This window comes from Silene latifolia, chromosome X, assembly GCF_048544455.1.
Source record: "Silene latifolia isolate original U9 population chromosome X, ASM4854445v1, whole genome shotgun sequence".
NCBI classification, from domain to species: domain Eukaryota; kingdom Viridiplantae; phylum Streptophyta; class Magnoliopsida; order Caryophyllales; family Caryophyllaceae; genus Silene; species Silene latifolia.
Window position 1 is genome coordinate 213622532 of NC_133537.1, and position 72089 is coordinate 213694620.

Consider the following 72089-nt stretch of genomic DNA (forward strand, 5'->3'; position numbering starts at 1 on the left):
GAGTTCTACAACAGATATTCAGGTGATTCCAATTGGAGATGAAAGTTTGTCCTTTTAGCTTTCCAATGCCACCGGAATCACCCTGTTTGACCAAGTAACGAAGAAATGGCAGCCGTTTGAAGTTCAGTGCGCGAAGCAGGAATTACGCGCTGAGAAGTGCTCGATCGAGAGCCAATTTGCTCCATCGAGAGCTACCTATTCTTGATCGAGTGATTAAAGGGAAAGAAGTTCTCGATCGAGAGGAATTGTTCTCGATCGAGAGGAATGCTAAGGAATACCACTCGATCGAGTGCCTTAGTTAGTCGATCGAGTGGATTTAGGCGATGGTTTGGGCTTTTTAGGTTTAATTCCGTCATTAGGTTTAATAAGCCCTATTTTCTTATAAATAGGGAGTCATTATGTCGATGTACGACACACTTCACTACTCTCCTTTCTCCTCTCTTATTTGTTCCAATACACTGCTACCTTGTTCTCTTAATTCCTGGATCATTAAATCAAGAACTTATTTCTTCCCTTTTATTCTTCCTTTTTCTTTTATTGCTTTTATTGTTTCTCCTTTTAGTTGCCATGTCTTATGTTATTAGATTAGCAATTGCTAGTGTAGTACCCCGAGCCATGTGTAGCTAATTTCCCCTAGTATGTTAGGATTAGGGAAGCCGTGGTAGCATGCTTTAATTTGTATTAAATAGATTAGTCTTGCGATAGGAATTGTATTAGGCAATTTAATTGTTATCCGGTCGAATGAATGCATGCAGGAGACCATAATTCTAGTTAACCCCGACCTAGATCGAAAGATTGGAAGGGAAGGCTTGCTTAATTACAATAGGGTATTGCAGTGAGGGCGAAAGTTAAGCTGTTTACGCTCTAGGGCGGTTTAAGGACCGAAAGGTGACGACCATAGCTCTTCTTATCAATAGTCTAATCGCCTTAGTATTCTCGATAATATAAGATCGATAGCTGCCACGGTGGACCGACTCTAGCATACTCCTTTCTCTTATTGTTAATTCTCTTATTCATTTCCCTTGCCTTAATCTCTTAGTTAGTCAAAACAATCAATTCAACCCCCATCGTGACATTAGACGGATAGAATAGACAAATAGATAGTACACCGCCTCCCGTGGAGATCGACCCTACTTACCGACTTCGTTAGTAGTACTTAGGTATTTTATTTTTGGTACGAAACGACAGTATCAAATTTTGGCGCCGTTGTTTAGGGGAGGCAATCTAGTTATTTATTTGTTTAAATTTTATCTTTTTTAGCCTCGGGGATTTTTCCCTTGAGGCCGTTTTAATCTTTTTGTTTAGTCTTTGTTTTGATAGGCCTTACAGGTACTACCTAGACAGTTCTAGGTGAAAGACAGTCAAAGGGAAGGCTTGAGTACCTTTGACTCATCACCGATGTCCCATTATATGGAATGCAGTGGTGATCTCGCTACGGAGATGTGGTTCTGCTGAGCACAATGCAAACCGTAGTTGTGCCGCCACATCCACCCTATCAATGGCCACCGCAACAAGGTACCCCTGATATACAAGGAGAAGACATTGCGGAGCTGAAATCCTTGATGGAGGCACTTGCATTCCAAGTGCAAGAATATGTCTCGCGATTTGATGAGCTCGAGTCTGCAGTTGCTCAATTAGCGGTGAGATGGAGAGAGAAGAGATCGCAGAGCTGACATATTTAATGAGAATGCTTGTATCACAAATGCAAGAGAGTGATAGATATATGGACGCTCGAATCCCTGAACTGGAGTCACAAATAGCTCAGTTAGCAGCTGAAATGCAAGAAGAAGAGGTTTACCTTGCTGAGAGCGGTTTTTCTCCTGAGGAAACCATGTTGCCCAATGATGAGGATGACTTCTATGACTCGGACGACGAGTTCCTTTCATATTTCATTGCCCCACGTGAAGATTTCAGCTCTATGCAGGAAGAATCACTCGATCGAGTGACTTATAATGGTCGATCGAGTGAATTTCCGAAGACGATCCTCGATCGAGTAATATCCCTTCTCGATCGAGTGACATACAGGAGGATAGTTCTCGATCGGGTGATGTTGTTACTCGATCGAGTGAGATGCGGGAGGAAGTTGGTCGATCGAGTGATTATTATGCTCGATCGACTGAAATGGCCATTGGGAGCTTTGGTTCGTCATTTTGGTTTGATTTGGATGACGAGTCTGACGATGATGAAGGTTACGGTAAACCTCCCTATTCACAAAACCCGAGTCGGATACACTTGAAGCTGCGATTTACGGGACAGATTCCACTGAGGAGGTTGATGAAGAAGCGGTTGAGACGGTAATTGCTCCTAGCACGGAAGAGGTAATAAACTCTTTTACCTATGATTCCGTGATCAAGAGCAACCAATCTGAGGTAGTAAACGATAATTTTATTATTGTTTGTCTTAATAGTATTTTGCCTCGTTTGACTCGCTGTTTCTTTTTCGAGCTATACCCCCTCATATGTGGACGCACAAATTAACGATTTTTCACCGTCCTTATCATTATAAAATTGTTAATCTGAATTGGAGCCCTATATTATCGTCAATTGCTCCCGCGCTCCTATATTTTGTGGATAAATTTAGGAGCGCCCATAGGAAATTTGTTAGACTTAAATGTTTACATATCTTTATTTCCTACTTTGCTATTCCACTATGGTGCTACTTATGCTGTTGTGTAGCACATGCGCAGCTATTTGACAGGTTGCTGCGCGCTTTGAGCTGTTTTGATTGTGATTAATTAGAGGAGCTTGAAGAAAAGAAGGTCGAGCTGGGACCTGACTGAAGCTAGCGCTATCCGGGAGGCAACCCGGCGATTTTACTTTACTTTTTATTTAATTTCAGTTGTAATAAATGGTTTGCATACCATAGACCTTCTCAGTTTGCTTGTCTAGTTAGTTTGCGGGCTGTTTTTCATTGCATTTCGCAGGAATAAGTTGAGGATCACTCGATCGAGTACTTTTTGTACTCGATCGAGCACTTGCAGATTAGAGAACCACTCGATCAACCACTATTTCAGTCGATCGAGCAGTTTTTGGATGCCCATTCACTCGATCGACCACTGTTGGACGGATATCGAGTGTATTGTACTTGTATCAGCTTCCTGAGACGGTTTTCCGGGCCTTAGCAACCTCCCATTTCATGGTCGGTTTGGGGAGGTCCCCTTATTCGCGCTATCTTGTGAGTTTTTCCGCTTTTACTCTTTTCCTCCTTTAGTTTGCATTTCCTTTCCATGTTTTGGTACAATGGGGGCATTGTACAGTTTGATTTGGGGAGGTTCTGCATCCATATCCGTGTCTGCATTTTGTTTTTATTGCATTTCAGTTATCACGTTTATTCTCTTTTTGCATTGTTTTTATTTCGAAAAATTCAATAAAATCACAAAAAAAAAAAATTTGAAAAAAATTGTTAAAAATTCAAAAAAAAATTTCACGTTTATTTTAGCATATAGGTTGAGTCGGAATGGTAGATTTCCATGATGAAATTGCACTGCAATTGTCTTTTTGCTTAAGCCTTGCATTGAACCTTTATCTTTAGCATTGTCTTATTGCATAATCTACGAGTTAATGTTTATAAATTTAGCTGAACGAATAGACTTGACCTTAAATTTTGGCAACCTACTTATAATTTCTAAGATTTAGAGCCTCATAAACTGGTGTCATTTGTGACCAGTTTCATGTAGGATTGTGAGTAGTTACTCCTTGCATAACATGTATCATTAATTTGCACATATATGAAATTCAATTGCTTTTTGCCGTCATACATTCGGGTTAGTGGTTGGTGTCACATGCAGGGAGGTGCTTACATTTCCCTTTTCTTTCATTTTTACCCATAAACTCCACATTAGCCAAATTTGCCTGTTGACCCTTAGCTACATCCAAATTCAGCCTGCCTTGTCAAGCTAGTTTAGTGTATGTTTTGCGGTATATATTTTATTGTGCCAAGTTTGGTTCGTATTCTGTTGATTCGGAGTTGGTAATCTAAGAAGAAAAGGAGGATGATGAAAAAAGAATTAATGATGAAAAAATGACATGAAAAAGAAAAAAAAAAGTTGAAAAAAAATGTGAAGAAAGAAACCGTGAAAAAAAAAGAAAGAAAAAAAAAAAGAAGAAGAAAAATTCGAAAAAATGTTGTTTGGTTGACGGTTTCTGCTCCTATGTTCTATCTTACATCATTTGAGGAGTAATATCAGTTTGGTTTGGTGAGATTTATGCCAAATGAAGGGCATTGTGCTTATTCTATAATTGAGTTGGAATCGGATGTTGTCATATGGTTTTGTTTAGGTACTAGCTTGGCCGCCTATACCTCCACATTCCCATAAATGTTTTGCCTTTTCCTACCCATTGCCTCACTTTACCATATTTTTGTAAGCCCTCGGCTCGACAGACCTTGTTGGTTGGAATGTATGTACGGTAGCTAGAATTGTCTATCATATTAGTTGCATGCATGTTTATGTGGGTCGTAGTTTAGGTGAGCGACTATTTTTCTTTCTCTCTTACATATATATGTTCACCCTTTGCTTCATGAGAGAAGAGTGACCCGTGAGAGTCCATTGTTAAAGGTCTTGCAAGGTCGACGGTTCAGCTTTATTTATAAACATCCTATAACTCGTTTGCATTTGACTGTCTGCTATAAGTGTTAGTTTGCTCGCATTAAATTGGCTTAAGTGGGCATTTGTAGCTAGCTCTGAGTTATCTTTTTCCGTTCCTTAGTTGCATTTTAGTTTACTCGGGGACGAGTAAAGTTTGGTTTGGGGAGATTTGATACGTGCATTTTATATAGTCTTTTTAGCCTATTTTATGCGCGTATCTTTATGCTTTTATCGTGGTTTTATGCTACGAAATGCCCCGAATACGCTACTTTGGGTTATTTTGTCTTATTTGCAGAAATGAACCAGGAAGTAGTGAAATCGAGCCTTTTACCGTCCTTTTAGCATGCATTTGGAGGAAGAGTGAATTTAGAGTGGAAATGAAGCTATTTTGAGATGCGCATTGGAGTAAGGAAGTTAAGCGAGCCAAGAGAGTGCGTCAATTTGCTAGTTCCTGCTTGTAAGAGCCATATCTCGAGTTCTACAACAGATATTCAGGTGATTCCAATTGGAGATGAAAGTTTGTCCTTTTAGCTTTCCAATGCCACCGGAATCACCCTGTTTGACCAAGTAACGAAGAAATGGCAGCCGTTTGAAGTTCAGTGCGCGAAGCAGGAATTACGCGCTGAGAAGTGCTCGATCGAGAGCCAATTTGCTCCATCGAGAGCTACCTATTCTTGATCGAGTGATTAAAGGGAAAGAAGTTCTCGATCGAGAGGAATTGTTCTCGATCGAGAGGAATGCTAAGGAATACCACTCGATCGAGTGCCTTAGTTAGTCGATCGAGTGGATTTAGCTGACGGGCTGGGCTTTTTAGGTTTAATTCCGTCATTAGGTTTAATAAGCCCTATTTTCTTATAAATAGGGAGTCATTATGTCGATGTACGACACACTTCACTACTCTCCTTTCTCCTCTCTTATTTGTTCCAATACACTGTTACCTTGTTCTCTTAATTCCGGATCATTAAATCAGTAACTTATTTCTTCCCTTTTATTCTTCCTTTTTCTTTTATTGCTTTTATTGTTTCTCCTTTTAGTTGCCATGTCTTATGTTATTAGATTAGCAATTGCTAGTGTAGTACCCCGAGCCATGTGTAGCTAATTTCCCCTAGTATGTTAGGATTAGGGAAGCCGTGGTAGCATGCTTTAATTGTATTAAATAGATTAGTCTTGCGATAGGAATTGTATTAGGCAATTTAATTGTTATCCGGTCGAATGAATGCATGCAGGAGACCATAATTCTAGTTAACCCCGACCTAGATCGAAAGATTGGAAGGGAAGGCTTGCTTAATTACAATAGGGTATTGCAGTGAGGGCGAAAGTTAAGCTGTTTACGCTCTAGGGCGGTTTAAGGACCGAAAGGTGACGACCATAGCTCTTCTTATCAATAGTCTAATCGCCTTAGTATTCTCGATAATATAAGATCTGATAGCTGCCACGGTGGACCGACTCCTAGCATACTCCCTTTCTCTTATTGTTAATTCTCTTATTCATTTCCCTTGCCTTAATCTCTTAGTTAGTCAAAACAATCAATTCAACCCCCATCGTGACATTAGACGGATAGAATAGACAAATAGATAGTACACCGCCTCCCTGTGGAGATCGACCCTACTTACCGCTGACTTCTGTTAGTAGTACTTAGGTATTTTATTTTTGGTACGAAACGACAGTATCAGTGGCCGGGTTGTGCTCCGGTGCTTTCTCCGACTCGGTTGTGCTACAAGGAGAAATTTCGTTCCTTGTTGGGCTTGTCAACAAGCCAAGTCAACTTTCTTCTTTCTCCACATGGTGTTGACATGTTAGCTCTTATCAACATCTTTTCAAACCGATTAGATGCTAATGTCTCGGAGATGGCTAGGAGAAGGGCTCTTGCATTTTGCTTTGTCCATGTGTACCTCTTTGTTGATGTCTTGAAGAAGGAGGGGCCAGGATGCCATGGTAGCATGACCCTTATCCATGTGATTGAGCAAATGGAGCATGGTAGAGATCCATCATGGTTGGTGCGTGGAGAGATTATCCAAGCTTTGGACAAGGAAGGCTCTTGTGGAGAATCTCCCTCTTTCAGATCGCCAAGGATCCTCCAAGTGTGGCTATTGGAGAGGCTAGGGTATGTAGAGCCTCTGGTTGATCGTTCCTCTTACTCCTTCCGTCACCTTACTATGAGGAAGAAGTTGTACCCGGATAGTTTTGCTTCCACCGAGGCCTATTGGGCTGCAAGATTGGCGGAGGAGGGTGGTCCTCATATCCGTTGAGTGGTGTCGTGGTGGCACTTGAGGTCCTTCACGGGGTTGCCTGCTTCGGGTGCTAGTCCTCGTTCTTTGATCGTGGTGGGTTTGAAGGTTGTTTCCTTCATTTATCCCGAAAGGCTCATGACGTAATACCTGGTATTTTAATATGATATTATATTAGGCCGAGTTACCAGCTGGGTCGTGTAGTGTATTTGTGACTCGGGTTTTGATTATGTGACTCGGGTTTTAATTAATCTAACTAGGCTAAGCCCGTATCGTCTTAATAGTACCTATCCTATATGTATAACTCATCTAACCAAACCCTAATCTCCCTATCACCATATTCACTTTAACCATGAGAAAAGAGAGAAAAGAGAGAAGAGGGAGCCGTGTGTGAAGGGAGCCGCGTGAGGCATTGCGAGGCGATTTCTCGGCCTATTCTCATCCTATTTCGTAAGTAGACTATCTTATTACCTCTTTATTCAATTATTAGCATAATTATAGTAGTAGTGGAATAATTTTTGTAACCCTAGAAATTGATTTGGGGGTTTTGATTATAAATGGTATGAGATAAATGAATAGAATAGTTACAGCAATTTATAGATTCGTTGGTCTGTGTTGTTTGAGTGTTTTACCTGTCTTACAATCGTGGGATGTAAAAAGTTAAAGAAGAGACTCATGTTTATTCCAAGCCTAGTTTATGCCTGTGAAAATTGGTAGCATTTCACCGTGTAGTTTTTCCTGAAGAAATTATTTTTGAACGTCTATCTAAAAAGTCCGCGAATCAGTAGAGGCTGAAAGATTACTTCTAAAACATAATTTAGATATTGAATTGGTGCTGGGTCTTTTTCTTATATTTAATTTAAAGAGTTTAGATGAGTTAGGCGTTGGTTTTACTTAAAACTCATTTGTCAAACTCGTTTTATGAATCAATACTTTTTATGCGACGGTTTCTGTCAGTTTTTGGAAATTAGTCTGAAAACCCTTGATAATTTTGGAAGTTGAGAAAAACACGTTAGATATAATTTGTAGCTAAGACTCATGGGGTTCCAATTCAATTGGCCTTGCATCAATTTGAATTTTCTGGAATTAGTTATTCATTTTATACCGAGTCTGCCATGTGCAGGAAAATCAGGGAAAGTCGTGTTTGTTACTTAAGTTGATATTCCTATTAAATTACGATGAGTCTAGGTTATGTGAATGATTAATTGACTGAGTAGGTGGTGATTATACATAATTATGTTATGTAGGTGATGGATATATGAAGGATCATAACTTGACTTATTATCGTTGTCGTTGAATTGTGTTGACTTGTTTGTGTTTCATATGACCAAACTGTGAACGTTGACTTGATTCGTGGTTGTTGATCTATGTTATGATTCATATACTGGAATGTGATTGACTGAATTGATCGTATTGAGTATGTTATCACAATATTTGGTAACCGACATGATTCTATGATTGATCAGTTCAATGATATATATATTGTATTGCATTAATTTCTTTTGAGCATTCATATGCATTGGAGATGGAGGATGTTATGGTGATGTGGTGTGGTGATGATGATGTTGTGATAAGCCCCAGGCGGGTTCTGCAGGACTTGCCCTGGTGTCCTCAGCTGAGAGCTGGCAGATCGGCTACGGTCGATATATAGTCTACCGGGGATCGGTATGGCTGGGTGTTCCGGGTTATGAGTTGCGATGAGATGGTGGTGGTGATGTAGGATCATGCATGTCATACATACTTGTTGCATTGTATTCCCTACTCAACCTCGTGGTTGACCCTGTGTATTCGTGAATACCTGTGACGATCCAAATATTGGGGAGCAGACTTGACAGGTTTATGGGAGCTTGATGGGCGTGAGACACTGGATCAGAAGACTTAGTAGCTAGATCATCATTTAGAAGACTTTCACTTTTATTCATGTTAGTCCTTTGTAATTTGATGTAAATGAGGTTTTGTAAAAATTAAGTTAAAGAAATTATGTAATTTGCCTTGGAGTTTAATTTGTTATTCACTACCTCGGGAAACCGAGATGGTAACAGTCCGGTTTATTAGGGAATGTCTTGCTAGAGGCTCCTTTATAAATCGGGGTGTTACACATGAGGCAAATGGGGCGTCAACAAATGGTGCCCGCTCAAGATACTCTTGTCCAAGAAAAAGTTTTCCGGAACTACGAGCTTGTGGAGTTCTTTGAAAGATGGTGGGCCACTCGGCCGCTTTGGGAGGTGCCAAATCCCGTTGCCACGACATGGGTGACTCCCGCTTATGTCAAGTGGTCACGTGCTCCGTCCTTGGAAGAGAGATCCAAATTTCGTAAGGACAAGGTTGTCGATTTGAAGTAACGACCTTCTTTGAGGAGTACGTTGATGGAGCTACTCCCGATGTGATGAGACCACCGAAGAGGAGGAGTTCCGGTCCCAAGAATATGGTGGGCCATGCATTGGCTCGTCTTGGGTCAAATATGGGGTCTTGTGCTAGACCGGAGGCCATCGCCATCTTAGATCCGTTAAGGATCCGTTCTGAGGAGGAAATCCTTGCTAGGCGGGCCAACAAGAAGAACAAGGGGAAGATGTACCCCGAGGGAAAAGGCAAAGGTAGAATGGAAGAGTGAAGACCTCCAATACCCACTTTATTATTATGTTGTATTATTGTTGTGAGTTTTTATTATGTTGTACTAGCTAGTTATTGTGTGTCTTGCGCTAGTTTTATTATGTGAGGTGTGTTAGTTGACACCTTAGCTTTGACAAGTTGTAGACTCGTCGAGCTTTATTTGTTGAAATTGTAATCCCTCCCATTATTAATTAAATAAGAAGATTGCTCGTGTCGAAAATTGTGAATGCTTGTTTCTTCCATCCATTTGGTGAAGGCAATTCAATTCGAATCGCCTTAAACAATTGCACTTGGGAAAGTGGTATTTTGTGGAAAGGGAGAAAGGCTCATTTTGTATTTTTGTGGAAAAGGGGAATGGTTTTCCCTTTCTCTTTTTTTTGATGGGGATGTTTTGTATTTGGGAATGTTTTTTTTTATTAGGGGGATGGTTGTATTTTGATTGTGGGAATGGTTGTATCCTTCTTGTGTAAGAAAGGACTGCCTACGTATCCACCTGAAGAGGTGAAATCACACCATGATTGTAGTTCAAAATGTTTTGTGAATTTGATTGGGGTTTTGTGGTTGTATCCCTCAGGCATAAGAGGGACTGCCTACGTATCCACCTGAAGAGGTGAAATCAAACCATGCTCGTAGTTCAGGGGTTGTTTTGTTTTAGTGCAAATGGACGTTGCCTTTGACGGATCAAAGGACATTCGAAATGGGCAAGGTGCCGCAGCTTAGACTCGATAAAACATGCAATCTCAAATCAGAACACGTTGAGGAACTTGACTTGAAGAGGGTTGAGGTCGTTGCTAGTTGTAAAACTAGGCTAGGTTGTTGGTTGCTAGGGTTCAAGGGTAGTATTTCTTGAGTTGGTCTAGGTTGGTCGGGTTTGTAAAGTCCTCCCCATCTAGGTCGCTCAGTCTCACTGCGCCCCCCGAAAGTATTTTCTTAACCAGGTATGGCTCGGCCCAGTTGGGTTTGAATTTTCCCCTCGGATCGACGGGTAACGGTGCTTGAACCGACTTGAGGACCAAGTCGCCTTCCTTGATGTTCCTGGGTTTAACCTTTTTGTTGAATGCCCGTTGTATACGTCGTGGGTATAACTGGACGTTGTGCAAGGCGTTGAGTCGTCGTTCGTCTAGAAGAGTGAGTTGTTCGTACCTTCGACGGGTCCATTCCACCTCAGGGACTTGACTCTCCAGTAGGATGCGTAGAGAAGGGACTTCTAACTCTACCGGTTGAACCGCCTCCATACCGTATGCTAGGTAGAAAGGGGTTCCGCCTGTCCGTGTTCGAATGCAGGTTCGGTATCCTCAGAGTGCGAATGGGAGTTTGCTCCGCCAATCGCGGTAGTTTTCTTGCATTTTCTTGATAATGGTGACAAGAGTTTTGTTTGCTGCCTCCACCGCTCCGTTAGTTTGGGGACGGTGGGAGGATGATCGATGTCGTTTGATCTTGTATTTGTCCAGCAAAGCTTGAGTTTCCGCCCGGAAGTGAGAGCCTTGATCGCTGATGATTTCATGGGGTACCCCATATCGGGAGATGATGTTGTTTTGAATGAACTTGGCCACTTGTTTGGCGGTCAAGATTGCATATGACTGTGCTTCCACCCATTTTGTGAAGTAGTCGATGGCGACGAGGACGAAGCAATGCCCCTTGGTGCCTATCGGGTTGACTTTCCCGATGATGTCGATGCCCCAGGTGGAGAAAGGCCAGGGTGACGTCATGGTGTATAAAAGGGATGGTGGTATGTGTTGTATGTTGGCGAAGATTTGGCAATTGTGGCAATGTTTGACGTAGTTACGGCAATCAGCTTCCATGGTGGTCCAGTAGTAACCTAGACGCATGATTTTCCGTGTAAGCATCATTGCGCTCATGTGAGGACCACATTCTCCGTCGTGAACCTCTCCCATGACCTTCTTGGCTTTGTGATGGTCAATGCAAAGGAAGAGAATTCCTTGGGGTGTTCTTTTGTAGAGTTGATTTTGGTTTATCGCGAATTGTGATGCAAGTAAACGGATGGCTCTTTGTCCTCTTTGATCAAAGTTGGGACGGAATTCGTTTTTGGTTTTGTAATTGAGGATGGCTTGGTACCAAGGTTTATTATGGTTTTCCTCGTCGTCGATAATAGCACAAATGTGAGCTGGCTCGCTCCGTGTTTCGACACATAGGGGCATCGACGTCATGTCGTCAGGTATGTTGACGAGCGCGGCAAGTTTTGCCAGGACGTCAGCAAATTGATTTTCCTCTCGTGGCAAGTGGAAGTAGTCGATTTGGTTGAAGAATTTGGCCTCTTTATTGATCATTGCTCGATAGGGAGCTAAGCTGTCAGATCGGATTTTCCATGATCCGGACACCTGATTCATGATGAGCGAGGAATCGCCATGGACCCTCAATCTCTTGATGCCAAGTGTGATGGCTGCTTCCAGGCCGATGATACATGCTTCATATTCAGCGGCATTGTTGGTGACGGCGAAGTCTAGCTTGACCGAGATCGGAACATGTTCTCCCTCTGGTAATATTAGAAGGATTCCTACCCCAAAGCCTCTCAGATTAGATGCACCATCAAAGTATAGGTCCCATGCATCGGAGTCGGCACAAAGGATGTCTTCGTCAGGAAGTGACCATGTGTCGGTCGTTGGATCCTCGTTGACGGGATTTTCTGCCAGGAAGTCGGCAACTGCTCTTCCCTTGATAACCTTGAGGGGTACGAACTTGAGATCAAACTCAGACAGCCTTCCGTTTAGTACGGGTTTTTCGAAGATGTATTTAACCGGGTCCATCTTGGAGTAGATATGGACCGTGTAGCTGAGCATGTAATGCCGCAGCTTCTTTGTTGACCATACTAGGGCAAGGCATGTCTTTTCCAGTTGGGTATACCTCGTCTCATACTCAATGAACTTTTTGCTGATGTAGTAGATGGCTCGCTCCTCGTTGCCAACTGTTTGTGCTAGCATTGCTCCCATGGTTGTGTTGGTAACAGTCAGGTATAGGGATAGAGGAATCCCCGGTTGAGGTGGCATGAGGACAGAAGGTTTGGATAGGATTTCCTTTATCCTGTCGAAAGCCTTCCGACAGTCGTCGTCCCAATCGGTGTGATCGGAGGCTCGATGCTTCTTAAATATTGGTTCACAAATCATAGTGATCTTGGCAATGAACCGGCTGATGTATTGGACCTGACCGAGAAATCCCCGAATCTTCTTCTCTGTCCTAGGCCGAGGCATTTGTTGAAGGGCTTTGATTTTGGTTGGATCAATCTCAATGCCTCTTTTGCTAACGACATGTCCCAAGAGTTTTCCGGAGGTGACCCCGAATGCACACTTCTGAGGATTTAGTCTCATGTTATATTTCCGCATTAGCGAAGAATTTCTGGAGGGCATTGATGTGGCCGTCCCGTTCTTTTGATTTGACAATCATGTCATCGACATATACCTCTACCTCCTTGTGCATCATATCATGTAGGAGAGTGGTAGCGGTTCTTTGATAGGTCGCTCCGGCGTTGATGAGGCAGGCGTGGAAAGGCATGACCGTGTGGCGGTATGTACCCCACTGTGTAGTGAAAGCAGTTTTGTGCATATCTTCCTCAGCCATCTTAATCTGGTTGTACCCGACATACCCGTCCATGAATGATAGGAGAGCATGTTCGGCGGTGTTGTCCACCAGAATGTCAACATGTGGCAAAGGGAAGTCGTCCTTTGAACTCGCCTTGTTCAGGTCCCTGAAGTCGACGCAAACCCGAATTCTTCCGTCTTTCTTTGGTACCGGCACAATGTTGGCCACCCAATCCGAGTATTCAGATACTTTGATGAACCCCGCCTTGAACTGTTTATCCACTTCTTCTTTGATTTTTAGGGCCCATTCAGGACGCATCCGGCGTAGCTTCTGTTTCATAGGTTTAGCTCCGGGTTTAATGGGTATCCGGTGCTCTAGAATTTCTCTCACAATCCTGCATATCTCTGTAAGACCAGGCGAACACGTCCTTGTATTGGTGGAGGAGGTCAATGAACTGTTGTCTTTCCGAGGGGTCCAGGGTTGTCCCTATTCTAAGTTCTTGAGGTGTATTGTCGGTTCCTACGTTAATAGGTTCGGTCTCCTTAATGATGGGGGTTCTGGTTTCCCGTTTGTCAAGTTCTTTGGCTAAGTGAGGTGGGTAGTCACTCAAGACAAATTCTTCATAGTCATACAGAATTGTATTGCAGTTAAATTGAGACGAGTCATAAGCAAACTTAGCGTTCATTAAGTTGACACGAGCGAAAAGCTCGGAAAGGACAGACATCTCGTGGTCAGTCAGAGGCGACACAACAGAGGAAGCGGCCCCTGGAACAGGCTCCAGGTTGTCACCTTTCATGGGAGTAGGGGTGACCCTAGTGGACTCAGCCTCTGAATCAGCCACGACTTTGTAATAAAACAGTGGGAATGGGACCTTGACTGGGACATCCGGAGTGTTAGCAGCTACGACAGACTCTGACTCCGACTCAGACTCAGACTCAGACTCAGATCCTTCTTCACTTCGCTCCTTGAACATAGGGCCCTCTCCAGTTGTTATCTTGAGAATGCGGCCCTGGCGATCGGTCCGCTTAACGGTCTTCCTCCAGCCCTGGGTAGCTTTCTCCGGGTTAGTATCGGAGATCAAGGCGGTTGGATCGAACTGGTTGTCCTTCAGGGTGATGTTGATAATGTACTCATAGTCGAGGTGTTTGACGTTATCTTCCCCAAATAGGAGTGTGACAGCTTGTCCGTCAAGGCATGGTGACGGTTTGGACTCAGTTGATGCAGCTTCGATGTTGTCGGGGATAAAGTAGTAGTCCTGGAAGACTTCCACTTCCGGGTACCTAGCCTTCGCCACAGAGTCATAGATCGGTTCCGGAAAGCCGTGGTAGAGCTCAGACTCTCCCTCGGGGACAAAGTATCCGTTGAGACTTAGGTGGTAGGGACGGAGGATAACCCCGTGCTTCTTGCGTTTTCGGACTAGGAGGTTCATCTCCCGGATATCTTTGTCAGTAGGTTTGTACCCCAGCCCAAAGGGAATGTTGGGGACCATAGCCTGTTTCAAGGGAGGCAATGGGTCCTTTAGTGGATTGAGCGGCAAACCCGGAAAGTAACCCTGACGCATCATGATACGGTTGACCGTGAGGTTGGTGAACGGGTCACACTTAGAGGTCGCCGATTCATCAGTTATGGCGTTTACGGCTTGGAAACCCACATTTCATTGTCGTCCTCCTCAATGGCTTGGGAGGCTATCCCCCTTCTCATAACTGCTTTGATTGGGGAAGCGGGAATCGTGATTGTTTTCCCGTTGAAGGGGACCCTGATCTTCTGGTGGAGCGTTGATGTGACCGCCTTAACGGCATGAATCCAGGGACGTCCCAGGAGCATGTTGAAGGACGCGTCGATGTCGACCACTTGAAAACTGGTTTGTCTTTCCAAGGGTCCGGTTGCGACGGTCAAAGTGACTAGCCCAGCGACCTTGCGACGACTGCTGTCGTAGGCGCGTACTCCTTGATTCATTGGGATCAAATCAGATTTCTTGACACCCAGCCTGTGGGCAGTTTTTAGAGGAATGACATTCACGGTGGAACCGTCATCCACGAGGACCATTGGTATATTTTTCTGGAGGCATTGTATGGTGATGTACAGGGCCAGGTTATGATTGGCTCCGAACGTAGGGATGTCCTCGTCGGAGAAGGCGACCGGGTTACTCAGATCAGGGGCGTCCCTCGTCATGTGTGCCACTATTTCTTCTGGGGAAGAGGTGGAGGGCACGGTTAATTTTCCCAAGGCCTGTAGCAAGGCCTGTCGATGCTCAAAAGGCGTTGCGATCAATTGCCAAATTGAGATTTCGGCTTTTGCTTTCTGGAGCTGTTTCAGGATTGAGTTCTCGGGGGCCTTTGGTTGAGTGTCCACTTTCGGGACGACTTGGTCATTCGTTGTTGGAACGACCATTGGGTAACTCGGATTTTGATAGGGACGTCCGGACCGGGTGAGATGTCCGATTTCTTTCGCCCGCTTCTCCTTCCCTGGGAGGATATAGACATCCTCAACATCATCTCTCCATATGCCGTTAATTTCGGAGTCTCGAGGATACCTTAGAGGGGTATTCCTCGGTGGGTAGTTCTTGTGGGGATTATTTTTGTGAGGGCGATTTTTATGGGGGTAGTTATTTTGAGGGTAGTTATTTTGAAGGTGATTATTTTGAAGGTGATTTTCGTGAGGTCTATGCCAGAATGGTCGCGGGAGCAATCCATCCTGGAGTGGGTAGTTTTGAATGCTTGGGGAATTCTCCCTTGGGCGCGGTGTTGGGGGATTGAAGATGAGTCGACGGTAGGCGTCGTCGAGTCGGGTGATTCTCTTAGAGAGGTTGGCTATGGCCTCTTGTTGTTCGGCTTAGTTAGTGGGGGTATAGGCAAATCTCCCTTCTCAATCATGTCTTGAATGAGGTGCTTGAGTTTGAAGCAATTTTCGGTATCATGCCCTTTCCCTCGATGATACTGATAGTAGGCGTTGGGGTTCCAAAATCGGGACTTCTTGGCGTCGGTCGGATCCGGGGTGGGTCCGATCGGTTGTAGCTTCCCTTGGTCCATGAGCCTTTTCAGGGCACTTGCATAAGTCGACCCTATGTTGGTGAACACTCTCTGGGGGCGCTCGGTTTTCTTGGCAGATGGTTCGACGAGGTTGACCTCATCAATCTTGTTTGTCTGACCGTAAGGGCGAGATCCGGTTGAGGTGGATCCCTGGTAACCCCTGCCAGTGGTCTTTGCTAAGACACCCTTTCAGAGGTCGTCCTCAATACGTGTCCCCAGAATCTGCAGATCTTGAAAAGTTTTGATATTCTGATACCTCAGTAGGTTGGCATAAACCGGGCGGAGATTGTTGACAAATTTTTCCACCAGAGTTGATTCACTCGGCTTACTAACCAATTGAGTACTCACCCTCCTCCAACGGGTTAGGAACTCAGTGAACCCCTCCTTGTCGTTTTGAGTTAACACCTCGAGAGTATGGGTGTTGGCCTGGATTTCGACGTTGTCGGCATACTGCTTGGCAAACTCAACTGCGATCTCATCCCAAGTAGTAAGGTTTTTCGGGTCCAAGGAGTAGTACCATTGGCGAGGAATCGGCTCCAAAGAGGATGGGAAGATCCGGGTAAAGAGCTCCTGTTTGACCCCCTTAATGGTCATGTAGTCATTGAAAGCACGGATATGGTTGAGTGGGTCCTCCACTCCCTTGAACTTAGGTACATCGATCAGGTGAAGTTGTCGTAACCGGTCCCCAATGTGCTCGAACCTTCGGTTGTTTTCAAGATGGATGTTGTTACCCCGGGCTTGAGTCTGTTCTTCCAAGAGTTTCACCTCTTCTCGCCTTTCAATCGAGGTGGGGTATTATGTTCCCGCTTTCCTTGTTCTCCAGGGCGTCGATACGGTCTCGACGCGATCCAGGGTGACCTTAAGAGCGGTAAGCGGTGGCTAGGCGATCGGTTGACATCTCTGTTGTTATCATTGTTGTTGTTGGTCGAAGCTGAAGATGAGGCCATGGCTCTGAGGCAGAAAAACGGCTCACATTACAACTCAATCCGACACGTTTTCAAGACTGAACGCAGACAACACAGAGGACGAGACAAAGATCGACTCAACAAGACGGGGTGACCGTGTGTGGTCCCTCGGTGTTGACTCGATTTATGACGTGACGGTGTTTGACCGAACCTTTGACACGAGTCCAATCATGACGGCGCGACGCCATTGGACGGGTCAAATGGTGAGACGACTCATAAGTAAAGACCCATAAGTACGTTTTCTTTGACTCGATAGACACGAGGCGGAATTGGAATGGTGGACTGAACTTTTCGAAAATAGGAATTTTCAAAAAGATTCATTTGTCGCTTTAATGGGCGGCTTCCGAAGATAGAGATCTCCGCAAGTCGATCAGTTGAAAGGGGTTGTCTTAAGTTTATTTGCAAAAGACGGTTTGAGTTTGAGTTGGTTCGGAATGCAGTGCGTCGTTTCCCAAAACGGTTTTGAAATTCAAAATTGTATGTTTTGAAAATCGAGTTTGAAATGTTTGAAAAGTTCTCGGGGACGGTGCATGGTCCTCGGGATCCCGAAAGTGTCTCGAAAATAGGGTGTGTGCTTTTCTCGGGGTTTGAAAGAAAGCCATTGTCGGCGCGAAACGGGTTAAAATCCATGTATAGACGCGGCGATTATAACGGCGTAAAAAGGTGATTTGAAATGGTTATACAAAACCGGGTTTGAAAATCGTCATTACGACGGCCTAGAAAGGCGTGTTGAAATGGTTATACAAAACCGGGTTTGAAAATCCGCATTACGGCGGCCTAGAAAGGCGTGCATCGGTCGGCGAAAGACCGAGATTTGAAATGGCCATTATAACGGCGCAAAGAGGTGTTTTTGAAAGTTTGAAAATGACACGGAAGGACTTATGATCAGATAGCACATAAGCACTCACAATTCATTATATTATGCATTATGCTGACACGGATTTTGGCTTAAGAGGGTGGGTTACACACCAAGCAATCAAACCCCGATTTGCGAGAGGGATACCAATCCAAACAAAATGTGTAAGGAGGGTGCCCTAGCCTCGTGCTCGAAAGTGATGAAAGCTCTTTGACGAAACAGAATTGTGTAACGTCAACAGTATGCTTGACTCAATCGGGATTCGAAACGCGGTGATGAGAAAACTCACGCCGACGAAACGAGCCAATTGGTCGAAAAGGGTTAGGTTGTGGGCCCGGACAAGGAACCCGACCGTGACAGTAATATCAATTAATGCATTCCAACCAAGACCTCGTTCGAGTCTCACCATCTAGGGATCACAAAGACGTAGGTATCCTAGTTTTCCACTGCGGAGTCGCCAATCTGTGGACATGGCCCACCTGCAGGTCCGGTTCGATCTGCGGACATACATCGGTCTTTTTGAAAGCCACGCACGGCGGCGTAAAGGTGCTTTCGACCGGATCGTTTTAGATCGGTCGGTTTCGTCTCGGTAAGAGTCTCGAAACGATTAGAGATGTTCGGAGTCGCCACCAAGCATTTGTGGGATGCCTGGAACCCGTTCGAATTCTACTTTATACCTCAGTCAAATCGAAGCACAAAGCAGCGTTTGACATAAGTACTAAAGATAAGGAAATCGTCCCTCTTTAGCATCCTATCTCTAGAATGACTCTCGTACGCCCTGGATAAGGTCGTCCACTATCCAAAGTTTCTCTTAGTAAGAGGTGAAGGTACGTATTGGGAAGCCCTTTAATCAGACACCCAATCCCGCCCGCGTTTAGCGGCCTCTGCTGATCGATCTTGGTTGGTTGAATGCAAAAGTTGATCAAACGATTTAAATGCATGAATGCGCATCCAATTATTTAAACCTAACATGTGAGAGCTTTCTAAGTCGGTTGATTTAATCCAAGTATCAAGTATAAGATGTCAAGTTGGATTAATGGTTGATTTTCATGCAAGACGGAAATTAAACATCCATTTACCGTATTAGGTTTAGGGTGCATAACATGATCCATTTGTCTTAGTAAGGCATTTTGCAAATATGGTTTGAACAGTCATCTGATCCGTCCTATATCCGGGTTAATCGGAGTCGGGATCGTCCTAGACTGATGCTCGAAGGGAACAGGCCCTGTACCAGACGGGTATATGAGGCGCGAGCCAGCCGGCGGTGTAAGGGGCCTCCCTCTGGTTTTGAAAATGAGAAATGGAGAGCCTGTTTAGGCGCGGGTTAGCCCACGGTTTATGTGCCGTGTTCTGACCTTTTAGAAAACGTTATAAAACGTGTTGAACATGGGTATTTGAACCCGGTTTGATTTGAAAGGGTCGTTTAGACCGCATTTGTTGATTTGAAGAACTAGACTCGAATAATCATCATTATTTGATAATATTCGGTGTCGGGTTCGATTTGATAAACTTGTCATGAATAGTTTTGAAAAATGATTATGGACTAATTGTTTTAAGTCCATTTGAATGTAATTAGTCGATACTCGTCATCGTACCCGGGTTAAAATCCGGCATGGTATGTAGAACCAAGGATGATTTTGTGTTGGTGACTAACATGTTTGTTTGGAAATGTAAAGAAATGAAATAAAAGGCTTTAAAATACCTTCTAAATGTCATTAACCAAATATTATCACCGAAACACGGATTTAACCGTCATGGTATGAGGAACCAAGGGTGAAAAATGCTTTATGGTTAAAACATGTGAAATGAAACAAAGAGGTTTTGAAAATACTTGAAATGGTAAAAATCGATTACAAATATGAAAAATGGATTAAGGGAAATGACGAGAACAAACACGGTTGATTTCTGGTCTGAATACCCCATTTAGGCGCGGGCCATTTGGTGACCTAAGGGGCTTTTGCCTCAGACCAAAAATCAGTTTTGGCTCATTCATTCCATGTTTTGGTTCATGTTATGCATGTTTTAGCATGTTAGAGTCATGAAACAAATGAAAACATAATGAAAGAGGATTTTTACACCCTCATACTTACATGTTTGGTTATGGCGAGTGACCGACGTAAGTGTAATAACTCGTTTGATCGGAAAAAAACTCGGTTTAAAACCGTTTTGGTAAGTAAAAGAGTGTTTTAAAAGTTTAGTGATGGTGTAGTGGTCGAAGTGGTCGGTCAAGTGGTTTAATGCACGGTGACGGTACCAAACAATGTGTAAGGCTCGTGTTTACGATCGGTAGGTCGTAAATACGCGTCGGATTGTGACTTTAAAAGTCGAGTCGAGAATTTTAAGGGAGAAAAGAGGGGGCGGACACTCGCGTAAGTCTCAAATGGGTGGCATTTGAGGGGTATTTATAGGAGAATAAGTGGTTGTGTGAGTTTTGAGCGACGTGGCCACCTAGGCTGCTCAAAGAGGCGCGAGCCACGTCGCGGGTCTTCGAGCTGTGTTGTCACTTTCACAACAAACGCAATCATGATTTGTTTTATCCTAGGTTTTGTAGTCACATGTTTGGTACTTGGCCATTCATGAATCCGGGAAAACTTAAGGTAGAAGGTTTGAAATGTTTGTTTTTTGTGGTTGACTCGTTGTTGGAGTCGGGATTTGAATTTTTGAGTCGGTTTTTGGTCCGGTGTCGGTTTTGACTCTAGTTAGTGTCATTGTGACCCCGTCGCCGTGCATTAAACACTCCAGGTATTTTTTAAATGTTTTGAAATGTTTTATTTTCGAAATCGTTTTAAGTTTTCCGACGTAAAGTTGTACACAAACTGTCGATCAAACGCCGCGATTCCAAAACATGTTGTAGTCTGATAATCATTGGGTGTTTGTTGGAGTCTCAGTAGATACCGGATATCTACAGTTTCTCCCTGGTGGCCTTTGCCCGGCCAATGATCGGGCATCGTTCGTCGGCTGTCGTCTGCAGAGGTTTTGATGTCTGATGAGTGGGGTTCATGACGGGTGCGTTATCCCTCGTTGTCGTCTTTGATCGTTGTTGAATTCTGGCGATTGGGGTTCAACATCGGGGTAGCGTCCGATGCGACAGCTCCTTTTTGTTTCCGAATTCTTATGATTGGTGGTCAACGTCGGGATGATGGGCTGAGTTACGATCCTCGATTGTAATGTCATCCAAAATTTGCCAGGCATCATTTTCTTTTTTGTCGTGGAGTAGGAACGAGGTATTACCGTCATGGTAACCACCTCTGCTTCCGCTATTACTCCTCTGTTTCCCGTGTTGCTCCTTTTCTTTTCCGATTGGAAGGATAGGGAGTGCTTAGTTCGGTAGGTGGCAGATAGCCCCCAGTTCGTTGTTTTAGGCCAGTGTCTGTATGATAGATGTCTATATTAGATCCTGTTTGTATGGTCAGTCGTTTGTATCAAACGTGTGTCAACGTATTTTGCGTGAGGCGGTTTGTATATGTGTGTTTTTTTGGATTGTGGTTTATTTGTGATTTTTGGCTTTTTTGTGTTGTGTTTCGGAGAAGCGCTGTCGTCTGTTAGTTCCCCTTTGCTTCGCACTAGTTCTTGCATCGTGAGTGTAGAAAACATGCAATGGGAAGCACATACGCATAAATGTGAACACGTAAAAAAGGCATTTGAAAACAAAATTAACCACGATGACTCCAAGTTAAAATTGAAATTTGAAAAGATATTTTGAAAATTCCGCGATGAGTCGTCACGTTTGGACTTCTAAAAAAGAATTGATTTGAAAATTGAGTAATTAACTCGTGTCTTGAATTAAATTACATCGAAATTTGTTTGAAATTGATTTGTAACTCAAAAAGTTCAAACTCAAACCGCCTGGGGTGAATTTTGAAGTAGATTTTTGTGAGTGTATTTGATTTGATTTTTGTGAGATCAAGACTCGGATTTGAGAGAGCTTAAAATTTTGAAGAAAACTGACGTCGTGTTTATCAATTTTCGATTTTTGTGGTAAAAGCGAAAAATTTTCGGAATTTCGATTGACATGGAAATGATCCATCGCGGATCAGTGCGACTAGCCCTTCCCCCTAAAAAAAAAAGAGAAAAAACCTGTATGTTTAAAGCTGTGTCATGGAAACCGTGTCGAATTTCGTATAACGCGAAAACAAGGAAATGTGAGTGTGAGAAAACACAAAAGATCCTAGATAGGCCCGAAGAGACGCGAGCCCTGCGGCGGGAGGTTTGAGGTGTCAGGAAGAAACACAACTTCAAAGGGACAATTCAAGGTGGGAATCCTGAGGAACAGCCCAAAGAGGCCCGAGCCAACTGGCGATAGAAGCCAGCTTCCCCTTTTTCGGAAAAACGCGCTGATTGTTTTGTTATAAAAAAGGACGTTTGTGCTTCATTGTTTCATCATCTGAAACACGAAAAACATCTCTACAAAAACCTTTCTTCTTCTTCCACAAAATTATTCATGGATGCTTTTGAAAATGTGTTGTGACAATGGTGTCGGGATTTGTCACCTCCCGAGAAGTATCAACTCATTTGCATGGGAGTTGTTCAATTGTTTGTGCTTCGTCAAGTCAAGGTGCAATCCTAGTTTCTTGAAGCATGCTCTCGGTTTTGGGATTCGAAACACCATGTTTTTGTTTTCCCGAAAGGCGAAATTTGTCCTCTTGCCGAAGAAGTAGGAACCATTGGTGGTTGGCCGGGTTGTGTTCCAGTGCTTCCCTCGACTCGGTTGTGTTATAAGGAGAAGTTCCGTTCGATATTGGGCTTGTCAACAAGTCAAGTCAACTTTCTCCTTACTCCTCATGGTGTGGATATGTTGGCTCTTATCAACATCTTCTCAAATTGGTTGGATGTCAATGTTTCGGAGGTGGCTAGAAGAAGGCTCTTGCATTTTGCCTTGTCCATGCATACCTTTTTGTCGATGCTTTGAAGAAAGAGGGGCCAAAATGCTATGGTAGCATGACCCTTGTACATGTGGTTGAGCAAATGGAGCATGGTAGAGATCCATCATGGTTGGTGCTTCGCGAGATCATCCAAGCTTTGGACAAGAAGGGCTCTTGTGGAGAAGCTCCCTCGTTCGGATATCCAAGGATCCTCCAAGTGTTGCTATTGGAGAGGTTAAGGTATGTAGAGCCTCCGGCCGATTCTTCTTCTTATTCCTTCTGTCACCTTACTATGAGGAAGAAGTTGTATGCGGATAGCTTTGCATCCACCGAGGTCTATTGGACCGCGAGATTGGTAGAGGAAGGTGGTCCTCACATCCGGTGGGTGGTGCCAAAGTGGCAGTTGAGGTCCTTCAAGGGGTTGCCCGCTTCGGTTTCTAGTTCCCGTTCTTTGATGGTGGTGGGTTTGAAGGTTGCTTCCTTCATTTATCCCGAAAGGCTCATGAGGCAAATAAGGCGTCAACAAAAGGTGACCGCTGAAGATACTCTCGTCCAAGAGAGTGTTTTTCGGAACTCCGAGCTTGTGGAGGTCTTCGAAATATGGTGGGACATTCGGCCGCTTTGGGAGGTACGAAACCCCGTTGCCACGACATGGGTGACTCCCGCTTATGTCAAGTGGTCAAGAGCTCAAACCTTTGAGGAAAGATCCAAATCTCGTAAGGACGAGGTTGTTGACTTGTAGTATAGAGAGGTTGGCAAGGCCAACCGTGCCTTCTTTGAGGATTTTTTATACGTGCATTTTATATAGTCTTTTATGCCTCTTTATGCATGTATTTCTATGCTATTCTCGGAGTTTTATGCTATGAAATGCCCCGAATATTCTACTTTGGTTTGTTTTGCTTTATTTGCAGGAATGGACCCGAAAGTGGTAGAATCAAGCCTTTTATCGTCCCATTTGCATGCACTTGGAGGATGAGTAGATTTGGAGCGGAAACAGTGCTGTTATGGGATGCGTGAAGTGATTTCGGAAGCTAAATCACCAAGTCAATGCTGAAACTAACGAAACAAGTAGTTGGCTGAGTCAAAGTCACTCGATCGAATGTTTTTATGGTCGATCGAGTAGTTTTGGAAAGCAGAAGACTTGGATGAGTGAAATCCATGCGCGATCGAATTGCGCATAATTGGAGTTCCTCGATCGAGTAGGTTTTCTACTCGATCGAGAGGTTTTTGTTATGATTCTGTTTGATCGAGTTGTTCTAAATAACTCCATCGAGTAGTTATTTATTAGGCTCGGGCTTTTTCATTTTTATTTCGTTTCTAGGTTAAATAATTGTCTTTCCTATAAATAGGAAAGACGACATACCACCTGATACATCACAGTATACGTTACTTTTCTCCCTTTCTCAATGGAACATTATTTTTCTCTCTATTTTCCGGATCTTATTCTGTAACTTTCTCTTTCCCTTACTCTCTTTATTTAATGCTTATTATTCTTCTATCCCTTGTTCTTGCTCTTTTCTTATTTATGTCTAGCTAAATATCCTGCTAGGGTTTAGGGGAGTCAATGGATTGTTGTTAATTGTTAATTAGGTTTATAGATCTTTCCTTATTATTTTGTCTATGTTGTTAATCACTGCTATTAATTGTAACTAGCTATTTGAATCGATGCACTTAGCTTATTTAATTCTGGTAAACCTTGACCTAGATCGGAAGGTTGGAAAGGGTGAGACCTGCAGTGAACATTAGGATGCTTTAGTGAGGGCGGAAGCTAAGCTAATAGCGTTTTAGGGTGAATTGAGACTGGAAGGAGATATTCGTTGCCCCTTAGACTGATAAAATTGATCGATCTGTGACTTTAGCTGCAATTATCTGATATTCATTGATGACCCGACAATCCTAGTTCACTTCCTTTACTGTTAAACTCTCTTACTCTTTTCTCACTTTAATCTCCTTTAGGTTTAGTTCAAACAACTTAAACCCCCATCCTTTGGCCTCAGACAGACTAGAATTGACAAGTAGATAGTGACCGCCTCCCTGTGGAGATCGACCCTACTTACCGCTGACTTCTGTTAGGTGTACTTAGGTATTTATTTTTGGTACCTGACGACGGTATTAGTTTTGTTGACAGAGCTAGCCCGGATGTGATGAGGCCACCAAAAAGGAGAAGCTCGGGTCCCAAAGATGTAGTGGGCCGTGTATGGGCTCGCTTTGGACCGAATATGAGGTCATGCAAAAGACCGGAGGCCGTCGCCGTTGTAGATCCGTTGAGGATCCGTTCCGAAGAGGAATTTCATGCTAGGTGGGCCAACAAGAAGAACAAGGGGAAGATGTACCCCGAGGGCAAAGGCAAGGGTAGAATGGAAGAATGAAGACCTTCATTACCCACTTTATTATTATGTCGTATTAGTGTTGTTAGTTTTTATTATGTTTTATTAGCTATGTCTTGTTTGTTTTGTGCTAGTTCTACTATGTAAGGTGCCTTAGTCGACACCTCAGCTTTGCCAAGTTGTAGACTTGCCGAGCTTTATTTGTTGAATTTGTAATCCTTCTCATTATTAATTAAATAAGAGGATTGCTTGTGTTAAAAAAAATTGTGAACACTTGTTTCTTCCATCCATTTTGTAAAGGCAATTCGGCTCGAATTGTCCTAAACATTTAACTTGTAAATGGGATTTATTGAAAAGGGAGAAAGGCCTCCTTTTTTGTATTTTTGTGGGAAAGGAAATGTTTTTCCCGTTCTTTTTTTTTGAAAGTTGATATGGGTGATGTTTTGTATGTGGGGATGTTTTTTTTTCTTTTGATGAGGATGGTTGTTTCCTTCTTGTGTAAGAAAGGACTGCCTACGTATCCACCTGAATAGGTGAAATCAAACCATGATCGTAGTTCGAAATGTTTTGTGAATTAATTTGGGATTTGTGGTTGTATCCTTCTTGTATAAGAAAGGACTGCCTATGTATCCACCTGAAAAGGTTAACTCAAACCATGCTTGTAGTTCAGAGGGTTTTGTTTGGGTGCAAATAGATGCTGCCTTTGACAGATCAAAGAGCATTTGAAACAGGCAAGGTGCCGCAACTTAGACTCGATAAAACATGTAATTGCAAATCAGAACGTGTTGAGGAACTTGACTTGAAAGGGTTAAGGTGGTCGCTAGTTGTAAAACTAGGTGGTTGTTGGTTGCTAAGGTTCAAGGGTAGTATTTCTTGAGTTGGTCTAGGTTGGTCGGGTTTGTAAAATCCTCCCTGTCTAGGTCACTCAGTCTCACTGCGCCCCCCGAAAGTATTTTCTTGACCAGGTATGGCCGCCCCAATTGGATTTGAATTTCCCCCTCGGATCGACGGGTAACGGTGCTTGAACCGACTTGAAGACCAAGTCGCCTTCCTTGATGTTCCTGGGTTTAACCTTTTTGTTGAATGCCCGTTGTATATGTTGTTGGTATAGCTGGACGTTGTGCAGGGCGTTGAGCCGATGTTCGTCTAGAAGCGTGAGTTGTTCGAACTTTCGACGGGTCCATTCCGCCTAAGGAACTTGACTCTCTAGTAGGATGCGTAGAGATGGGACCTCTAACTCTACCGGCTGAATCGCATGTTGGTGTTCGAATGGGGATTCTGTATCCTAGAGAGCGAATGGGAGTTTGCTTGGCCAATCGTGGTAGTTATCTTGCATTTTCTTGATGATGGTGACAAGAGTTTTGTTTGCTGTCTCCACCGCTCCGTTGGTTTGGGGACGGTAGGGGGATGATCGATGTCGTTTGATCTTTTATTTGTCCAGCAAGGCTTGTGTTTCTCCCCGGAAGTGAGAGCCTTGGTCACTGATGATTTCATAGGGTACCCCATATCTGCAGATGATGTTGCCTTGGATGAACTTGGCCACTTTTTTGGCGGTCAAGACTGCATAGGACTGTGCTTCCACCCATTTGGTGAAGTAGTCGATGGCGATGAGGACGAAGCAATGCCCCTTGGTGCCTATCGGGTTGACATTCCCGATGATGTCGATGCCCCAGGTCGAGAAAGGTCAGGGTGAGGTCATGGTGTATAAAATGGATTGTGGTATGTGTTGTATGTTGGCAAATATTTGCCAATTGTGGCAATGTTTGACGTAGTTGCGACAATCGGCTTCCATGGTGGTCCAATAGTAGCCTAATCGCATGATTTTTCGGGTCAGCATTATTGCGCTCATGTGAGGCCATATTCTCCGCCGTAAACCTCTCCCAAGACTTTTTTTGGCTTTGTGATGGTCAATACAAAGGAGGAGAATCCCTTGGGGTGTTCTTTTGTATAATTGTTCTTGGTTTATCACGAATTGTGATGTAAGTAAACGGATGGCTCTTTGTCCTCTTTGATCAGAGATAGGAGGTAATTCGTTTTTGGTTTTGTAGTTGAGGATGGCTTGGTACCAAGGTTCATCATGGTATTCCTCGTCGTCGATGATGGCACAGATGTGAGCTGGCTCGCTCCTTCTCTCGACACATAGGGGCATCGATGTCATGTCGTCAGGTATGTTGACGAGCGCGGCAAGTTTTGCCAGGGCATCAGCAAATTGATTTTCCTCTCGTGGCAAGTGGAAGTATTCGACTTGGTCGAAGAACTCGGCCTCTTGATTGATTTTCGCTCGGTAAGGAGCTAAGCTGTCACTTCGGATTTTCCATGATCCGGACACCTGATTGATGATGAGCGAGGAATCGCCGTGGACCCTCAGTTTCTTGATGCCAAGTGTTGTGGCTGCTTATAGGCCGATGAGGCATGCTTCATATTCTGCGACATTGTTGGTGACGGCGAAATCCAGTTTGACTGAGATCGGAACATGTTATCCCTCTTGTAATATTGTAAGTATTCCTACCCCGAAGCCTCTTAGATTAGATGCACCATCGAAGTATAGGTCCCATGCGTCGGAGTCGGGACAAAGGATGTGTTCGTCAGGAATTGACAATGTGTCAGTTGTTGGATCCTCGTTGACGGGATTTTCTGCCAGGAAATCGGCGAGTGCCCTTCCCTGGATAACCTTGAGGGGTACGAACTTGAGATCAAACTCGAATAGCATGAGTGTCCATCTAGAGAGCCTTCCGTTTAGTAAAGGTTTTTCAAAGATATATTTGATCGGGTCCATCTTGGAGTAGATGTGAACCGTGTATCTGAGCATGTAGTGCCGCAGCTTCTTTGTTGACCATACTAGGGCAAGGCATGTCTTTTCCAGTTGGGTGTACCTTGTCTCATTCTCGATGAACTTTTTGCTGATGAGATGGCTCGTTCTTCGCCGTCGACTGTTTGTTCTAGCATTGCTCCCATGGCTGTGTCGGTGACAGTCAGGTACAGGGATAAGGGATTTCCTTGTTGAGGTGGCATGAGGACAAGAGGCTTGGATAGGATTTCCTTTATCCTGTCGAAGGCCTTTTGACAGTCGTCGTGCCAATTGGTGTGATCGGAGGCGCGAAGTTTCTTGAAGATTGGTTCAAAAATCATGGTGAGCTTGGCTATGAAGCGACTGATGTAGTGAACCTGATCGAGAAATCCCCGAATCTCCTTCTCGTTCTTAGGTCGAGGCATTTGTTGAAGGCCTTTGATTTTGGTTGGATCAATCTCGATGCCTCTCTTGCTCACGACATGTCCCAAGAGCTTTCCGGAGGTGACCCCAAATGCACACTTCTGAGGATTCAGTCTCATGTTATATTTCCACATACGAGCGAAGAATTTTCGAAGGACGCTGATGTGGCCGTCCCGTTCTTTTGATTTGACGATCATGTCATCGACATATAACTCTACCTCCTTATGGCATCATATCATGTAGGAGAGTGGTAGCGGTTCTTTGATAGGTTGCCCCGACATTGAGTAGTCCGAAGGGCATGACAGTGTAGCAATATGTACCCCACTGCGTAGTGAATGCAGTCTTTTGCATATCTTCCTCGGCCATTTTGATCTGTTTGTACCCAGTATACCCGTCCATGAATGATAGGAGGGCGTGCTCGGCGGTATTGTCCACCAGGATGTCAACATGTGGTAAAGGGAATTCGTCTTTTGGACTTGCTTTGTTCAGATCTCTGAAGTTGACGCAAACCCGAATTCTTCCGTCTTTCTTAGGTACAGGCAAGATGTTGGCCACCCAGTCAGAGTACTCAAACACTTTGATGAACCCGGCCTTGAACTGTTTATCCACTTCCTCTTTGATTTCCAAGGCCCATTCAGGGCGCATTCAGCGCAGCTTTTGCCTCACGAGTTTAGCTCTAGGCTTAATGGGTATTCTGTGCTCTGCAATATACATGTCGATTCCTATCCTAAGTTCTTGAGCTGTGTCATCAGTTCATACGTTAATAGGTTCGGTCTCCTCAATGATGGGGGTCCTGGTTTCCCGCTTGTCAAGTTCTTTGGCTAGGTGAGGTGGGTAGTAACTCAAGTCAAATTCCTCATAATCATACAGAATTGCATTGCAGTTAAATTGGGACGAGTCATAAGCATACTTAGCATTTATTAAGTAGACTGAAGAAAAAAGCTCGGATAGGACAGACATCTCATGGGCAGTCAGAGGCGACACAGCAGAGGAGGTGGCCCCTGGAACAAGCTCCAGGTTGTCACCTTCCATGTGAGTGGGGACGACCCTAGTTGACTCAGCCTCTAAAGCAGCCACAAGTTTGTGATAGAATAGTGGGAAGGGGACTCTGACTGGGACATCAAGAGTGCTAGGAGCTAAGACGGACTCTGACTCCGACTCAGACTCAGATTCTTTTTCACTTCCCTGTTGAACATAGGGCCTTCTCCTGTTGTAATCTTGAGAATGTGACCATGACGATCGGTCCACTTGAGGGTTTCTTCCAGCCTTATGTAGCTTTCTCTGGGTCAGTATCAGAGATTAAGGCGGTGAGTCAAACTCGTTGTCCTTTAAAGCAATGTTGATGATGTCCTCACAGTCGAGGTGTTTGATATTGTCTTCTCCGAAGAGGAGAGTGACAGCTTGTCCGTCAGGGCATGGGGTCGACTCAGGCTTGGTTAATGCAGCTTCGTAGTTGTCGGGGATGAAGTAGCAGTATTGGAACACTTCTACATCCGGGTGCCTGACCTTAGCCACAAAGTCATAGATCGGTTCAGGAAAGGCGTGGTAGAGTTCAGCCTCTCCCTCGGGGATAAAGTATCCATTAAGGGTCAAATGATAGGGATGGAGGATAACTCCGTGCTTCTTGCGCTTCCGTATTAGGAGGTTCATCTCCTGGATGTCTTCATCGGTAGGCTCATAGCCTAGCCCGAAGGGGATGTTGGGGACCTTAGCCTATTTCAAGGGAGGTAAGGTGCTCTGAAGTGGATTGGAGGGTAAACCCGGAAAGTAACCCTGGTGCATCAGAATGCGGTTGACTGTGAGCTTGGCAAACAGGTCACAATCAAAGGGCATTCACAGTTTGGAATCCCCACATCTCACTTTCGTCCTCTTCAATGGCTTGGGAGGCTATTACCTATTTCATGACGGCTTTGATTGAGGAAGCGGGAATTGTGATCGTCTTCCCATTGAACGGGACCCTGATTTTCTGATGAAGGGTTGAGGTAACTGCTTTGACTGCGTGAATCCAAGGGCGTCCTAGAAGCATGTTGAACGAGGCGTCGATGTCGACTACCTGAAAACTGGTTTGCCTTTCCAAAGGTCCGGTTGTAACGGTTAGGGTAATAAGCCCCGCAACCTTACGTCAAGCGCCGTCATAAGCGCGTACCCCTTGATTGGTTGGGACCAAGTCAGTTTCTTTGATACCCAGTTTGTGAGCCGTTTTGAGGGGAACGACATTAACCGCAGATCCGTCATCTACAAGAACCATAGTTACATTCTTTTTTAGGCATTGCACGGTGATGTATAGGGCCAGGTTATGGTTGGCTCTAAAGGGAGGGATATCCTCATTAGAGAAGATGATCGAGTAATCCTTTCCGAGAGACTGGCTATAGCCTCCTCAACTTGTTGGAATATGGCAGGCATGGTCGCGGCGCTGAACACGAATACTCCGTCCGAGGTATCCTTTTCCAAGGCATTCACCTCGTCATCAATTGGTAAGATGAGGTGTAAGCAGTCCAAAGTTGGATCGTCATCGGAGATAGCATGGATTCCCAAAGGGTTCGTCTTGTTGTTTGGTTTAGTTGGTAGAGGTAAAGGTAATTCCCCTTTCTCGATCATGTCCTGAATGACGTGTTTGAGCTTGAAACATGTTTTTCTGTCATGACCTTTCCCTTGGTGGTACTGGCAGTAGGCATTAGGATTCCAGAAACGGGACTTCTTAGCATCAGACGATTCCGGAGTGGGTCCGATTGGTTGTAATTTCCCTTGGTCCATAAGCCTTTTTAGGGCGCTTGCATAAGTTGACCCTAGGTTAGTGAACACTCTTTGAGGGCGCTCGGCTCTTTTTGCGGTTGGCTCGAGGAGGTTGACCTCGTCAATTTTGTTTGTTTGACCATAGGGGGGGGATTCAGTTGATGTAGATCCCTGGTAGCCTCTACCGGTGGTTTTGTCTTGGACACCCTTTCGGAGGTCGTCTTTGATGCGGGTTCCAAGGATTTGTAGATCTTGGAATGTCTTGATGTTTTGGTATCTCAGCAAGTTGGCATATACCGGGCGGAGATTGTTGACAAATTTCTCTACCAAAGTTAACTCGCTTGGCTTGCTGACCAATTGAGTGCTTACTCTCCTCCAACGGGTTAGGAATTTCGTGAATCCCTCGTTATCATTTTGAGTTAGGACCTCCGGAGTACGGTGTTGGCCTGAATCTCGACATTGTCGGCATATTGCTTAGCAAATTCAACTGCGACCTCATCCAAGGTAGTGAGGTTCTTCGGGTCAAGGGAGTAGTACCATTGGCGAGGGATCGGTTCCAGGGATGATGGAAAGATCTGGGTAAAGAGTTCCTGTTTGACCCCCTTTATGGCCATGTAGTCTTTGAAGGCTCGAATGTGATTGAGTGGGTCCTCCACTCCCTTGAATTTCGGCACATCAGTCAATGTAAAGTTGTCGGGTAGTTGATCCCCAACGGGTTCGAATCTCCGATTGTTCTCGAGGTGGATGTTGTTACCCCAGGCTAGGAGTTGTTCTTCCAACAGTTTGAGCCTTTTCTCAGTTTCAGTTAAGGGCCGGAGTGTTGTGTTCTCTGGTTTCCTTATTTTCCAGGGTGTCGATTCGGGTCTCGACACGGTCCAGGATGACTTTAGGAGCAGTGAGTGGGCTGACTAGCTGAGCAGTAGTAACATCTTTGTTGTCATTGTTGTTGGACGAAGTTGAAGACAGGGCCATGGTTCTGAGGCAGAAAAACGGCTCACATTACATCTCAATCCGACACGGTTCAATGACTGAACGCAGACAACACAAAGGACGAAACAAAGATCAGACTCAACAAGGCGAGGATAACCGTGTGTTGTACCTCGGTGCTGACTCGATTTATGACGTGACGGTGTTGACCATACTTTTTTATTTGCGTCCAACGTAGTGGCGTGACGCCGTTGGACGAGTCTCGTGGTGAGACGACTCATAAGTAAAGACCCATAAGTACGTTTGCTTCGACTCGATAGACACGAGGCGGAATTGGAATGGTGGACTGAAGTTTTCGAAAATAGAGATTTTTAAAAAGATTCGTTTGTCGCTTTATGGACGGCTTCCAAAAAATAGGGATCTCCCAAAGTCGGTCAGATGAAGGGTTGTCTTAAGTTTATTTTCAAAAGGCGGTTTGAGTTTAAGTCGGCTCGGAGAACAATATACTGTTCCTAGAGACGTTTTTTTTTAAATTCAAAATTGTATGCTTTGAAAATCGCGTTTTGAGATGTTTGAAAAGGTCTCGGGGACGGTGTCTGGTCCTCGGGATGTCGAAATTGTCTCGAGAAAGGGGTGTGTGCCCTTCTCGGGTTTTGAAAGAGCCATTGTCGGCGCGAGATGGGTTAAAATACGTGTCTTAATGCAGCGATTATATCGGCATAAAAAAGGTTTTTGAAATGGTTGTAGAAAACCGAGTTGGAAAATCGTCATTACGATGGCCTAGAAAGGCGTGTTAAAATGGTTATAGAAAACCGGGTTTGAAAATCGTCATTACGACGGCCTAGAAAGGTGTGTTGAAATGGTTGTAGAAAATCGAGTTTGAAAATCGTCATTACAACGGATTAGAAAGGCGTGTTGAAATGGTTATAGAAAACCGGGTTTGAAAATCGCCATTACGACGGCCTAGAATGGCGTGTTAAAATGTTTATAGAAAATTGGGTTTGAAAATCGTCATTACGACAGCCTAGAAAGGAGTGTTGAAAAGCAACGGTCGGCGAAAGACCGAGGTTTGAAATGGCCATTATAACGGCGCAAAAAGATGTTTTCGAAAGTTTGAAAATGACACGGAAAGACTTATGATCACATAACACATAAGCACTCGCAGCTTCATTATATTATGCATAATGCTGACACGGGTTTTGGCTGAAGGGGTGGGTTACACACCAAGCAACCAAACCTCGATTTTCGAGAGGGATACCAATCCAAAAAAAATGTGTAAGGAGGGTGCCTTAGCCTCGTGCTCGAAGGTGATGAAAGCTCTTTGACGAAACAGAAATGTGTATTGTCAACGGTATGCTTGAACCAATCGGGATTCAAAACGCGAGGATGAGAAAACTCATGCCGACGAGACGAGCCAATTGGTCGAAAAGGGTTAGGTTATGGGCCCGGACAAGGAACCCGACTATGACCTTAATATAAATTAATGCATTTCAACCAAGACCTCGTTCGAGTCTCACCATCTAGGGATCACAAAAACACAAGTGTCCTAGTTTTCCCCAGCAGAGTCGCCAATCTGTGGACATGGCCACCTACACGCCAGGCCAATCCATGGACGTATAGCGGTCTTTTGAAAGCCACGCTCGGCGGCGTAAGAATGCTTTCGACCGGATCGTTTTAGATCGGTCGGTTTCGTCTCGGCAAGGGTCTCAAAACGATGCAAGAGATGTTCGGAGTCGCAACCAAGCATTTGTGGGATGCTTAGAACCCGTTCGAATCAACTTTATACCTCGGTCAAACGAAGCACAAAGCAGGGTTTGACATAGGTACTAAAGATAAGGAATCGTCCCTCTTTAGCATCCTATCTCTAGAATGACTCCCGTACGCCCTGGATAAGGTCATCCACTATCCAAAGTTTCTGAGTAAGAGGAAAGCAGGGTTTGACATAGGTACTAAAGATAAGGAATCGTCCCTCTTTAGCATCCTATCTCTAGAATGACTCTCGTACGCCCTTGATAAGGTCATCCACTATCCAAAGTTTCTGAGTAAGAGGTGAAGGTACGTACTTTAATTAGACACCCAATTCCGCCCGCGGTAGCGGCCTCATCGATCTTGGCTGGTTAAATGCAAAAATTGATAAAACGGTTTAAATGCATGAATGCGCATCCAAAAGTTTAACCTAACATGTGAGCTTTCTATGTCGGTTTGTTTAATCCAAGTATCATGTATAAGATGTCAAGTTGGATTAAATGTTGATTTACATGCAAGACGGAAATTAAACATCCATTTACCGGAATAGGTTTATGGTGCATAACGTGATCCATTTGTCTTAGTAAGGCATTTTGCAAATATGATGTTGAATGGGCAGATTCGTCATCTGATCCATCCTATATTCGGGTTAACCGAAGTCGGGATCGTCCTCGACAAATGCTAGAAGGGGAACAGACCCTGCATCAGATAGCCAGATGAGGCGCGATCCTGTTGGCGATGCGAGTGGGTCTGCCCTGGTCTGCATGTGACCAGCATAAGAGGCGCGAGCCAGTTCGCGATGAAAACGGGTATGCCCAGGTTTGAAAATAGAAAAGTGAGGGGCCTGTTTAGGTGCGGGTCAACAGATGATGGAAAACGTCTTCTGAACATTGAAAAATGGGTATTTGAACCCGTCTTGGTTTCAAAAGACCGTTTAGGTCGCTTTTGTGTTGATTTGAAGAACGAGACTTGAATAATCATCATTGTTTTGACAATATTCGATGTCTGGTTCGGTTTTGCAAGCTTGACATGAATAGTTTTAAAAATAATTATGAACTAATTGTTTTAAGTTCATTTATTTGTAATTAGTCAATATTCATCATCGTACTCGGGTTAAAATCCGACATGGTATGTAGAAGCAAGGATGACTTTGTGTTGATGACTAATACATTTGTTTTGAAAATGTAAAGAAATGAGAAGAGATTTCAAATACCCTTGAAAATGTAAATAAATGAAATAAAAGGCTTTAAAATACCTTTTGAAATATAATTAACCAAATATTATCACCGAAACACGGATTAAACCGTCGTGGTATTAAGAACCAAGGGTGAAAAATGTTTTATGGTTAAAAACTTGTCATAAAAATGACTTGAAAATACTTGAAATGGTAAAAACCGATTACAAATATGAAATAAAAATGAAGGAGATGAAGAGACCAAACTCGGTTTGGATTTAAGGTTGGGTAGGCTGCTTTAGGCGCGAGCCTGTTTGCTACGTAAGTAGCCTCTGCCTCAACCAAAAAATCCGGTTTGGCTCATTCTTCCCATGTTTTGGACCATGTTATGCATGATTTAGCATGTTATAGTCATGAAACATATGAAAACATGATAAAAGAAGATTTTTACACCCTCATACTTACATGCTAGGCTTGTGGCGAGAAACCGACGAAAGTGTATCAACTTGTTTGGCCGGAAAACTCGGTTTAAAAACAATTTTAGTAAGTAAAAGAGTGTTTTGTTAAGTTTAGTGATGGTGTAATGGTCAAAATGGTCGGTCAAGTGATTTAATGCACGATGACGGTACTAAACAATGTGTAAGGCTTGTGTTTACGATCGGTAGATCGTAAACACGTGTCGGATTGTGACTTGAGAAGTCGAGTCTAGAATTTTAAGGGAGAAATGAGAGGGTGGACACTCGCGTAACTCTCAAATGGTGGCATTTGAGGGGTATTTATAGGAAAATGAGTGGTTGTGTGTGTTTTGAACGACGTGGCCGCATGGGCTGCTCAAAGAGGCGCGAGCCATGTCGCACGTCTTCAAGGTGTCTTGTCGCTATCACACAAGTGAAATCATGATTTCTTCTATCCTAGGATTTGGAAAAACTTGATTTGTACTTTACCTTGTATGATTCCGGGAAATATTAACATGAAAGCATTTGAATGGTTTGTTTTTTGTGTTTGACTCGGTTTGACTCGTTGTTGGAGTCGGGATTTTAATTTTGAGTCGGTTTTTGGTTCGGTGTCGGTTTTGACTCTAGTTAGTGTCATTGCGACCCCGTCGTCATGCATTAAACACTCCAGGTACTTTTGAAAAGTTTTGAAATGTTTTATTTTCGAAATCGTTTTAAGTTTTCCGACTTATAGTTGTACACAACCTGTCGATCAAACACAGCGATTCCTAAGCATGTTGTAGTCTGATAATCATCGGGTGTTTGTTGGAGACTCGACAGATACTGGGTATCTACAATATCCCTTTTCGTACCTCATACATCGAGTGAACACAGACCTTGTGTTGAGAGACATGCAGGAGGCGGCTTATAACCAAGGAGTACGACCCGCCCACCGCCCTAGATTTTGGTCCGGAGCCGGAGACACCTCTGAAGTCTTTAAGGCCTATGGTATTCAACCGTCGGATTGGGAGTACAACCTCCCTTTTGGTGTAGGACACTTGCGTGATCCATATATGGGTGATGATGGGGTCTATTTTGGCAATGCGTACCAAGGAGGTGGAAGTGAGACGGGAACATCCGCAGCGGCGGAGGCCATGGACCTTGATAAATTATTTGAGGAGGTGGCTCGTAAGAGACCGAGAGAAGAAGAGGAAGAGGAGGATAAGGAGGAGGAGAAAGCGGAAGGAGGAAGATGGTCAAAATGGGTGGCAAGCATCGGCAAGAAGTGGAAGCCCTCCGAGTAGTGGCGGCTTTTTGATTCGGGACTCCTTAGGACTTTTCTTTATCGTTTAGAATTTTGAACAATTTAATTCTCATGTTGTAAACCGGCCATAAGGCCAAGACTAGTAGACCTTGTATGGTAGGATGGTGTGGTGATCACAATTTGGACTCCGTTGCATGTATGCTCGACCATAAGAGAACTTGGAGGCCATTAATGGCCGAAAATTTAGACTACCCAGTGACACTCGGCCGAGTGCCTTATTTAACTCGACCGAGTGGTGGTCCACTCGACCGAGTGACCTCTTCACTCGATCGAGTAGATCGAAAAACAGAGCCTCGAAACCACTTGTAAAGACCCTCACTCGACCGAGTGACACTCCCACTCGACCGAATGGCTTTTACTCGACCGAGTAACGGACCAATTCGACCGAGTACTATGGAATTTGACAATTTCTACGAATTTTTGATCACCTATGATGCGTTTGACCTTAATTTTCGACTATACCGACCTCCTAAGAGTAGAACGATCATAGGAACCCCACACGATGGACTTTTATGAATTGTTTTCATTTGATCTTGTCATTTGTTTGGGGGGAATACGAGAATATTCAAGCTACAAGTGATTATATGATAGCGTAAAGTGCATGAAAACATGTATGCATTCCGTAATAGTCGTGGATAAGTAAACAATAGTGGCGAGTACATGCCACATGACGATTATTTCACACTAATATGAGTAGTAGCAGTTCAATACGATATGTGAATGATATGATAGATATAAATAATGGTTGGGCCTAGTCATGAAGAGTATTCATATACATGTATATACATATAATAATCATACACATAAAAACCCCATCAAATAGATATCGACCTTGGCCACAAATGACATATAGATATAGTGAAACAAGTCGAGACACTTTGGAGAACACAACATTTGACAATAATAGTAGATTACCGGGAGAGTGACATGTGAGACTTATAGCGAACTTCGGGACGAAGTTCTCTTTTAGGGGGAGTGAATGTAAGAACTTGGAAAATTTAGAAAAGAAAGAGCTCGATACGTGGAAAAGTAATGAGAGTGAACAAGAAACTTAGGATAGGTATGTTATACATGTGTAGCAATAAGAGTAATGATGTCAAGAGCACACACGAGAATCGAGAATGAAGCTTGAGAGAAGACCGAGAAATAATTGGGAAAGAGAGTGAGTGGAGAACTTTGGGGACGATGTTCATTTTTAAGGAGGGAAGATTGTAATACTCAGATAATTTGGGACTCATAAAGGACCTAGGGACACGTGAGGGAACCCACATATACTCGGAAGTAAAGGATAACCCCTCTTACGAGACCAAGTAAGACCTAAACTAGACCTAGTAGACTTCCAGTGGACCGCGTATAACCCTTAGTGGACCAAGTGAGCTGGTACTCGGTCGAGTGAGGAGTATACTCGACCGAGTGAGTGCCACTCGGTCGAGTGAACTGGTCACTCGGTCGAGTGGTGTTGTGTTGTACCCGAGAAATGATATTTTGGGATTTCATCCTATCCAAACCCTATCCCCTTCATTCTTCTTCTTTTTCTTCCTTCTTACTTTAAAACACTCTCCCCTCTCACTAAAATATTCCCTAAACCTTTCCCTTGTCCTTCAATCTTGGATTAATGGTGGAACACCTCTCCTAATTCCCGATCTACCTTTGTAAGTCGAAATCTCACCTTTTCCTCTTTATCTTATGATTAATCTCAAGTTAGAGTTTACTAAGAGAGATTAATTAGTATTTAGTTATGAAAAATGAGTAATTAGTGACTAATAATAAGGGGTTTTATGTTGTATTATAGTATCGAGTGAATTGTGATAGTTATTATATGATTTATGTGGGATGAGACGGTTTTATGAGATGGATACTTAGTGATTTCGATTAACTTGTGGATTATGCTAAAAGGTAGGTTATCCTACTCGGTTTCAATATTGTGTATGCATATTTGGGTGTCTCTCCTTTTTAGTATATTCAAGAGTCGGTTGGCATGTCATGTGAGTAGTCGAAGGGTTGTTATTAATAATATGTGGGATTGGATTCATGAAAGAGTCATATGCTTAATGTTGTTCTTCCATTTATCATCTATAGTTGTAAATGTGTTGTGTTAGGAGTCTTTGGTGGTGGTACTTGATTGTTGAGGAGACGTAAGACAGTTGGGAAACCGTCTTACGCTCGAGTCTCCCCTTGGAGCTTACCTCTCCAAGGGGGATGTGCACATTAATGGCTTGAGTCACGAAGGGACTTGTGTGGTTGAAGCACGACGTCTGGCAGGGGATCCGGTTGGCTTCCGGACCCAGTACGTCTGGGCGTGTCCCGGTACTTTTGTGTGAGGTGTGGTGTCGTGGGCGTGTCCCTGGTACCGGTGGTTGTAGGTACGTCTGCGCGTTTCCCGGTACCGGTATGATAATTGCATAATCTAGTCTCATTCACATAGTTATGTCGCTTCTACACTTATCGCGTCATATTTTATGTTTGTGTATTGAAACTGACGTTTGTTGTGTCCGTGTAAATGTCACCTATTTTCGGGGTGGCCTCTGTCGATCCATATGATATTTCCGATCATATGGGGAGCAGTTGTCTACAGGTTAGCCTTGGTAGCATGCGGGAGAAGGGACGAGCCATGATGACATTCGAGTCGATGCGTAGTTGATTAGATTAGTATAGTAGTCACGAATTGTATTTTCATTTCATTTATTCATTCATGTTTATGTAATCCACTAAATACTTTATTTATGATAATTGTTTCTTAATTGCGACTCCGATTTCACCGCCTCGGGAAACCGAGAAGGTAACATCTCCCAATTACCTTGGTCGGGTAAGAAGAGGGTGTTACAGATAGATTGTCGTAGAGTGCAAATTGCACCTTGCCTAACATCTTCTAATTAGCAGGGGTGTTGCTGAAGTTTTAGTTTAGTTTTGGTGCACCTCGTGATATGCTCACTGCTCATGTACACTCTAGGTTACCAGATTCATTCTATTGTGTATAAAATTCGTGGTGAAATGTTTCAAGTTTTCCGTTTCAAAGAAAGCTTATTTGAAGATGAAGAATTGTCAGAGAGGAAAGCTTGTTTGAAGATGGAAGAAAAAAAATAAAATAAGAAATAAGAAGAAATAAAGTAATTGGAGAGATACTGAAGAAATGAAGAAGATGAAGAAGATGAAGAAGAAGAAATGAGAAGGAACTAGGAAAAAATAGAAATGAAGTGGACCCATATCATTACTTGTTGGAAAACTGGTTATAACAGGTCAATTATGGGATGAGTTTAGTGAAAGTTAAATGATGCAATAGTTCGGATTATTCTCAGTTAAATATTAGTTGGGATTAATCTGAGAAGAGGAGGCTTAATTTAGATTATTCCTATGAAATAACCCAATTATCAATTAATAGTTAACTATAAATATTTGTATAAGACAAATTAATATGGCTGGAACGACTCAATAAATTGACTTGTAATTCAGTTTGAGTTTTTGAGTTAAATTAATTAGTCAGATTGATTAATGTGATTATTATACTGGATCAAAGAACATGCAATTTGTCATCTCAATAGTTAAAGGTTGTAGCGTTGAACTTGTAAGGCCCTGTTCTTTTGGACTGAAACTGATTTGATCTGAACTGAACTGAATTTATAGGAACTGAACTGAATTTATAGGATCTGAATTGAACTGGACTTATAGGATCTGAATTGAACTTAAATTAAGTGACGTATATGATCTGAACTGAACTTATAGGATCTGAACTGAACTTATAGGATCTGAACTGAATTAAACTTATAGAATCTGAAGTAAACTTAAATTAAGTGACTTTAAGGCCTTGTTCTTTTGGACTGAAATTGTCTAAACTGAACTGAACTGAACTTAATGGAGCTGAACTGAACTGAACTTAATAGAGTTGAACTGAACTCAACTCAACTCAACTGATCTTAACTGAATTGAACTGAAAAAAAATAAAAATATTATAATAGTAGTAATAATAATATTCAGAAGACTGGGTTTACTGAAGAAGCTTTCCCTTTTCGATATTTAGGTGTGCCTCTAAACTCTGCCAAGAACAGTACTGAAGTCTATGGTACACTGCTCACCAAACTTCAGAATGCACTGCTCCATTGGTCTAATAACTTTTTGTCTTATGCTGGCAGAATTCAAATCTTGAATTCTGTTATTTTTGGAATTGCTAATTTTTGGTGTTCTAGTGCTTTGCTTCCCAAGAGCATTATGAAGAGAATTAACAAGATTTGCAAAGATTACTTCTGGAACATTGGGGAAGAGAGTAATAGGATGGTCTTTAAATCCTGGCAACATATTTGTAGACCTTCTCAAGAGGGGGGTTTCAATATTAAGGAGTTACTTTCCTGGAATAGGGCCTTACTAGCTAAATGGATTTGGTTGTTGTCAAGTAATGATGGAGGGATCTGGGCTGCCTGGAATCGAGCTTATGTTTTCCCTACTGTTTCCATCTGGCATATGACTCTGAAAGATAGATTTTCTGAAAGTATGTGCAGCATTATTAATGTTAAGGATGAAATCCTTGCCAAAGTTGGCACTCCTGAGGATGGACTTTCCCTGGTTCATAGCAGGGTCAGGAAAGGGAAATTCCAGGTGAATATGGCTTATGATTGGTTCAGAACTAAAGGAAATACTAGCTGATGGACTAGGGCTCTACAGGGAAGATCTGTAATACCTAAGCACTGGGTGACTGCTAGTCTTGCTGCCACTAGAAGCCTACCTACTGTGGACCATCTCACCACCAGGGGAATTTCCATTGTCAACAGGTGTGTGTTATGTAAGGCTCAAGCAGAAACTCATAGGCATCTTTTTTTCAGATGCTCTTATTCTCAGGAGGTGTGGACTGGTTTACTTGGTTGGATGAACAATGCTGGGAGAAGTAATGATCTGAGCACTGAACTTCAATGGATTGCTAATTCTAAAGGGCGTAGGCATTGGAAGCATGAATGGAGGAAGGGATGCATAGTTGCTGCTGTGTATCACATATGGCACGAAAGGAACAAAAGGATTTTTCTTGGCAAAGACTCTACTGCTCTGCATATTATTGGCCAAATCAAATTTGTTATTAGGTCCAAGCTTACTAACTGTATGAATGCTAGTTTCCCTCTCCTTGAGGCTAGGTTACATGCCTAGTTTGGTACATTTTTCCTAGTGGTTAGTATTGTAAGTTTTTATCCTCTTTTCCCCTTGTGGATGAATAAAAAAGAGGTATTTCTTCTTGCAAAAAAAAAATTAATAATAATAATAATAATAATATAAATAATAATAATAATAATAAATATTATAATAACAATAATAATAATAAATATTATTCATTATTAATAATAACAATATATTAATAATCTAATAATTTATACAAAAAAAATATAGTAATATAATAATAAATATAGTTGTAATAATATATTAGTAATATAAATGATAACATTATTAATAATAATATAATATATTTATAATAATAATAACTAAAAAATAAATATGATAAGTATAATAAAAATATTTTTAAATACTATAATTAATAATAATAATAATAATAATAATAATAATAATAATAATAATAATAATAATAATAATAATAATAATAATAATAATAATAATAATAATAATAATAATAATAATAATAATAATAATAATAATAATAATAATAATAATAATAATAATAATAATAATAATAATAATAATAATAATAATAATAATAATAATAATAATAATAATAATAATAATAATAATAATAATAATAATAATATTAATATTAATATTTGGGTTCGGATGCTGTTGTTTTGCTCAAGCGGATCCATAAATCTCGGTATCTCAGGATGTGGGTGCTCGGGTAGCCGCTTATATTTTTAATAGACTTAGCTTTGCTGTTGTTAAGGGTGTGGGTCCCCAGATTGTCTCTCGGCTCCCCACCAATTTCATGTAAACTTTTATTTTTATTTTAATGAAAGTTGCGCGCATCCTTTTTATAATATTAATAATATTAATAATATTAATATTAATAATAAAAAGAAATATTAATATAATAATAACAATTGGAAATAAATTAATATAATAACAATGATAACAATAAGAATATAAAATAAGAATAATAATATTAATGTTGAAATAAACTAATCTGAACTAGCTGAACGAACTGATCTGAACTGAACTGAATGGAGCTGAAGTGAACTAAACTGAATTAGAGCTGAATTAAACTGAACTTATTAGAACTGAAGTTAAGTCCAAAAAAACAGGACCTAAGTCCAAAAGAACAGTCCTAAAATGAATTTCCCCTAATATTCTATTTCTGTGTGTCATTTGAAAGCTTCGTTAAAATTATGTCATATGCTTGCTTAATCAACCTTCTTGTGTGAATATACTTCCTCCATTCAACTCCACTCTACCTATTTCACTTTTGTACACTATTCACAATTGTGTGTTCAATTTCGATTTTCTCTCGATACGTAAGTGGAAATATATTCATGTGTGATCTTGTTTGATTCGTCTTTACGAGTATATTAAAAATAACTAACTTTTATATTTTTTGCAAATACGTAGCTAACGATATTTAACGCGTAAAACACGCGTTAGCAAACGTGAAAAAAGAAAGTGGTAGAGTTGAGTTGAATGGAGGAAGTATTAGCTTATTGTCATGTCAACCCGCGATTTCAAAAGTCAAATGGGATCAGATCCCCGCATATTTACTTTTTGACCGCTCCTGAAGTCGTCATCATTTACTTGATTAGTTTAACTACTCCTTTGTTCTTTGGTTTTGACACAAAGATTAAGGAAAGATGAGTGAGCTAATTATAAGATGATAAGTGGACCAAATTGAGTATTAATGATCAAATTGCTCATTAAATGCAATGTTAAAATAGAAAGGACAAAATTGATTGAGACACCCAAAAGTAAAAACGGACAAAAAATGATCGGTACGGAGGAAGTATTACATTTAAAAAAGATGATTTACTACAATAAAGCGTACTCTTATGCTGGCCACAATGTTGTTTTTTTTTTTAATCATTTTGATAAATGAAAACACTCATATATTTATGTAGCGACTGCCGCCTCTATCACACCGTCCGCTTTGGGCTGAGCCAACACGAATTTGTTTTTGGGCTCCTTTTCAAAAGCCTTACACTAACAAAGTCTCTTATAAACAAGGCTCGACTTCTCTAGTACTCCAATGTGAAAATCACCATATTTCACCATCCTCATATTTAAGTTCATTTTATCAAGCCACATCACCATCTATTATTTAATATAAAATAAAAGGGGGAAAAATTAAATAAATCTATTGCATTAAACACACATTAAAGCACAACAAACATTAAAATTTGGCCTTTTAGAGTAAACTAAACTAAGGCCCTGTTCTTTCTGGGTTTTTAGAGCCGAATCGAATCGAGCTTAATCGAATGGAGTCAACTAATCGAATCAATCAATCGAATCAATGAGCCGAGCTGAAATAACTTAATCGAAATGAATCAACTAAGCCGATTGAGCCAATTGAATCGAAATAATATTAATATTAATATTAATATTAATACTAATATTAATACTAAATATAATAATACTAATAATATTAATATTAATATTAATATTAATATTAATATTAAAATGAAATATTAATATAATAATAACAATTGCAATTAAATTAATATAATAAGAATGATAACAATAAGAATATAAAATAATAATAATAATAATAATAATAATAATAATAATAATAATATTATTATTATTATTATTATTATTATTATTATTATTATTATTATTATTATTATCATCATTATTTTATATTAGATAATCATCCTCATTATTGTTATCATTTTGAATATTATAGTTATTAAAATCAATAATATTCATATTAATAAAATTAATACTATTATTATTACTATTATTAATATGAATATGAATATTAATTATTAATAATATAATTAATAACATTGTTAATTTTAATATTACTATTATTAATACCTAACTATTTTTTCATATACGGACTTTACTCTTTCATATACACTTTTTCATAAACGTTCTATTTTGCATCCTATTTACCTAAAAACGAACCAAATGGACTCTTGAATCAATATTTTTCCCTAAAACTTAATTTAATTGCTCAAATAACTTAAAACATACAAGATGGATTCTAATTTATCAAAAAATAAATTAATTTATTTGTTTATCAATTATTAAAATTATTTGTTGAGTTTTAATTAATCAATCAAATTTTATTTGTTTGTTAAAGATGAAATTAGGGTCTGTCGATTTTTATGTATCAAATTAATTAAATTAGGATTGTTGTTGCTTCGTGGTGGCTACCTAATCACTCAAATTAGGATGATACATGGCTAGACAAGACATTGAACAACAATCTAGCAAATTAGTGCTCCATTATTTCGCCTAATAAAATTGATAGTCTACTGTGGTTCATGGGGGCTACCTAGTTAATCACTCAAATTAGTATAATTACTAATATTAATATTATTATTAGTAATCTTCTTCTTCTTCTTCTTCTTCTTCTTCTTCTTCTTCTTCTTCTTCTTCGTCTTCTTCTTCTTCTTCTTCTTCTTCTTCTTCTTCTTCTTCTTCTTCTTCTTCTTCTTCTTCTTTTTCTAGTAGTAGTAGTAGTAGTAGTAGTAGTAGTAGTAGTAGTACTAGTACTAGTACTAGTGTTGGAGTATGTGTCCTCAACAATGGTACGATCACATTATTGAAACTCAAGATAAGAATACGTAAAATGATGATTCATTTATATAAGTCAACTGATCAACATTAATCGGTAATGATTGACTGACTAGAGTTTGACATTACTATTGTTTGATGGTGGTGATCAGTTGATCCCTTAAGGTCACACCTAAAGGACGATTCCCTTAATAGATAAATTAATTAATTGTATATTGATACAGATTAATTAATTTCTTAAAATAGAACAAATTACATATGTGAGTAAGAATATATATATCTTATTGTAATTCGATTGAATAAGATTCGTTTTAGTAATTAAAATGTTATATTACTAAAACTTTGTCTATGAAAGAATTAAGTTAAGAATGATTGGTTAATTATAATTACAATATGTTGTAGATTTTATTAACATGAACCATTTTATGTACTTGTAATTAGGAATTACTAGTCAATTGTTATATATAATAAAATTAATATAGATAATGATATTTAATTGTTAAATATGCATTAATATTACTAATAACATGTTACATGTTACAGATTATATGATAAAATGACAATTGACAAAAATAAAATGGATTCCATATTACTTAAAGGCACCAGGTTTTACAGAGGTTTAGGGTTAAAATGGTTAATTAGTTTTAATTGTTGAAAACACAATGATTGCCATTATAGTCTAGACTACACCCTAGTTCATTTTGATAAGAACAATTCTAAAAGGAGGAAGGGCATGCATTGGTTCTCTTGGACACTCCCTCCCACCGGTTTTCCACTTCCCTAATAAGAATAAGAATTGTTCTTATTCTTAGTCATTCTTACATTTTTGTTTTTTACAATAACTTCTCTCTTATTCTCTCATCTCTCTAAAATAAGTTTTAGAATATATAATTCTTCAAATCTAATTTATTTAGATTACTAAAGTAGTAATAAGAAATAATATAAGATTAATTTTAAGGTTTCTAATAATTATATCTAGTTAATATATTAGTAGAATTAAGGGGTAGTTTTGGTGCAATCAAGAGGAGAATCTCTACTTTGGGATTTTCGGAGGATCATCCATTAACTTGTTGCTCAAGAACAAGTGTAGGAAAGAGTCCTCACTTGTGCCCTAAATCCGTTTTCTACAATGTACGGAACATTGTTCTAAATTTTCTCTTTATATTATGTTATGCATGCACTAGATCATTATCTAAATCATGAGTTATTTAGATCTATAATTAAAATGAATTTAATTAGAGGGTTAAGAATCCTTTCAACTACTACTACTACTACTACTACTACTACTACTACTACTACTACTACTACTACTAATAATAATAATAATAATAATAATAATAATAATAATAATAATAATAATAATAATAATAATAATAATAATAATAATAATAATAATAATAATAATAATAATAATAATAATAATAATAATAATAATAATAATAATAACAATAATAACAATAATAACAATAATAATAATAACAATAATAATAATAATAACAATAATAATAATAATAATAATAATAATAATAATAATAATAATAATAATAATAATAATAATAATAATAATAATAATAATAATAATAATAATAATAACGAGTTAACTGTTTAGAGAGAAGTTTCTCTCTCTAGGAAAACTTGCGATCACTATTTTCGCGCGTTCTTCTAGCTCCATGGCTCGCGGTAGGGGTCGCCCTCCTAAGGGGAGGCCACCATTGGAAAGCTCTTCGTCTGCTGATTCTCCTGGTACTGAAATCGTGGGTAATTCTTCTCTCTCCTCGGAGAATTCTCAAACCCAGAGTACTCCTTGTTCCCCTGTTCTTCTCAGTGACTACATAATCACTGCTCCTGCTAATTCTGTAAGAAAATATGTTCCTTTTCCTAGTCGTAAAGATACAATTGGTGTTACTTCATGTAATACCGACATTGTTAGACCTTCTGTTGTTTCTTCTGCTGATATTGAGGCACCTGTTATGGATAATGTTCCTGTCACTATTTCTCCTATTGTTGACCCTCCCATAGTTCCTGTTATATCTGAGAACCCTCCTAATACTCATATTCCTATATCTGAGCACCCTCATACTGAGGTTCTTACTTCGGAAATTGGGGATAAAGCTGCTCCTGGGACCCGGAAATGGGCTGATGTTGTTAAAGGGAATGATACAGTAAAAGTGGGGAAACTGGGTATGTCCTTGTTCTTTGATGAACATAGTAAGAATTCCTCTGAAATTGATGTTGATCTTGAAGATTTTCAGGGGGAACTTGATTTTTGGAAATTTACCCTCATGGGTAATTTTCTAGGTTCTAAACCTAATTTGAAGCAGGTTCAAGATTTTGCTCAGAAGTGTTGGCATCATATAGCTTCACCTATGGTACAATACTATAAAAAAGGCTGGTTTAGCTTCAGATTCACTTGCCTTGAAGACATTAATGCTGTTTTAAGGGAAGGTCCTTGGAAGTTGAACACTAGCTCTCTCATCTTGAAACAATGGTATCCCAACTTCTCTATGGAGATGGATAGGGTTTCTACAGTGCTTATTTGGGTCCTATTCCCTGATCTCGAGCCTTTCCTTTGGTCTGAAACAGTTCTTAGTAAGATGGCTAGCAAAATAGGGAAACCCTTGTTTGCTGATCTGAATACTACTTGTAAAACTAAGCTGTCATTTGCTAGAATCTTGGTTGAAGCTGATGTTTCTGGTTCCTTGCCTGATTATATTGTCATTAATACCCCTTATCATGGTCAATCCTCCCAGAGAGTCATCTATGAATGGTTGCCTTTCCACTGTTCAGGATGTGGGAAATTAGGGCATCAGATTGGGAGTTGTAAATGGCACAAACCTAAAGATGTTGAACCTAAGAAAATTTACAAGCTTAAGCAGCTTGTCCCTACTCCTCCTAGTGCACCCCAACCTGAGGCTGAACATGGCTCAGAATGCCCTGAGCTAGGTGGTACCTCTGCTGCTCAAGGGGAGGTTGTTGACCCAACTAGTAGTGAGGGGCAGATTAATCCCCCTACTGTTGTGGCTACATCAACTTCTTCTTTGGTAGTAGAAATGCACTCAGAATGCCTTGAGCTAGGCCAAAGTTCCCCTCAAACTGTTGGTGGTGCTAGGGTGGTTAGTAGGAGGTCTCAAATTGCCAAGAAGAGAGACTCTATTGTGGTTAAGGACCTATCTGAGGTTACTCAGGAAGTTGCTATTTCTAATAGTTTTGATGCTATTCAACCTGAAACTATCCCTCAGCCTAATGGAATAGTGGAGAAGGAGCCCCCTGATAAAAATCCCAATGAAAATTTGCTCCTGGAACATTAGGGGGTGCAATGATCCTCTTAAGCAACAAGACCTTAGTGATTTTTTAAGGTCTAATAAACTGGATATTCTAGGTACTCTTGAAACCAGAGTTAGGGAAAATAATGCTGGGAAAATCATAAAGAAGCATTTTCATAGCTATCAGGTCATTTGCAATTATAGTTGTCATTACAATGGAAGAATTTGGATTATTTGGAATCCTGTTACTGTTATTGTTACTCCTATTTTACTTCATGCTCAGTTTATTCATTGCTCTGTGGTGCATCAGGCTACTGGTCATATGTTCCATATGACTATGGTTTATGGTAGTAATGACTCTAACATCAGGAAAGAGCTTTGGCTTGCCTTGTCTTCTCAGCACCACACTGTAACTAACTGGATTACTCTAGGAGATTTCAATGTGGTTAGAGATGTCTCTGAAAGATTGAGCTCCACTCCCCCTGATTTGGAGGATATTTTGGACTTTAATGAATGTATCCTGGATTGCCAGCTGGAGGATATTAATGGCTCTGGTTGTGAATATACTTGGACCAACAAGCAGGATGATCAAACTAGGGTTTGGACTAAGCTGGACAGGGCCCTAGCTAACACTTCTTGGTTCTCCTATTTCCCTGCTACTGCTGTTGCCTTCCTTCCTGCTGGTATTTCTGATCATTCACCAGTTTTGGTTAGCATTTTTGATGATCCTTTAATTAAATGCAGATTTAGCTTCCTTAATTGTTGGCTAAGTCATCCTTCTTACAAGGATATTGTTACCAAGTCCTGGAAAGCTTATGTTGAAGGTTCTGCTATGTTTAGACTTTTTGGTAAGCTAAAACATGTGAAAAATGGCTTGCTCCAGCTACACAAAGATAACTTCAGTAATCTTTCTAATAGAGTCATTAAAGCTAGAACTACTCTCCTCAACTGTCAAATGGATCTGCAGCATGCTCCTCTCTCTCAGGATCTGATTGAGACTGAGAGACTGCTTCTTGCTGACTATAGAAGTCTTAAAGCTGCAGAGATTAGTATGCTGCAACAGAAAGCTAAAATTGATAACATTCAGCATGGAGACTGCTCTTCTAAATATTTCTTTTCCAAGATTCAGGAAAGGCAGCAACAACATATTATTGGCAGGATCACTGATAGAAATGGTCCGGAAAGGATAGGGTTGTCTGATGTAGCCGATGGCTTTGTGGACTACTACATGAACCTCCTAGGTGCTAGCTCTGAGGTTTGCCCTTTGGATGTTGAGTTTATTCAACGAAGCTCTTGTGTTAATGAGGATGCCTATGGTTCCCTTACTCAACCTGTAACTATTTTTGAGATTAAAGCTGCTCTATTCAGTATTGGCTCTGATAAGAGCCCTGGACCTGATGGTTTTTCATCTACCTTCTTCAAAGATTCTTGGGATTTAATTGAAGCTGATTTTTGCAAGGCTGTGCTTGCTTTCTTCAAAACTGGGAAGATGAGTAAGCTTGCTAATTCAACTCTTATAACCCTTATTCCTAGGAAGAATATCAGCAATCTGTCCAGGATTTTAGGCCTATATCTTGCTGTACTACTGTTTATAAAACTGTTAGCAAGATCCTAGCTAATAGACTCAAGCCCATTTTGCCTTCTTTAGTAGGGCCTGAGCAGGCTGCCTTTGTTCAGGGGAGGAGCATCTTTGAAAATATAATGCTCTCTCAATCTCTTGTCAGGAACTATACCAGGAAATATCTTACCCCTCGGAGTCTCATCAAGATTGACATTCACAAAGCTTTTGATTCTCTTCAATGGGATTTTATCAATAATATGCTCCATGCTCTTAAATTTCCCCCTATTTTTGTCAACTGGATCATGGGGTGCCTCTCTAGTTCTTGGTTTTCAATCAAGATTAATGGGACTAGTCATGGATTCTTCCCTGGGAAGAGTGGTCTTAGGCAGGGAGACCCTCTTTCCCCTTATATTTTTGTTTTGAGCATGGAGATCCTCTGCAGATATCTTAGACATCTTGGTTCTACTTCCCAGGTTTCTTTGCATCCTAAATGTGCTAAAGTTCAGCTCACCCATCTGGTGTTTGCTGATGATCTCATGCTTTTTGTGAGGGGGGATCTCCCTTCTGTACAGGGAGCTATGCACATTATGGAATGTTTTGCCAAATGGTCTGGGTTGAAACCTAACATCTCTAAGACTGAGATTTATTTTTGGGGAGTCTCCATTGCTGTCAAAAACCTCATTCTACAACATACTGGTTTTTCTGAAGGCAACTTTCCTTTTAGGTATCTGGGTGTCCCCTTGAACTCCTCTAAAAATTCTACTGAAGTTTATGGGACCCTGATTACCAAAATCCAGAATGCTTTGCTTCATTGGACTAATAATCTCCTTTCTTATGCTGGGAGGATCCAAATCCTCAATTCTGTCATTTTTGGAGTTGCTAATTTCTGGTGCTCTACAGCTTTATTACCTAAGAATATTTTGAAAAGAATAACAAAAATATGCAAAGATTATTTCTGGGGTATTGCTGATGGTGCTAGGAAACATGTCTTCCTTTCCTGGAAATCTGTGTGCAGGCCATCTAAGGAAGGGGGCTTCAATGTTAAAGAACTTTTATCTTGGAATAAAGCTCTTTTGGCCAAGTTGATTTGGCTCCTGATCAGTAATTCCCTTGGATACTGGGCTCAGTGGAATTTAGCCTATGTCTTTCAGGCTACTTCTCTTTGGCAAACCAGTGTTAAGGATAGATTCTCTGAAAGCTTGTGTAGTATTCTGAAAGTTAAGGATGAAATCCTCTCTAGGACAGGCTCTATTGATGCAGCTCTGCACATTATTATCAGCTGGGTTTGTAATGGCAAATTTCAGGTTGCCAAGGCCTATAACTGGTTCAGATCTTAAGGGATAAAGTCTACTGGTGTAAGGCACTACATGGTAATTCAATTATACCCAGCCATAAATTCACTGTCTCACTTGCTATTATGCACAAGCTGCCTACTACTGATCTTCTAGTCACAAGGGGGATCTTTATGGTTAACAGATGTGTGCTATGCAAATGCAAAGCTGAAACTCATAGACACCTCTTTTTTAATTGTGTCTTCTTGCAACAAGTCTGGAAAGCCCTTTTGCAGTGGATGAATATTAGCAACAGGACCATTAATTTCTGGTCTGAGGTTCGTTGGATTACACAGGCTAAAGGTTTAAGATATTGGAAGCATGCTTTGCGTCAGAGTTGTATAGCTGCTGCAGTTTACTTCATTTGGCAAGAACGTAACCAAAGGATCTTCATGGGGAGAGACAGCACTGTGGATCATATTGTTAGTAACATTAAGATAGCTATTAGATATAGATTAACTACTCATTCTTCTAGCTCTAGTTGTCTGATGTCTATGTTGCTTTGATTGTTTGATCCATCCTCTAGTCGATAGCTTTGTAAGTTTTTATCCTCTTCTAATAAAATGAGGTATATCTTCTTACAAAAAAAAAATAATAATAGTAATAATAATAAATAATAATAATAATAATAATAATAATAATAATAATAATAATAATAATAATAATAATAATAATAATAATAATAAAAGTTTGCATTTTTATAAAAAAACAAATAATAATAATAATAATAATAATAATAATAATAATAATAATAATAATAATAATAATAATAATAATAATTATTATTATTATTATTATTATTATTATTATTATTATTTCAGTTTAATTCAGCCTCAATCAACTTAGTTCAGTTCAGCTCTATTCAGTTCATCTCAGCTCTATTTAGTTCAGTTTAGTTTAGCTCAGCTCCATTCATTCGTTCACTTAACTCCATTCGATTCTTTAGCTCGGTTTAGTTCACTCACTCCATTCGATTTCAAATTTCGATTCGATTCGGCTCTAAAAAGCCAGAAAGAACAGGGCCTAAGTATCAAATCAAATACTAAATTTTAATTTTGTGGTTTTATTGTTAGAATAAGTAATACGACAAAAAACTTAGTTGCATACATAAAAAAAGAGAACGAAAGCAACCTGTCACGCGCCTCCTAACGACATTGTCTTTTATGCTGAGTTTTCCACAACCACAGAGAACGAAAGCAACCCTTAATAAACAAATAAATACTAAAATAAAGGAAAAATAAAAGCGGTTATTTGATCATAGTTTCTAACGAACGAATCAAAAACATATTGTACTGTCAATTATATGAATCTATAATTTAAAAATACGGTTTTTCCTAGCATATTATGATCAAAAAATTTCTAGTGTTACGTATACACCACATCAGCAATGTGACGTGGTGGTACCCTCTATTCAAAACATCCTCTATTTACTTAATGAATAGGTGAAACTTGAGATTTTCCCGCTCAAAATATCTCACCTATAAATTGGCCTAACACTTTGGTTATATAAATATTGGGCCTAGCATATACTTCATAAGTCTTACGTGCCAATCTTTGTAGAGAAAATATATATTCAGCAAAATATTTTGTACTACCATATATATTTTATGTGTGTTAGATTCTACAAATATATTGTCAAACCAATATATTTTGATCATATTTTGTCGAACTGTAATCGTAAATGTATCTTAAATAGGAGTATTATATTTAAGAATCTTCTCCATTACCACACACATAAAAATACATCAGGAAAATATAAGTAATTGTAGACTATAACACTTAATTTAAAGTTTAATCACTAAATATTAATTTCTCTACAAATTACAACCTAAAAAAACCGTGCATTTACACGGGGTGTACACTAGTTATACGATGATAAACTACTTATCACTTGAAAGGCAAAAACATTAACCACAACTATATTTAAGATTTCAAAGAGAAAAAGAAGATATTTGAATTTGAATTCGAAATAGAATAAGATTCTAAGTAATTTCTCGTGCTTAAAAATAATTTAAAATAAATTGTTGACAAGCTTAAGCTAGCATATAACGCCATTTAGTCGGTTACCTATATTCGACAGGTGACTTTGTCTGCTCCACTGGAAGTAATGTTTAGTATTTTTTTAGACAAACGTGTACTAATTTATATAAACTATTAAAAAAGGAGATTACATACTTTACGATTACAACTAAGCAGAACAAAACTAATTAACATACAATGATACAAACATAGGGGAATAAGATACCCCTAAACTACTAGAAACGGAAGTAACGGGGCTAAATTACAAGCGGAAGTAGCTAAAGTAAAAAGACGACATTTCTTAAAAGGTGGATGATAATAGTCTTCGAACTGGAGCAAGTCAACCTCCTTTCTTTTAGCACATTCGACAGTTTCCGTGTACCTGCCAAAAAACAAAGGTAATTTGTCGACACAACCCAACGATCTCTTCCTTGAATTGGCAGCACACGTAACCATACGACTCCGGTGAATGGAATGCTTCTTCTTGTGAAAACACTTCCTGCTTAGGTTCTCCTCGATTGCAACAAATTAAAACTGAACCGCAGATACCTTACTAACCACAGATGAATCACACGAAAGTCTTTTCTTCTTGGCAATATGTGAAACAGTCTCTTCATGACCCAACTCATCACTCTCACTCTCACACTCCAAATGTGAATGCTCAAGGCGCACTTCATGTGAAAGATTAGGAATGGGAACTGCTGTTTCTCTTGAATTTTTTTCATGGGGAGTTCCCGTTGAAATAAAATTTGTAGAGATGAGGGGACGAACCCTCAAAGATGACAAAGATCCTCTATCATTGTTCGAGCAAGTGCACCAGACAAACTCAAAGTGATGGCGTCATCCCCCACTGCAAGAGTAAAACGCCCTTGTTTGACATCAATAATGGCCCTAGTTGTACGTAAGAATGGTCTTCCTAGTATAATTGGGGTCCGAGTATCCTCAGTATGTCTAAGACAATGAAATCTACTGGTATAAAGAACTTGCCTACTTTGACAGGCACATCGTCTAGGATACCTAGGGGTCGTCTAACCGATCTATCAGCCATCTGAAGGGTGATATTAGTCATTTTAAGGTGACCCATATTAAGTTTCTTGCAGACGGAGTAAGGCATGACACTGACACTGGCTCCTAAATCACAAAGAGCCTTAGCTAACACTTTATTTCCTATAGTACAAGTAATAGAGAAACTAACCGGGTCTTTTATTTTAGGTGGAGCTTTATTAAGAATTAAGTTACTAGACTCTTCACTCAGCTCTCTCTTACGCGTCAAAATATCCTTCATAAATTTTCCATAAGAAGGTACCTGGGTAATTAGCTTGGTAAAAGGAATGGGCACCTGAAGATTCTTGACCACGTCCACGAATTTACCGTACTGTCGCTCGACCTTAGCATCTTTCAAACGTCCCGGATAAGGAATTCTGGCAACAATAAGTGGGTATGTGACTTTCTCTTTACCTTTGTGTAAATGTGGCATCTTCTCAGCAGGGGAAGATGACACAGCAGCATGTTTAGACTTCAAAACAGTATCCTCGCCCCTGCAAGTACTCCATCGAGGATTAATAGTGCTCGATCGAGCACTTTTCTCTGGAAATTCAGTCGATCGAGGGATACATACCTCTCGATCGAGATTGTCAATCTGGGCACTCCTCGATCTAGTACATTGATCACTCGATCTAGGACTTTCAGAGGAAGAACCTCTCGATCGAGTACCAGCTTCACTCGATCGAGAGCATGGAAGATGTTCAGCAGCGACGTCTTTAGTTTGTTCTTCCAAAACAGTTTCCGGAATTTCATCAATAGATAAATCAACATTTTCCGGCATTTATGGTCCATCATAAGTTGGGCCGCTTTGGATATTGATTACATTGATCGGATCACAAGGAGGTAAGTGACTTGCTTGGTTTATTTGCTTGGATGCAAGTTGTGGGACTTGATCCTGCAACTTCTTCATAGAACCTTCATTTTCTTCCGCATTTTTCGGGACTTGAAGTGCTAAAGATAGCACCAAGGACTTCAGCTCTGATATTTCTATATTTATGGAAGAAGGTTCAACTTGTTGTGGGATTGGATCTATATAAATAGAGGTACTTGATACGGCGAGATCTTCATAAAATTGAGAGAATGAGACTCCTTGCTTGAATTGTTGAAAAACACGGACTCACTTTTCCTCAACCATACAAGTAATACGATCATGTCCTTCCACACCACATCAACCACAAATCATTACTTGCTCAATCATAGCATGGACGTGTCCAGGTTCACCTGTAATTTGTAGAATCTCCGGATTGACACACCTCGCATTGGGGACTTCCACAACAGCTACGAAAGAGTCACCAGCGCTTTCATTCACTCGTTTGCCTCCTCTGGGATTTCCATATTCAGCTACATGAATGGCCATGTATTCAATAAGATGCCATCCCTTATCATCTTCAACATTTTTCTGAAATCTCCCTTTAGCCGCATTATCCAATATGGCTCTTTGATCAGCACACAACCCATCGTAAAATTGGGTGCATAAGAACCACCATTGGAAACCATGATGAGGTATAGAGCGAACTAGTTTCTTGAAACTAGTCCAAGCTCCATTCAGATCTTCAGTAGGCAGTTGTGTGAATGTAGTGATTTGGCCTCTTAATGCATTAGTGCGTTGCGATGGGAAATACCTTCTATAAAAGGCCAAGGCTAGGGAATTCCAGTTAGTATCACCAGCAGCTTCCCTATCGAAATCTCTCAACCATTCCCGTGCGTCATCAGTCAAAGGAAAAGGAAAAAGAACTCCCTTGACCCTATCCTGTGTCACCCCATCAGCTAAAGGAATGGTGGAACAATACTCAGTAAACAACTCCATATGCTTACACGGATCCTCGCCAGCTACCCCCTTGAACAGATTCCTCTCAACCAACTGAATATAGGCTGGATGAATTCCAAAGGTGCCTGAATCTGTAGTAGGAAGCAAGAAACCCTTAGGCAGAGAATCTACATTGGGTTCTGAGTGACTGGCGATGTTTGGCATTTTAGTAAGCGAAGTTGTATGAACAGCAGATATGACAGTGCCCTCCTCTAGGACATATTACCTGCAACACAATTACAGCACTAGAGAAGAATATGAGATCGGTCCCAAGGAATGAATTCCTTGAGACGAGAGACAAACTTAAAATAAAGCAACAAAAATACGCCACCTCCACGGCAACGGCGCCAAAATTTGACACGGCTGTCGCAACCCTATCTAAAATAAAACCAACTGGTCCCTATAAAATGTAGTAGAGGCAGTCGGGTATCGAATCCATAGGGAGATGGGAAAAAGTATGCTAAACTAAGTCCATCTAGTAATCGTTTCTTGGGGTTTTGATTGTTTTTGTTCTAAACTACGAAGTTATAAGGAAAGAGAGAAGAAAAGAGATAAGGATTAAAATCTAAGGGAAATTGGCAAATAAAGAGAGATAGCTAGAACAGACAGTTCACCATAGTTTTCTGGGAGTCCAATCTAGGGTCACGGGTCAGCATAAACTCGGTCTGCAGGGTAATGAAAAGGTCATCTCGGTCCGCTATTCGCCCTAAAACATTACTAGCTTAGCTTTCACCCTCACTAGCATGCCGTAATGTTCATTGCAGGTCTTACCCCTTCCAATCTCTCGATCTGGGTCAAGGTGTACCAATTCAATTAGCTAAATGCGTCGACTCAAGCAACTAATCGCTACTAAACGCAATGATTAACAACACATACCTAATTTATACCAATACTAATCACCTAATCATATTTTCCCCTAATTACCATGGCTCCACTATGTCCTAGCATTGGAGGATTAGCTACGCATAATTATTAAGGAATTAATGATAACAAATAAGACAAACAAATTCAACATGATGATAGATTGCTAAGTAAAAGAAAGGAAAAGCAATAAGGAGAAAGTGAAAGGAACAAGAACAAGGATTGCAATAATAAAGATCAAAATACCAATTAGAAATACCGAATACAAGAGAGATCCAAGCAATGGAGTATTTAGGTCTAAAGAGTAAAGTTCTAAGAGAGGGAATGAGAGACCACATGCAGGTGCCGTCGTTTCCTCCCTTCTTATTTAATTTAAGATACAAATTAAAATATCCAAAAGATGCTGAAAGATTGCGTAATTAACTAAGCCCCTCGATCGAGTAGAATTATACTCCTCGATTGAGGAACTCAATAATCACCCATATCGATCGAGTAAGCTAAGTGCTCAATCGAGATATTTCTTCATCCAAAGGGCTCGATCGAATGGTTTAGGTAACTAATCTGGTCGATCGAGAACAGTAGCACCATATCAGTGTAGGTGCATTCAAAGCGTCTTCCGAAATCACTTCATGCATCCTTAGGCAACAATATCCGGGCTCCGATTCTTCTTTCTCCAAAATGCATGCAAGTGGGGCATGTTTAGGCTTGATTATGCTTCCTCTGGCTCATTCTTGCAATTAATACAAGATAGACCAAAGTAGACTATTCGGGGGACATTTGTAGGTAGATGCCACATAAATAACATAGAAATGCGTGTAAATATAGGGTAAAAACCTTATATAAAATAGACGCATCAGTACTCTTGACTAGGCCTTAGTCCATGGGTCAAAAGACACTAGTATGATACATCATTGGGTGTCTTGAGGGTATTCTAGCAAAGAAAGTCTCAAGGAGAAAAATTATCTACAAGGGACTATATACACTTGTCAAACTTCCCAACTAGACATTTTTTACAAAATTTTGCCTAATATGCAACTACATGCCATGATGCAACTAACATATATATAACCTAATGCATATGCTACTATCACTAGTATGCCACATAATCTAAATGCAACTCCTATAATCACATTGGTTTGTACCGCATCAACCATAAAAAACCACATTGTCATTAACATATAAGAGAAAAAAGGAGATTTGGAAAGATCATACTATGCGGTCTTCATATTCCTCATGGCTCGAATGTGGCGTATTCGGTGCCAAGTGATTGGAGTGAACACAAACAAACAAATATATACAATATATACATTTCTACACTACAAAAGGGAAGACCATGTTTTTGGATTTTTGAAATTTTTACCATTTTTTTTTCTTGAAATAAGTGTTAGAAAGGAGGTAGAATTCCCCATCCCCACACTTACAATGGACATTGTCCTCAATGGACAAAATAATAGGGAATTATGCAAATGAAATTAAATAATGCATGATTCTATACTAAATGCACTCTTGATGTGAAATATTTACATTTGATAAATATATACAAGCGATGCACACTAAGCTAAACTACATGATGCATGCTTTCTATTATTCGGAGAGCTAATTTGAATTAACTCGGGTTGCTTGTGATTAAACTTCCCCAAACAGGTTAAATTAATGGGTGAAGTTTGGCCACAAGGCCATGCATGCAAAATGCAAATTGTCATTTTGGATTTTCAAGTGGGAATAAAAATTATCATCACCTTGATGTTGCTAAGGTGGAAATAGTCCTTAAATTTTACAAGGACACTAACAGAGGCCGAAACCGGAACAACAATTATTATTTAAACTAAGTTATAATGCTATTTCAAATTTTGACATTAAAATGAGAGAGGGAAAAGAAAAGCTAACACAATCCATGGTGGGTGCTTCTTGCCCGCTCAACCAAGCCAATGAACTTCTTCACTTGTCGCCATCCTCTCCTCCAGGATCATCATCCCAATTTGCTATAGACTCTTCACTTTCGTAAAACTCCATTAACTCATCCCCATCACTATTTACCTCCATGGTGTCACCACCACTCGGCCCCTCTCCTTCTCCATTGCCATTGCCATTTGCTCCATCATTTCCATGAACCAAATTTGGGAAGTGAATGTCAATTTGAGCCCAAGAGGGAAGTTCCCCCTCTTCATCAATTTGCCCTTGGTGGGCCATCAAGGTGGAAGCTAGGATAGAGAACATAGTAGTTGTCTACCTTGTCATCATATTGTTGGCGGTGCATAGCTTGAAGAAGACCCGTCGCAAAAAAATCCCTTGGAAGGATGAATGGATTGGAATAATTGTAGGGTTGGTACGGGAAAGGGTAAGGAGGGATAGTGATCTTTTATTGCTCATTCTTTTGATGTTCATTTGCTTGTTGTTGTCTTTAAGTAAGAGGCGGAACTTGATTTGCTTAACTTGCGCTTCCGGGTACTAGATAGGATGGTACTCGGGAAAGAGAACCCCTTCTTGGTGAAATTCTCGTCAAACCCTCCATTGGAAAGATTAGAGGGTTGCTTACCTTAGTCAACCATTTAATTTTCCGCTCATAGCCCTCATAGGCTACCCAATGATGATGTTGAAAGAGGAGCATTTCATTAATCTTAGTATTACCCGAAAGGTGTACATAAGAGTTATTGTTGTTAAAGTTTGGGTTGAAGAAATTTGTAAGTCTCGTCAGTAGGCCTCCATTGACGATATGTTTCATCCCACTATCATTCCCATTCCTAAACCGCGCCCATATTTCAAGTAGCATCAATGGGGCATTGAACTTATAACCACTTTTTCCTTGGATTTTCATGTAAGACTCCAGAAAAGTGAGATCTAGCTCATTGACAATGGCGGAGTCACGGCGAGCAAGTAGGGTGCCTTCTATGAATCGATAAGTGAACCGAATGATGGGATTTTGAATATATGAAGCCGAGCAATCCTTGATTCTTGAAAACTCTCGGCCCGTTAAGGCTCACCAAAGGGGCTCTACACTATAATTTTGAGGTTTTGAAGATCGAGTAGGTGATACATCTAGTCCTAGCACATCCGCGAACTCCACTAGGGTCATCATCCTTGACATATTTTCGAGTCCGAACTCTATGCAAATTGTTTTGTTGAGGGTGGAAATTTTTAAAAAGCTTAGGAATTCAAGCACTAAGTGTCTATATGTGATTTCATGCATGTGGAACATTGTCGAGAGACCAAATAATTCAAATAGCGCTTTGGTTTGGTGGTAGATTCCTTGCTTTTCAATGTTTCATGACAAACAAACTTAGTGGGAAGAATGTTCTTCCCCAAAAGTCGGTGGAAGACAATTCGTTGCGCATCATTGACGAACCTCAATGTTGAAAAATTCATCTAGTCTTGAAAGATAAATTATCTCCTCATTTTCCACTCTTAAAGTGTTGAGATGCGAGGTTGTGTAACTCCCAATAACTCTTGTTCTTCTTTCTTCCCTTGTCATGAATCTCCTTGGTGTTTTCATTTAGATTATGGGTGAAAAATTTTGCTTGGCTAGGAGTGAAATCAATCCTTCTAAATTACATCTCTTTGAATGTCTCAAACCCTAGGTTTTGGATGAGCTAAATTTTTAGAGAGGTTTGTTTATTTGGAGATGAAGTTGGGTGATTTTAAGTGCTTGAGAGGGAGGTTTATGTTTTGCTTTTGGAGAGAGAGGTGATGTGTCTTAATATGTGTGGTGGAAAGAGGGGTTTGAAGTCAAAAAGAAGAGTGTCACGGGAGGGAGACGCGGGGACTGAAGGAGGAGTCGGGCGTTTCCTCCTTTTTACAGATTTCGCTTGAGCAGAGTGGGACGCGCGGCCAGGCGTCGGCACGCCCGTCCTGAGGTGTGATTCGCCCGTCCCAGGCTTGGGACGCCCAGATTTCGACACAGCGAAAAAGTTGTCTTTTTAGAAGCCGGCAGGGACGTGGGTCCTTAGGTTGATCTGCATAGAATTCAGCCCAGTGAAAAATTTTCTTCATATGCATAAAGGGACGCGCGGCCTGAAGGTGGTCCGCCCGACTTGTGGCATGAGACGCCCGTCCCGATTCTAGGATGCCTAGATTTTTGCCCAGTACAAAAATCTTCGATTTGGCTTTGCTCTAGCTCCCACGAGCCGAACCCAGCTCATGGGGATCCTCCTTTTTCCTCTTCTTCTTCATTCCTTCTCTTTCTTAGCCTAGCTACAAGTTTCCCTACACTTGAATTTTCAAATCCTTCATACATCACACTTGATTAGTAACCCTCCCTCACTTACTCTCATGTCAAAATTGTTCTTTAAAAACAAGAAATTAAAATGCAATGTAATGAAGTTAAAATGCAAGTAAATGGGTTAGTGACACGTCTGTCGCGTACCTGTCAAAAATAACCAACTGGTTCCAACTAACTAATATAGCTAGGGAAGTCGGGTCGAATCCACAGAGAGGTAGGAATTTGTCGGCTAAATTCAAGTTCGTCTAAGTAACCAAATTGGGGGTTTATAAAACGTGATTTCTAAACTAAGAGAATAAGGAAAGAGGAATAAAGGAAGGAGTTTAACAGATAAAAGAGAAAAGCTAAGACAAACGGTTCACCATAATTATCTGGTCGAGTAATCTAGGTCCCAGGTCAATACAATGCGGTCTAAGGGGTAGCGAACGTCACCTTTCGGTCCTTAATTCACCCTAAAGCGTAAACAGTTTAACTTTCGCCCTCGCAATACTCTATTGTTCGCTACTAGTCTCCTCTTTCCAACCTTTCGGTCCAGGTCAAGGTCCACCGAGAATAAGGGTCTAATTGCGTCGACTCAATTAGGCAATTACAATTATATGTAGCACTTAAACAACAAAGACGGTACTGATATTAACCTAGTGAAACGATTACTCTCCCTTCAAATCATGGATCCCCTATAGCCTTAGCATAGGAAATTAGCTACTCATAATCGTCAGATTGACAATTGCAATAACTAAATAATTAAAACTAAGCATGATGACAAACTATTAAGAGATCGATCGAACAATTATAAAGCAAAGAGAGAAAAGGAATTAAAAGCAGTAAATATGATTAAGAAATAAATTAAATTGATAATACCGAATCTGAGTGACAAAAATGTAGAGAATAGAAATCCAGGAACAGTAACAAGAGTAGCAGTCGAAATGTGCGCAGTGAAGTCCTAGGAGTAACGTGATGTTCTCCTCAGTCTTATACTGAAAAATTGTCTTAAACCTAATCTATGGACTGATTGCAAAAGCCCATAAAAGATTAGGCGGAAATAAACCAAAAGCACTCGAAAACCCCTCGATCGAGGAGAAAGATCACTCGATCGAACACCTCTTGCTGAACATCCTCGATCGACTCCTTGAACTGGTCGATCGACCAGCCTTGAGTGTATAAAGCATTCGATCGAGCAGTAAAACCACTCGATCGAGCTACATAGGTGCGTCAGCTCTTGAAATTCTTCCTTTACTCAGCTCATGCGTCCTCCAAGTGTAAGATTCCTAAGCTCCGGCTCCTTATCTCCCATGAATGCGTACAATTGGGACAATTAAGGCTCGATTTAGCTCCTCCTCGGTCAATTCCTGCAAATTACAATAAACGGAACAAAGTAGAATATTCGGGGGTATTTGTAGCCAGATGCTACATAAAAAGCACAGAAATGCGTGTAAAAATGAGGTGAAAACCTTATATAAAAGACACGCATCAAATCTCCCCAAACCAAACCTTTGCTTGTCCCCAAGCAAATATGAATGCAACGAAGGGTGAACAATAGAACGGGACCAACGCATCAGCTACAAATCGTCCACTAGAACCAATTTAATGCAACAAAATGACAAAGCGGCAACTGAAAAGTGCAAACGAGTTAAATTAATGTTTCAAGCTTACTGAACTGTCGACCTTGCAAGACTCAAAGATGTCGGACTCTCACGGATCGCTCATCACTCAAAATCAGGTACAAGGTGAGTATATATGTGAAAGATAGGGAAGAATCAGACACTCACCTATCTCGACCTATAAGAACATGCATGCAATTGACATGAATAAAGTCTCTACAACCGTACATATGCATTCCAACCATACTAATGACCAAGACACGTGCCGAGGACTTACATTTGGGTTAGTGAGGTAATGGGTAAGAAGGGGCTAAAATGAATTTGGATATGTGGGGTTAATAGCTAGGCTAGCAACAACGGATCCAAATATAGACTGCATCCCAACTTCGTACTCATAACAGCAAGATGAAACGGTGCAAAATTATGCACTAAACTCATAAAACCAAAAGTCGTCAATTCCCCATAAGATATAAATAAGGCATGGGAGTGTGAAACATTGCGCAATTCTCATTCTTTTTTTTTTCATTTTGAATTTTTCTGTCTTTTTTTTTTCTTTTTTTTCTTTTTCTTTTCTTTTTCGCACTCTTTTTTTTTCAATTCAACATTTTTTTCTTTCTTTCTTTCTTTCTTTCTTTCTCTTCAATCTTTCCACCATCTTCTGAAATCAGATGAAATAACCATTTTGTAATAACACATTCCAAGAACTACTCGTTACTAGCTCAACTAGGGTAGGAAATATTATAGAAAGTAGTTGATAGGACAAAAAGGCAATTTGGCTATGTGAGGCTCATGGGTAGAATGAAATAAGGGGAACTGCCTCTCCTAACACGTGTCACCATCCACAGACCGAATGCATACAGGTATTAAGAAGACTAGACTCATGCTTATGCAAATTGATGTTACATGTCTTAAAGAGAGTACTACTCACATCCTAAATGAAACCGGTCATGAATGTCACCAGTTTAAAAAGCTCTAACCTCAGAATGTAATGTAGCTTGCCGACATAAAGAATCAAGTCTATTCGTTCAGATAAGAGAGAAATAAAAACTCGTAGATTATGCACATAAACATGCTAGCTAAATGTCAAGAATATGTCAGGCTCAAGTAAAGATTCAAAGTGGCGTCAATGTTCAAACGTTCCGACTCAATTTAAACATGAAAATTTTGAAAATGTTTTTTTGAATTTTATGATTTTTTTTTTTTTTTTTTTTGAATTAATTAAATCAACAATGCGTGCGGAAATAAACGTGCAAGCAAAAATGCAAGAAACATGCAGACACAGATATGGATGCATACCTCCCCAAACCAAACCGTACAATGCCCTCATTGTACCGAAAATAGGGAAAGAAATGCAAACTGAAAAGAAGGGAGAAGTGGAGTCGGAAAACTTACAAAACGTCATATAGCGGGACCTCCCCAAACCGACCATGAACATGGGAGGTCAAAGAAAATCAAACAGTGGCATTGTAGACGTAAGGCAGCAGCTGGAGGTCATAACTACTCGATCGAGCGCCTGGAACAGCTCGATCGAGTGAACCAGTGTATTGGAAGGGCTCGATCGAGTGACAAACCACTCGATCGAGTAAGCACGGGTAGGGATCTGGTCGATCGAGGACATCATCCCTCGATCGAGTAGCAGCCGCATCAGAAAGTGCTCGATCGAACACAAAAGCACTCGATCGAGTACTTTAACCTCGCAAAAGACGATAAAAGCAAGGAAAGCACAAAAATTGTTCATAAAGCGGCGTCTAATGTTTAACGTAAAGCTAAAGAAAAACAAATAGTTCAACAAAAGTACAAATAAAATGTCCGGCTGCCTCCCGGAGAGCGGTTTTAAGAGGTCCCGCACGACCTTTCGGTATCAAGTAATCGGCGCGTCGAGCTCGTCGAAGCGCAGGACTTCAACGCGGTTGTCCGCTTCACTCGCCTCATAGTAATGCTTCACATATTGGCCATTCACCTTAAATCACGGGCCCTCGGAATCTTCAAGCTCCACGGATCCAAATTTGGTGACACCACACCGTGTATGGACCACTCCACCTGGACTTGACTTGCCGAAATAGTCTCAAACGGGCATTGAACAATGAACACCTTCCTCCCCCCACATGAAACTCCCGAGGTAAGATTCTCTTGTCATGCCATCTCTTCGTCTTTTCCTTGTAAATGCGCGAGTACATCATAGGCATTAAGCCTAAACTCTTCCAATTCATCTAGCCGCAAAAGACGATTCGACCACACGGTTTAGGATCATAATTAAGCTCACGAATTGCCCACCAGGCCTTGCATTCCACTCAACGTAAGTGACACGATTTCCCATAAACTAACCTATAAGGTGATGCACCAATCGGTGTCTTAAAGGCAGTTCTATAAGCCCATAACGTGTCATCTAGCTTAAGACTCCAGTCTTTCCGTGATTTAGAAACTACCTTAGACAAGATCTCTTTCAGCTCACGATTAGAGACCTCTACCTGACCACTAGTTTGGGGATGATACCCCAAACCACGCCGGTGTTGGACACCAACTCTAGACAGTATGAAAGTGAGTTTCTTTTCTTTAAAATGCATCCCCCCGTCACTAATGACGACCCTAGGGACACCAAAACGGGGGAATATGATTTTTTTGAACATTTTTATCACGGTCTGACCATCACAATGGGGTGAAGCAATTGCCTCAACCCATTTTGACACATAGTCTACAGCTACTAAAATGTACCTGTTACCTTTACTGGACGGGAACGGTCCTTGGAAATCAATGCCCCAGACATCGAAAACCTCAACCTCTAGGATGCCGTTTTGTGGCATCTCATGTCTCTTCGAAATGTTCCCTGATCGTTGGCAAGCATCACAAGCTGAAACAAAGGACTTGGCGTCAGCAAACAAAGAAGGCCAGTAAAAACCAGACTGAAGTACCTTAGCCACGGTGCGCGATGGACCGTGGTGACCACCATATGAAGAGGAGTGACAGCCTTCCAGGACTATTTTGGTCTCCCACTGCGGAATACACCGTCTGTAGAGACCGTCTGCACATTCCTTAAACAAGTAAGGGTCATCCCAGAAATACTGCTTAGCGTTATACAGAAAACGCTTCTTTTGCTGATGAGAAAGGTCAGGCGGCAGCTTGCCACTGACAACGAAGTTAGCTATATCTGCATACCAAGGTTCCTGGTCAACAATAGACGATATAACAACAATTAAAGAATCGTCAGGGAAAGAATCATCAATAGGTAGAGAATCTTCCCCTTCTTGTCGCATCAGGCGCGACAAGTGATCAGCTACAACGTTCTCAGCTCCTTTCTTATCCTTAATCTGCAGGTCAAACTCCTGAAGAAGGAGTATCCATCTCGATGCCGCGGTTTGGCCTCCTTCTTAGCAAGGAGATGCCTCAAAGCTGCATGGTCGGTAAAAAAACAGTGACTTCGACCCAACTAAATAAGTACGAAACTTCTCTAAGGCATAAACTACAAATAACTAACTCCTTCTCGATGGTAGTGTACTTCACTTGAGCCTCATCCAGAGTTCGGCTCGCATAATAAATAGCATTCACGGCTTTGTCTTTCCTCTGGCCTAGCACCGCTCCTAGTGCGTAGTCACTCGCATCACACATGATTTCAAACGGCAGGTCCCAGTTGGGAGGTTGTATGATCGGTGCGGAGACTAAGGCCTGCTTTAACCTGTTAAAAGCGGAAAGACAAGGGTCAGTAAACACAAAAGGGGCATCTTTAAGCAACAGCTGTGTAAGTGGTTTAGCAATTTTGGAGAAATCCTTGATAAACCGGCGATAAAAGCCAGCGTGACCAAGGAAGCTCCTCACCCCCTTAACATTAACAGGAGGTGGTAATTGCTGAATCACTTCCACCTTTGCTTTGTCAACTTCTATTCCCCTATCAGAAACTAAGTGCCCTAAGACAACTCCCTCGTTGACCATAAAGTGGCACTTCTCCCAGTTCAGCACAAGATTAACCTCAATACAGCTCTGCAACACTTTCTCAAGGTTAGACAGACAGTTAGAGAAATCACTTCCATATACACTAAAGTCATCCATAAAAACTTCCATGATAGACTCAATATACTCTGAAAATATCCCCATCATACACCTTTGGAAGGTGGCAGGGGCATTGCACAAACCAAAAGGCATCCTGCGATACGCAAAAACGCCCTTAGGACAGGTAAATGTAGTCTTGGCCTGATCGTCTTGGTGGATAGGGATCTGAAAGAACCCTGAATACCCATCTAAATAGCAGAAAAATTTATGAGAAGCTAACCTTTCTACCATTTGATCAATAAAAGGAAGGGGAAAGTGATCTTTCTTGGTGGCGGCATTCAGCTGTCTGTAATCTATGCACATCCGCCAACCAGTCACTACTCGGGTAGGTATTAATTCATTTTTCTCATTCTTAACTACAGTTGTCCCTCCTTTCTTCGGGACTACCTGCGTACGGGCTTACCCATCTAGAATTACCTCACCGAATAGATAATACCGCATCCAGCAGACTTCATTACCTCGGCCATCACAACATCCTCGCATCTTCCGGTTCACCCGACGCTGACCCTGCCTGCAAGGTTTGTGATCCTCCTCCAGCTCTATTCTGTGCATACAAATATCGGGGCTAATACCCGTGATATCATCCAGTGAATAGCCCATTGCTTTCCTATTTTTCTTAAGTATAGCTAACAAAGAAGTCAGCTGATCATCACTAAGCTTGGCACTAACGATGACTGGATACTGCTCTGTATCGTCTAGAAAGGCATATTTAAGATGAGATGGGAGAGGCTTACGTTCCGGTACCTTTACCTCAATGGAGCAAAGAGTGCTGATCATTTGTTCCACCTGCTCTCCCTCATGCTCATCTAAATCATCAACAAGCAAATCCAACGCAGCGTCATCGTCCTCTGGGCTATCTGCACACTCATCAAAAAGCATGAGAGCTTCCAGTGGGTCCTTCATAAAAGAACCCGACCAGAAGTCATAAATAGACTCATCAATGATATCGACCGAATAGCAAGTGTCCTCTATCATTGGGTGGGCTAAAGTACTGGGCAAACTAAATGTGATAGCGTCATCCCCTACTGCAAGAGTCAGACGCCCTTGTCTGACATCAATAACGGCCCCAGCTGTACAAAGGAACGGTCTTCCTAAAATAATTTGGGTCCGGGTGTCCTCAGCTATATCCAAAACAATGAAATCTACTGGGATGTAAAGCTTGCCTATTTTCACAGGCACATCCTCCAAGACACCTAAGGGTCTCCTAACGGATCTATCACCCATCTCGTAGGGTAATGTTAGTCACCTTGAAGTGACTCATCTTCAATTTCTTGCGAGACGGAAGGGGCATGACACTCGACACGGCACCTAAATCACGAGAGGGCCTTATCAATAACCATATTACCTATGACACGAGGTAATAGAAAAGCTGCCTGGTCTTTCATTTTTGGAGGGGCCTTATTTAACAAATAGTTACTAGACTCTTCCATAAATGAAATCGTCTCAAATTCGCTCAAATTTCTCTTACGCGTCACGATATCCTTCATAAACTTGGCGTAAGTGGGTACTTGAGTAACAAGTTCGAAAAAAGGGACAGATTACGAAGGTTCTTCACGATGTCCACGAACTTACCATCTTGTTGCTCGATCCTTGCGTCCTTGGGACGGCTGGGGAAGGGCACCCTGGTAGCGATGAGTGGTCCCGCAACCTTTCCTTTCCCCTTATCAATTCGTGACGTCTCCACAGCAGGGGAAGATGACACGGTGGCGGTATTAGATAATAAATTAGGATTCCCGCCACTTACAAAGATCGGTCGAACACTTTTCTTGGTCGATCGACCGCTTTCTTCTTCAATTTCATTCGATCAACCGTCTTGACACTCGATCGAACGTTTTCCTCAAAGATAGTTACTCGATCGACCAACCTGGAGTTCTGTACTTCTCGATCGACCGCCATTGTCACTCGATCGAGTGACTGGATGATTAGAACCGCTCGATCGAGTAGATGAGTTGCTCGATCGAGTGGTCACTGCACACGCAGCAAGTATTTCCTGCAAGAACTCGTCTAGATCATCATCGAGTCATCATCACCGCCAAAACCTCATCCTCTCCATGAATAAGGTCATTTTGAGAATTCATGGCACTGACGGGATCGCAAATTGGAGGAGTCTTGGTTTGGTCTGCCGCAGTGTTAATCTGCGCGACTTGTTCTTTCAACTCCGATATAACAAACATCGTTGCTGTGACCTACTCAACATGATGGATTTCAATTCGGCAATTGCTTCTCTTGAAGAAGGAGAGACCGGTTGTGGTACGGGTGTAGAAGGGGTAGAAACGCTTTTTATCTCGTCATATAGGCCGAGAAAAGGAACTCCCCGCTGAACTTCTTATATGCAAGGGCGCGCTCTATACTTGACGTACACTCATAAAGATCGTGCCCTTCTTCACCACATCTTCCACATGGCTCTGTATGTTCTGTAATCGTAGGCATTTTGGCAAACAACTTCAAAACAACGGCTTATCTGCAAAACTGGTCAAAACTTTGCAGAAAATGAGATAGTCCCAAGGAATAAATTCCTCGAGACAAAAAGACAAACTTAATTAAAGCAACAAATATGCGCCACCTCCCCGGCAACGGCGCCAAAATTTGACACGTCTGTCGCGTACCTGTCAAAAATAACCAACTGGTTCCAACTAACTAATATAGCTAGGGAAGTCGGGTCGAATCCACAGAGAGGTAGGAATTTGTCGGCTAAATTCAAGTTCGTCTAAGTAACCAAATTGGGGGTTTATAAAACGTGATTTCTAAACTAAGAGAATAAGGAAAGAGGAATAAAGGAAGGAGTTTAACAGATAAAAGAGAAAAGCTAAGACAAACGGTTCACCATAATTATCTGGTCGAGTAATCTAGGTCCCAGGTCAATACAATGCGGTCTAAGGGGTAGCGAACGTCACCTTTCGGTCCTTAATTCACCCTAAAGCGTAAACAGTTTAACTTTCGCCCTCGCTGCAATACTCTATTGTTCGCTACTAGTCTGCCTCTTCCAACCTTTCGGTCCAGGTTAAGGTCCACTGAGAATAAGGGTCTAATTGCGTCGACTCAATTAGGCAATTACAATTATATGTAGCACTTAAACAACAAAGACGGTACTGATATTAACCTAGTGAAACGATTACTCTCCCTTCAAATCATGGATCCCCTATAGCCTTAGCATAGGAAATTAGCTACTCATAATCGTCGGATTGACAATTGCAATAACTAAATAATTAAAACTAAGCATGATGACAAACTATTAAGAGATCGATCGAACAATTATAAAGCAAAGAGAGAAAAGGAATTAAAAGCAGTAAATATGATTAAGAAATAAATTAAATTGATAATACCGAATCTGAGTGACAAAAATGTAGAGAATAGAAATCCAGGAACAGTAACAAGAGTAGCAGTCGAAATGTGCGCAGTGAAGTCCTAGGAGTAACGTGATGTTCTCCCCAGTCTTATACTGAAAAATTGTCTTAAACCTAATCTATGGACTGATTGCAAAAGCCCATAAAAGATTAGGCGGAAATAAACCAAAAGCACTCGAAAACCCCTCGATCGAGGAGAAAGATCACTCGATCGAACACCTCTTGCTGAACTTCCTCGATCGACTCCTTGAACTGGTCGATCGACCAGCCTTGAGTGTATAAAGCATTCGATCGAGCAGTAAAACCACTCGATCGAGCTACATAGGTGCGTCAGCTCTTGAAATTCTTCCTTTACTCAGCTCATGCGTCCTCCAAGTGTAAGATTCCTAAGCTCCGGCTCCTTATCTCCCATGAATGCGTACAATTGGGACAATTAAGGCTCGATTTAGCTCCTCCTCGGTCAATTCCTGCAAATTACAATAAACGGACCAAAGTAGAATATTCGGGGGTATTTGTAGCCAGATGCTACATAAAAAGCACAGAAATGCGTGTAAAAATGAGGTGAAAACCTTATATAAAAGACACGCATCAGTTAGTATATTTACAAGTGGTGGTTTAGGGAGGACTCCACCAAACTCTCCTCCGATTCAATGATTTTGTCATGATGGGAGAGGCTCGAGCGGATGACCTCAACCTCTCCTATGAATGCTCCTTCATAATAAGGCTTTAACCTTTGACCATTGACCGTTAATTTATTCCCGTCTTTCGATTTTATCGCAAAATCTCCATACTTGCCAAAATCGGTGATTACGAAGGAACCCATCCATCTTGAATTTAATTTTCCCGGGAAAAGTCGGTATCCAGAGTTGAATAGAAGGACTTTGTCTCCTTTGGGCAATGCCTTTTGCTTGATTCTCTTATCATGGTGTAGTTTGGTGTGCTCTTTGTAGATCTTTGCATTCTCATATGAATGTAGTCGGAATTCCTCCAACTCTTGGATTTTCAAGATCCTCTTCTCTCTGCTTAGCTTGAGATCAAGATTGAGAGCTTTGATTGCCCAAAAGGTCTTGTATTCCAACTCAATTGGCAAATGGCATTCCTTTGCATAAACTAACTTGTAAGGAGAGACTCATATGGGAGTCTTATACGCCGTCCTATAAGCCCAAAGAGTGTCATCAAGCTTCATGCTCCAATCCTTACGAGTCTTGTTAACAACTTTCTCAGGAATTTGTTTGATCTCTCTATTGGAAACTTCGACTTGACCGCTTGTTCGGGGATGATATCCCAAGCTGGTCATATGTTTCACACCATACTTTGTCAAGAGAGATGCAAGTTTCTTCTCATGGAAGTGTGTTCCTCCATCACTAATAATTGCTCTAGGAACTCCAAATCTTGGAAAGATCACTTTCTTGAAAAGCTTGATAACCGTTTTTGTGTCATCGGTTGTGGTAGCAATTGCTTCTACCCACTTTGACGCGTAATCAACGACAACTAAAATATACTTATTGCCTTGAGATGATACAAATGGTCCTTGGTAGTCAATACCCCAAACATCGAAGATTTCAACTTCCAATATGCCTCGTTGTGGCATCTCATTCCTCCAAGAAAAATTCCCGGTTCTTTGGCAAGGGTCACAATGGAGGATGAATTCTCTAGCTTCTTGAAACATGGTAGGCCAATAGAAGCCCGATTGTAGGACTTTAGCAATTGTTCTTCGTGGTCCATGATGCCCTCCATATGGGGATGAGTGACAACCTTCTAGAACTCCTTTGACTTCCAATTGTGATACACACTTCTGGTATAGACC